Source organism: Malus sylvestris, chromosome 16 (assembly GCF_916048215.2).
Source record: "Malus sylvestris chromosome 16, drMalSylv7.2, whole genome shotgun sequence".
Classification (NCBI taxonomy): domain Eukaryota; kingdom Viridiplantae; phylum Streptophyta; class Magnoliopsida; order Rosales; family Rosaceae; genus Malus; species Malus sylvestris.
Window position 1 is genome coordinate 37574191 of NC_062275.1, and position 72089 is coordinate 37646279.

Consider the following 72089-nt stretch of genomic DNA (forward strand, 5'->3'; position numbering starts at 1 on the left):
CACATGAAACATATGCATACAACTCGATTTCCAGTTACTCTTTCAACAAACCATGAATGACAATGCCCCAAATTAACTAGATTGCACCAATTAATTCTCAGATTTCCCTAAATTCATTGAATTGAATGGAATACGCATTACAACCAAATTATTCTTATCAAGGACCCTAACTATGGAATACGCATGATAGAGACACATATCAAAGATCATTAAGTTCAATGGAAATCATAAGCATTGACGAGGCATTCATAACTATGGAATACGCATGTTACTCTTGCCAAAGATTTACTTAACACAATCGTGACTAGCGACTTTTACTACTCATGAATATAAGTTTATAACGATTAGGTGAAATTCCCTTATACTCTAGCATCAAATTCATGCATGCAAACTAAGTGTCGACCCTCAATCAACATACATAAACATGTTATCAATCAAATAGATAAGTAAACCACATTCACGATTTATGAAATCATAACTGGAGGAAATCAAGTCATATAAAACATATGATCATGGCTTTGAATTCCCCTCTAACTATAAAGAAATTAGTTCCTCATGTTCGCAAGTAAACAAAGATAAATAAATTTAAACATTGACATAAAGATAGAAAACACCTAGAAACGCTCCAACAATCCAAGCTCCTTGAATGGCATGCACGGCTCCAAGAGTCTCCTTCCTTCTCCTTTGCAAACTCACGGCACAAGAGGGATGTTTAGGTGAATGGTGTAGTGAAAATATGGTAGAGGGTGGTGACTAAATGGTGCAGCAAAGGATGGTATTTATAGGCTGAAATTCGCAACCCCTATGTAGCAAAGGAAAATGATTTAAAGGCCTAATTTGTATAGGAAATCAATACACAATCCTTGAAGGAAAAGGTTCTAGAAGTCAGAAATCCAAATGAAATAGGGAGAATAGAATCAGGTTTCTAGAACTTCTAGAAAGGTTTGGTGCGCCAGATTTTTAGGAGAGGAGATAAGGCCTTCTAGAAAGCTTGTTTGGTGGCTGATTTCCTAGAAAAACAAGGGATAAGGTGCAACACCTTTGTAGGAGTGGATAAGGGCTTCTAGTAACCTATTTTAATGTGTTTTAATCTGAAAATAAATCCCCTTTGCAACTGGAATTAAGTTAGGATAGGATTAGGATAGGAAAAGATAAGATAAGGTTGGATAAGATTTTGGATAATGTTCCTTCTTTTGAGCTGGTTTCTTATCTTCCTTGACTTGGATTTATTTCTTCACTCTTTTCTGCACATTCCTAGCCTCTTGAACTTCAAATTCGTCCATCCATGTTGCTCCATTCATAAGCTATCCATTTGGTGCCCAAAACTGCCTCAAAATGCTCCAAATTGCACTTTCTTGCCAACTTTGTCATATGGACCTACAAACACACGAAAATAGCTTAAAACACTACAATAAACACAAACAAACTATGAAAATGCAAGAAAACAAGCTACCTAAGTCGCATAAATATGTTCCTATCAACCCATCTCGACACGCGGCGGCGCATGTGGGTACCCGAGGTCCCCCCTATGTTTTTCGACTTCAGTTTTTAGAAATTCAATCATTATGGTAGAGTTTTATTAATCTTATGTGCTTAGGTCTAATTATTAGCAGTGTTTTCATCACTCATATTTTGCACGGCTTTTCGACGACGGAGTATCTGTTAGTGGACCCCTTCTAAAATGCTTATTTTACTATTAGAAATGCATACATGAAAAGCATGATTTAATGGTTACGTTTTATGAGTAAATTAGATTTTACTTACTATGAGATATTATGCTTTATTGCGAATATTTTGGAATACCATGCTTTATCGATTTTCATGTTCTTTGTATTATATATGATGGATGACTATATACTATGAAGATGTTTTGAGATATGATGTTTGAGCTACTGAGCTCCGTTGAGATATATGTACTTATGTCGGAAAGATTATATTCAATGTTTTTGTGCTTATCTAGTGGTCATTGTTCTGCCTACAGGCGATGATACTTATATTGGCTTCGGTCGGGTGATGTAGTGGCCTACGGGTTAGAAGATATTCATATATTTGGCTTATAGGTCGGGTGATGTAGTGGCCTATGACTCGAAAGATATTCATATATTTGGCCTACAGGTCGGGTGATGTAGTGGCTTCGGTCGATTATGATACCATTATTTAGCACGTTATATACGATATATGTTTTATGAAATGTTTTATGGAATGCTAGGGTTTTCGGAAAACCTATTGCATAGTATACTATTGAGTTTTCATAAACTTTAGGGGTTAGTACGTTGATGAATAATTGTTTTTGTTTGTACCATACTTGACCAACCCCGAAACTACTAAGCACCGGTCAACATTATACCGCCAAAGACCCATAAGAGTCTCTCTCCAACCAGGAGGCCAATCACAACGCGACACATGTCAACATCAGAAGCTAATCATAATGCGACACGTGTTGACATCAGAGGCCAATCACAGCACGACACGTGTCAATGTCAGAATGAAACTAGAAACTCTATTCTATAAATAGAGATCATTCTCTCACAATATTTCCTAATGTCATTTGTACTAAATCATTCACTAGTACTCACTGATATGAGCATATTTATGCGACTGAATTAGCTTGTTCTCATGCATTTATGTTGTTATTTCTTAGTTAATTATGTATTTTAAGCTATTTTCGTGTGTTTGTAGGTCCATAGACCTTATAAAGCAATAAGATGATTTTGGTGCATTTTGGAGCAGTTTTGGGCTTGGAATGGATAGCACATGCATGGAGCAAGGTGGATGGACGAAATTGAAGACTAAAGAGGCTAGGAATGTGTTAAAGAGAAAGAAGAATTAATGTAAAAAGGACAAAGAGCTCAGCTACAAAGGGGTGTCACTCCACCATTCACCTTTCCATCATTACCGTGCACCACCATTGCACTCCCTTTGGATTCCTATGTTGTGCATCATCATCCATGTTCCCTCCATTGACTCATTTGTTGCATCATTCCACTTCATTTCCTTTGTCTACCATGTGCACAATATCCTTTCACCTCTTTGCACTCATTGATTCACCACTTACTCACCTTTCCACCCATGCCATGTATAACCACCCTTGTCCCCTTCATGCACCAGATTTCTTGCACTCATTTCAGGCACCATTACACTCATTATCCACCCTTGTCTCCTTCATTATTTCTGATTTCATGCATCAAAACATTGAATCATTGCACTCAATTGTTGCACATTTCTTGTCCCCTTCACCATCAGATTTCATACAACTTTTACCTCTATTACATGCACTCATTGATGCACCATCCACCACATTTGGAATCCCATGCCATGCATCATGAGTCTTGTTGCACCTTTGACTCATTTCTGCACCATTCCACCTCCCTTTCCTTTCTCTACCATGTGCACAATCATTCATGTTCCCTAGCTGCAATACCACTCAATTTTACCCCCCATGCTTTGCATCATCACTTCACTTTCACCATTGAATCATTTCAAATACCACTCAATGCACTCATTGCTGCAACACCACTCCATTTTACCCCCTATGATTTGCATCATTACTTCATTTTCACCCTTGAATCATTGCACACACCACCAATTTCCCTCCATTGTCGTGCACTTCCTCTATAAAAGGAAGTGTGTGTGGTAGCCATATAGCTTAGTTTTTGCTTGATCATTCATCCCCATTTCAATACAACCTTCATCCAAACACATCTATTCCTCCATATAAACAAACCTTCAAACACTCACCAACACCTTGTGCCGTAGCAAAGGAAGGGAAGGAAAATGCTTAGACGTGCTTGCTGTCCAACTTGGATCGTTGGAGCGTTTAGGTGTTTTCTTTCTTTTGTTTCTAATGTTTAAATTTATTTCCTTTCGTTTTGTTGTAAATATGAGTGGCTAAACCCCTCTTGGCTAGGGGTGATTTCAAAGTCATGATTATGTGTGCAATATAATTTGATGAATTCCAGTTATGAACTCTTGAATGCAATTGGCTTAACTATTTGATTGATAACTTATTTGTATTTGTTAATTAAGGGTCGACACTTAATTGGCATGCATAAATCCATTGCTAGAATATAAGGAAGTTTCACATAATCGGGTTGCTTATAAACGATCGCGTTAAGTTCAATTCCTAGCATAAGCGACATGATGTCATAGTTGCAAGTGCTTTGTCAATGCTTATGCTTTTCATTAAACGTAATGATCTTTGATTGTATCTCTATTATGATGTCATGTAGGGAACTTTTGAAGAATGTTTTGAGTTGTCGAATGATGTCATCCAATCCAATAAAACAAGGAAAATCTAAGAGTTAACTAGTGATGTCACGGTTAATTTGGAGCATTGTCATTTATAATTCAATGAAGTAGTAACTGGACATCAAGTTATTTGCATACATGTCATGTGTGGAGAAAAAGCCTCTAGCTATCCCATCCATCATCTTATTTCTCAAATTTGTTTTACAATCTGTCTAGTTTTTCATACTTGTTTGTTTGTTTCAACTCCATCCCAATCAAAACCCCCCCTTTTAGTTTCTTGTTTCAAAGTGTTTCAAATCTGTGTTAGTTTGTGTTTTTAAGTGTTTTGATTCAAGTAAAAGTCAATTTTCGTCCAAAGTCATTCCTAGTGTCTAGTTTAAGTTTATTTGGTTGTTTTAAGCTGTTTTGAGTATTTTAAGTTTGCTTTGAGTCTTGTGAGTCTTGTTAAGTGTTTTTAAATTTAGTTTTATGTTTTTGAGTCAGTTTAGAAGTTATTAGCAAGCCCTCCTAATCCCCGGTCCAGAATGATCCCTACTTATACTTGTACTACAATTGTCAAAAGAGGGTTAAATTTGTGTGTTAAGTTAATTTTCGCATCACTCACTAAAGGAGAGCTTGAACCTATGTACTTGTGTAAACCCTTCACAATTAATGAGAACTCTTCTACTCCGTGGATGTAGCCAATCTGGGTGAACCACGTACATCTTATGTTTGCTTCCCTGTCTCTATCATTTATATACTTATCCACACTAGTGACCGGAGCAATCTAGCGAAGGTCACAAACTTAACACTTTCTGTTGTACCAAAGTCCTCACTGATTTTGTGCATCAACAATTTTAGTATTATATATATCAACTTGGTCCACTCATGTTTGTTTTGCGCCCCTTCAGGACATAAGAACGAGGCATACGATCCGAGCTATGAGGCATTCCACTACCAGTGATATTGTGTCATCCTCTCAGCTTTTGACATCACTTGTAATAGTACTTTATGTCACACCTTCCGCTTGTATTCTGAATTAGATGTATGCTTTGAACATGTCATGCATTATCACTATCATTTTATTAACGACTGAATATTATTATTATACTATTTTGGTAAGGTTTGTATTTGAATATTATATTGCGTAGTTCGCGCAAAATTTATAAGCAATTTGCACATGTTCTCGGCATATATATTCATTAAATGGCTTCGTCACCCTTGAGTGTCGGCCAACACGTGGCCATCCCGCTGTCCCCCGGACATCGGGACTTGGTGTGTCAATTGGTATCAGAGCATACTTAGGACTTCATTCTTCCATTTGGTAATCATAATCTTTCGTTCTTCTAAATCTTGTTTGCCTCTTATCGAAAACATGGATCCTACTGGTGGGAATGTACCTCGACAAACTCGTTCTGGTCCAATGGGAGGAATTCAAGAGTTGGCCTCTACTTTACGAAATGCTTTTCTTAGAAGTAACAAGCCGAGTCGTACTTATATGGAGATTGCTCGTAGCCATGGCGTTATGAAGCTTATTGTAGCTGGAGCCTGTAAGGAGGATGGGGATTGGGTTAAAAAGATGGAGGACACCTTAGAGAGTATGAGATGCCCAACGTCTGAATGGGCGAATACCGCTGGTTACTTCCTTCAGGGGAACGCGAGATAGTGGTGGAAGTCAGTGGCGGGTTCTCACCCACGTAATTCTTTGATGACTTGGGCTACATTCAAGAGACTTTTCACTACACACTTTTTGAGCCCCGGTTATCAGCTGAGGAAGAAACAGGAATTCCTAGAGTTTCACCAGGGTAATCTGAGTATTACAGAGTTTGATAGCATATTTCGGCGTTGGTGATGCACCATGAGGGAACCTATGAGAACCAATGGGAGATGATGATACAACTACAGATTGCTATGAATATTGACATTTGTGAGCTTCTGGCACCACAAAGGTATACGTCATACGAGGAGATGATTGATGAGGCTTTGAGGGTCGAACAGACGAGGTAGAGTAGACTTAACCAGAATCAACCCCGGACTTAGAATCAACATTGGAACCGGAACCAGAACTAGTGGGGTTATGGATTCTGATCCCAGAGTATGAGGGAGCCTTCTACTTCTTTTAATTCCTTCGGCCCTAAACACTCTCAGTCGTTTAAGCGACAAGGTCAAGGTTCAGGATCATTCAATGAAGCCTCAGGCAGTGAGTCGGCAAGGTAATCTTTCAGCCACTTTAATCAAGGTGCGGCTAATCCGGCCGAGTGTTACAGATGTGGCGGCTTTAGACATATAGCCCGTGATTGTGCTACTCTACTTTCATCTGATGGTTTTGCTTCCAATTCGGGTTACGGTAGGAGTACTAACCCAAGCACTTCGAATTACGGTGGGGGAAATTATTCGACTACTCAGAGTTATGGTAGGAGTAGCAATCCGAATACTTTGTTTTCTGCTCGGAGACAGCCGTAATTTTTTGGTGCAGCTTCTGGCAGTCGTGCTCATAGGAACCGAGCAAGCCGCAACAACCAGGGCCCTAGGACTCATAGGGGCCGTAATAATGGTTCAGGACATCAAACTCATGAGCGTATCAATGCCATGAATCAATAGGAGGAAGAACAGGATCCCAGAGTCATCACTGGTATGTTACTTGTTTATGGTAATTGGGCTCATGCTCTAATTGATTCGGGTGCCACTTATTCATTTTTATCGTCACAATTTGCACGGGTTATCAACCCGCAACCTACATCGCTCGGTTTTGATATGTTCATACAATTACCACCTAGAGATCTCTTATGTGCACAGTGGGAGTTTAGGGATTGCCTAGTTATTGTCGAATGGGAACTTGTGGAGGCTAATTTAATCCCTTTCAACCTTGTGGAGTTCGATGTCATTCTGGGAATGGATTGGCTATTTAGGCACAATGCTTATGTTGGATGTAGAGAGAAATTGATGACCTTTGATCGGCCTGGACGACCAACGATCATGTTTCAGGGTGACCGACGAATCCTCCAAAATAGTATTATTTCTATCATCCAGACGACGAAATTACTACATAAGGGTTGTGTGGGATTCTTAGCTCACATGAGCTTATGGATAAAGGTTATATCCAGCCTAGTATGTCTCCCTAGGGCGCTCCTATATTGTTTGTCAGAAAGAATGATGGGTCGATGAGACTTTGCATCGACTATAGGTAACTAAATCGGGTGACGGTGAAGAACCGTTATCCTCTACCTCAGATTGATGATTTGTTTGACCAACAAAGGGGTGCTCAGGTGTTTTCTAAGATCGATCTTTGTTCGGGTTACCACCAGTTGCTGATTCAAAACAAAGATGTACCGAAGACTACTTTCCGCACTAGGTATGGACATTATGAGTTTTGTCTCATGCCTTTTGGATTGACGAATGCACTTGCAGCTTTCATGGATTTGATGAATAGACTCTTCAGACCGTATCTAGATCGGTTTATGATTGTGTTCATTGATGACATCCTGATCTACTCCAAGAGTAATACTGAGTATAAGAAACATTTAAAGTTGGTGTTGGAGAAGTTGAGGAAACATTAGTTGTATGCAAAGTTTAGTAAGTGTCAGTTTTGGCTAGACCAGATCAGTTTCCTTGGGCATGTGGTTTCCGCTGAGGGAATTAGTGTAGACCCTAAGAAGATTTTGGCAGTGTCTACGTGGGAGCAACCGAAGAATGTTACTGAAGTGAAGAGCTTTCTGGGGTTAGGTGGCTATTACAGATGTTTTGTGCATGATTTCTTGGCAATTGCCATGCCTCTCACTAAGTTGACCCAGAAGGGGGTTAACTTCAATTGGGAAGAGAATTGTGAACGAAGTTTCCATGAGCTTAAGCAGCACCTTACTCACGCCCCTGTCCTTGCTATTCTGGATAATGGCGATGAGTTTGAAATTTACAATGATGCATCCTTGTCGGGATTGGGTTGTGTTCTGATGCAGCATAGGAAAGTCATTGCCTATGCTTCCAGGTAGCTCAAAACCCACGAGAAAAACTACCACACTCATGATCTAGATCTCGGAGCAATAATATTTGTTCTAAAAATTTGGCAACATTACTTATACAACGAAAAGTGCCGCATCTTTACTAATTATAAGAGTTAAAGTATGTCTTCACCCAAAAGGAATTGAATTTAAGGAAGAAAAGGTGGATGGAACTCATTAGTGACTACGATTACATTATTGAGTATCATTCTAGTCACGCCAACGTCGTAGCGGATGCATTTAGCTAGAAATCCTATGGACAACTTGCCTCTTTTCGAGCTATCCATGTTCTGCTATTGTTTTCTCTTCGAGAGACCGACGTTACCGTGACACCAGATTCACAGGGAGCATTGTTAGCACACTTCTAAATTAGGCCTGTTTTGGTGGATTTGGTTTAGGAAGCTCAGGAGCTTGACCAATAGTGTGCAGACCTAAAGAAACAGGTGTGGAATGGTTCTAGGCGAGATTTGAAAATCCGGAGAGATGAAGCCTTGGTGATAGGAAATAGGCTATTTGTGCTTAAAGACAATGAAGTGGTGAAGAAGGAAATTCTGGATAAAGCCCACATTTTGGAGTATGTCATGCATATGAGGAGTACAAAACTGTATCACAATATCCATCTGTTCTACTACTGGTATGGGATGAAATGGGATGAAATGGGATACGGCAGATTATGTGAAAAGATGAATAATTTGCTTGTAGATGAAGGCGGACAGACAAAGACCTGAAGGGCTGATGTAGAATTTCCTTCTACCAACGTGGAAATGGAAAGACATCACCATGGATTTCTTGTATGGTTTGCCGAGCACGCAGTCGAGGTTTGATGGCATTTGGGTGATTGTGGATCGACTCACCAAGACTGCTCATTTCTTACATGTTCGACAGACCTACACACTAGAGAAGTTGGCATAGTTATTCATTGATAACATTGTTAAACTTCATGGTGTACTCGTCACCATTGTTTCAGACAGAGATCCAAGATTTTGGAGAGCTTTCAATGACGCCATGAAAACTCAGTTGTTGTACAGCACTGCCTATCATCCACAGACCAATGGTCAATCTGAAACGATGATTTAGACTTTGGAAGACATGTTAAGAGTGTCTATTATCCAGTGGAAGGGTGGTTGGGATAGCTATTTGCTATTAATCGAGTTTGCCTACAACAATAGCTACCACTCCAATATCAGCACAGCACCATTTGAGGCGCTATATGGGAAGGCGTACTGGACACCGTTATGTTGGATTAAGGTCAGTGAATTGGTGTTAGTGGGGCCAGAAATTGTCGACACCATTAATACTAATATCCAGTTGATAAAGAGGAACTTGAAGGCAGCCCAAGATCGACAAAAGAGCATTACGGACAGACATTCCAGGGATCGTGAGTATAAGATTGGTGATTTTATCTTCCTAAAGTTATTGCCCTACAAGGGTGTGGTTCGTTTTGGTAAGCGAGGGAAGTTGAGCCCTCAATATATTGGTCCCTACTGGATTATCGAGAGAATTGGTGCGGTTGCTTATAGGTTGGAGCTACCACTAGAATTGTCACAGATTCACGACATATTTCATGTTTCCTTGCTACGGAAGTATGTACCATATCCCTCTCATGTCATTCAGCCGAAACCATTAGAAGTGCGTCAGGATGCAGGTTATGTTAAGGAACCAGTGGCAATCATTAACCGACAGGATAAAACTCTGAGGAACAAAGTCATTCCGTTAGTAAAAGTGTTATGGAGAAACCATGCAGTCGAGGAAGAGACGTGGGAAACAGAAAAACTGAAGAGGAGTCAATATCCATACTTGTTTATTTGAGATTGTAAATTTTTCTAAGGGGGTAAATTGTGAAACCCTATCCCAAATTTAGTATATTTTCATATTTACAGACTTATGAAATTGCCATTTTCCCTTTGAGTTGACTTTGTTTGACTGTCTCATCGAAATGCGTAGTTTTACTTTTTCTAATTTATTCTTAACGTACTTATTACCACAAACATGTAGGCGTGAATGGATTCGGATTCGGATTTATAATGAAGATTCTACATTCTAACGTCGAACGTTTTCAAATATTTTTGTGTTTCGTTATTTACGTTATTAATTTGCAAACCGTGGGACCCTATTAGGATTTTTTGTCCCATATCCTCTACCCAATCCGGATCCCCTATTTGGATTTCCTCCTAACTCTCCTTCTCTCATTGACTGCCACGTGGCAACTCCCTCTTTTCCTTTTCTTTCTCTCATTCTCTCTTCTCTCCCCCGAGTATTCTCTCTCTCTTAGCTTACACTCTCTCTTCCTCTCACAGATCTCTCTCTGTGCTCTCACCCCTCCGATGACACACACACACACCAACCTTCGAAACCATAACCCACAGACACCAACCCTCTAACCCAGGACCAAGAATGTAGCACCAAGGAAACTAGCGCAAGGACTTAGAGACTCCGGTGAGCCCCGTGGATTTCAAGCTAAACTCCAACCAACTCTGGCCACTTCACGATGTGTTATAGGTACAAATATTTTCCTTTCCTCCTAAGCTTCAATTTGAGAGCTAGATCGCACCCTAGGGTTGAGTAACGGAGTCGATCAGAGCTCGAGAAGCTTCAGTCTTCTCCCTAGTAAAAAACCGGGTCATACCTGACCCGAAACCCTAAACCGAGTCTTCCAACCCAAAGCTTTAGGTTGGGCTTTCAAGCCAAAAGCCCGTTAGAACCTAAGCCCAAAATCGCTTTGAACCCAAGCCTTTGGGTCTTGCTGACTTGGGCCTTCGGCCCAATGAACCTAGGTCCAAACCCACTGAACCCAGCCCAAGAACCCCGGCCCAAGCTCAAACCAAGTCAAAGCCTAAACCTAGTCGGCGTGTTGGCTTACACGTGGGCACGCGTGAAGGGCCTCCGATGTCGGCATGTGAGTCACGCGTGAAAGGCCGCCAATACTTATGCGTGGAGCACATGCGCCTTCATCCATGGCGACTTCGATGAACTTTCACGCGACCCATCTTGGCGCATGTGGCGGCGCATGGCGACAAATGGCTGTCAGAGCCGCCACCTTGTGGCGGCGCGTGGGGGACAGTCCCCCTTATGTTTTTCGATGTCCTGAATCCGTTTATGACATCCATTTTCAAAAATTCAATCGGTTATGGTAGAGTTTTATTAATTTGACCCTTTATGTGCTTAGGTGCAATTATTAGCAACGTTTCCGTCCCTTCTATTTCGCATGGCTTTTCGATGACAGAGTATCTGTGAGTGGACCCCTTCTAAAATGCTTATTTTACTATTAGAAATGCATACATGAAAAGCATGATTTAATGGTTACATTTTATGAGTAAATTAGATTTTACTTATTATGAGATATCATGCTTTACTGAGAATATTTTGGAATACCATGCTTTATCGATTTTCATGTTCTTTGTAGTATATATGATGAATGACTATATACTATGAAGATGTTTTGAGATATGATGTTTGAGCTACTGAGCTCTGTTGAGATATATATACTTATGTTTGAAAGATTATATTCAATGTTTTTGTGCTTAGCTAGTGGTCACTGTTCTGCCTACAGGTTGATAGTTATATTGGCTTCGATCATGTGATGTAGTGGCCTACGGGTTGAAAGATATTTATTTTGGCCTACAGGTCGGGTGCTGTAGTGGCCTATGGGTCGGAAGATATTCATATACTTGGCCTATGGTTTGGGTGATGTAGTAGCCTATGGGTCGGAAGATATTCATATATTTGGCCTACAGGTCGGGTGATGTAATTGCTCCGATCAATTATGATACCATTATTTAGCACATTATATACGATATATGTTTTATGAAAAGTTTTATGGCATGCTAGGGTTTTCGGAAAACCTATTACATAGTATACTATTGAGTTTTCATAAACTTTAAGGGTTAGTACGTTGATGAATAACTGTTTTAGTATTATTTATATTAACTTGGTCCACTCATGTTTGTTTTGCGGCCCCTCATGACATAGGAACGAGGCATACGATTCGAGCTACAAGGCATTCCCCTACCAGTGATATTATGCCATCCTCTCTGCTTTTGACATCACTTGTAATAGCACTTTTTGTCACACCTTCCACTTGTATTCTGAATTAGATGTATGCTCTAAACATGTCATGCATTATCACTATCACTTTATTGACGACTGAATATTATTATTATATTATTTTGGTAAGGTTTGTATTTGAATATTATATTGCGTAGTTCACGTAAAATTTATATGCATGATTCACATGTTCTCGGCATATGCAGTCATTAAAGGGCTTGCATCACCCTCAGTTGTCGACCAATACGTGGCCATCCTGCTGTCCCTCGGACATCGGGATCGGGGCATGTCAATATTAATGATGAACCGGTCATTTATTTGATAGATTTGGATGACTAAATTACCTAAATTTGTTTGATTTTTTTGTAAGGATAATCTTCAAATGAAGACTAAAAAAATTGAACGGTTTCGATTATGAAATTTGTATGATGAAAATACGTAATATCTAATGTGGAACCATGATTTTTCAAGGCCGGAGTAAGGCTGATTGGAATACAATTACCTCAAAAGTCCAATCATAGACTCAATAACTTTGAGCAAAGCTGGATTAATGGAGCAATAGTGTCACCCTTATCCTATTCTGAAGCAGTTGGCGAAGTCCGAGCTACTTCGCCCAGATTGACCATTCTTGTTCTGCAAGACGTATGGAATCATCAAGATCCTTTGTAAGTCTTGGAGTTCCTATAATGTAGGAATTGGCGTGCGCGGCAAGTAATCACACTTAAAAATGATGCAATATCTACTTTTAGATATCCTTTAGGAATCCCTTGGCTTAGTACAAGGATTATATCCTAAAAAGGTCTCTATCTCAGCTAGTATAAATACACTCTTCTAGAGTTCATCATGGGTGTCTCTTTCTCAGCTAGTATAAATACACTCTTCTAGAGTTCATCATGGGTAGCGCAATCATTGCACTCTAATTTTCTTGCCCACTTATAGAGTCTTATACTTGCTTACTAACTTCAGCATTGGAGAGCCTTCAGCCATCACACTCCCCCTCGTCTCAGAATTGCTCACGGTTGTTTTCTGCTTGGATTTGTGCCTCCACCATTCGTGATTGTGCACGAATTTGATTTCAACAATTGGTGCTTTCAGTGAGAGTGAACTCATATTCCTCTCGACCAAATCACTATACGCCTTTGGAGATCCCTCCCAAGCAATCATACTGCGATCGCGCAATCTCCCCGCACGACGCTAACCCTGATAATGGTGGAGTTTCCGCCATATACCAGATATAGGAAGATTTGATAGAGGTATGTCTATCTTTGGAAAATATTCGAGAAAGCCCACTAGCCAAAGAACCGGCAAGATTCGTCGATCTAAAGATGCAAGTGAAAGAACTTGAGGATGCCATCTCCTATTTTAAGGAGGCATCGATCTAGGCAGCACCTACCAAAATCTCAACAATAATTATTAATTTCAGTCCAGAGGCATCACCCTAATGACCTCCTCCCGAAACACAACGAAGAAAGTCCATAAGGCTTTGAGGTCTTAGCTTACCCAGCATTTCGGGGAAGAGAAGCTTCCCAGAGTCAACTACATATACAGGGAACATGAATATCTGTAATAAAAAAACTCGGTAAGAAAGGAAGGCGACATGCAAGAAGCCACAAACAGTGACTTCCATCAACAAACCCATGACCATCAACTCTAACATCTTGATGTTCTCTGGTCGAGACTTGCAAGATGTTCTCCCCATGACAATGCCCTTGCAATCAAGATATAAATTTCTAATATCCTAGTTAGTCAGGTCTTGGTGGACAGTGGATCAGGGACCCTGTCTAGTCCCTATGAATGGTGAAGCTAGTAGTTCAAGCAGAACCCTACTACTATCTAGTGACCTTCCACGTTATCAATTGCTCGACTCCCCATAACTCCAGTTTTGGCCGTAACTGGCTACACAGGATGAAAGATGTGTCATCGACTTACCATCTGTTACTCCGTTACCCCGCTTTGGGTGGGGTAAAAGAGATAAAAGGAGACAGAGTGGCAACACGCTGATGTGTTGTCAAGAGTATGAACATGATCCCAAAGGGAGAACGGAGCTCCAACGCTCCTATGGACGAATCATCATAGCAATCACAACCCAAGGGTCAACAAACAAGTTACAAGGAGTTCAACCTAGATCTCGACTCCCAAAGAGATGGCACTTCGAAGTCAAAGGCCGATCATGACACTATGTACATCAGCCTTGACCCTAACAAGCCGGAGTAGAAAGCCATGATCATATCAAAACTAACATATCAGGAGAAAGAATTGTTCACTAATTACCTTAAAATAAATTTTGATGGTTCAGTTATTAATCAGAATACCGCAAGGGGATTCTTTATTTGAGATGATTATGGGTGCCTTATTGTTGCGGGAACAAGATGCTTAGGAGAAAATACAATTTTTGTCGCAAAAGTTGTTGGCCTTAGAGATGCTCTGATTATGGCACGAAACAGAGAATTTAAAAACATTCGTGTTGGAGATTCCAAGTTGGTCATTGATGTAGTCATTGGGAGATTTGGGATTCCGTGGAGAATCAAGAATATTGTTTTGGATATCAGAAAACCTGGCAGGGTCTTTTCTCAGTATCTCTAGGAAGTATATTTTTAGGAAAGCTAATTTTGTTGCAAATGCAATTACTAGTGTATGTTTTAGTAGTCCAAACACTCTCATTTGAGATCATACTATCCTCTCTACTGAAATCCAAGCTCTAAACTTTGATCGCGGTGCAATTGGATGTATTGAAGGCTTTTCTCTTAATTAAAGTTAGTTTGTTTTGAAGCCTAAAAAAAAAAAAAAATTGTGTGCATGATAAAGAAAGTTTCCCTCATGAAAAAGCTCTCTTATAATGTACAATAGAAAAAAAAGTAGCGTAATACATCTTTTGAGGCGCATAGGGCCTGTGAATAAAAAAAAAAAGCCTCTTGCGCTCACGTAGTGTGTGCAAAGAGGCTAGGTCAAAATTGATCAATATGCATAATCGGATCGAATCCAACACTAAAATAAAAAATTCAATGAACATTAGTTAATAAAAAAATTAATTCGGGTTTTTTTTCTTTCTAAAATGTGCGATGACTCGGTCTAAATCAAAATACTATTCGGAAAGAGCAGAGTATGTAGTTTACGTTGTGTGTTTACTGGATCCAAATCAAAAGACTATCTGAAAGGAGCAAAGTATGTAGTTTATGTAAAATTATCACTAACAAGGTAAATCCGGCAACCTCGTTCTTTTTTATAAGGATGATAGTTCATTACAAAGAACACAACAACATACCGACCCCCATAAACAAACACATATATAAACATTTCGTTGATTGAGTAGCCAAGATTAGTAATAGCATCTGCAAGGAAATTGGCTTCTCTTAAAAAATGACGGCATGAAACTGGTTATCTGGTGACCAAGAAATGTACGGCTACCCACAACTGAAATTGATATCAATGGAGATAAATTGATTTGGTTTTGATGTTTAGCCATTATGCTTGCATGTTAAGTAGCCCAACGGAACACGATTGATCAACAAAAAGACATAGTAAAACGGGTAACGTTGATCAAGGGTAGACATACGAAGCCCATTCAACCGAACTAAACTGAACATGAACATGATACATTTCTACTAAAATCAACCGTTAACAAACTCAGGAAACATCCAGTATGCACAGAATTTGGGATACAACAATGGGGGCTCTCCCTTCCTCCCTTTCCCTCTTGCTGGAGGTGATGCCGATTGCAAGTAGTTCAGTCCATTTCTAGTAACGTTTAACATATTTCACATTTTGCAATGAGAGCAATCAATGGTGGGGCGGCCATGATGATACACGCAGAAAAGGACTGAACTTCCTAAAAGATGATACAAACATTTCTTATCGTTACCTCGAGAAAGCTTTGCTCCGTATTTGTTTGTCCATAGGCCTTCAGAAGAAGAGTTAAAAATCACCGTCTCAGTTCTCTGCAGGCGATGCATCAGATCTACAGATATCCCTGCGACAGAGCGGGCACACCCTGCATACAACATACCAGTTAAACTAATCCGGTAGAAGTAGCATCAAAATATGAATACAAACTGAAAACGTCAGCAACTAGAGGCACTGATATTTCCGGCACAAAAAGTCAGCTTATCAGTTAAGCTTATTAGTTCGTACTTATATTAGTTAGAGCGGTGGCACAAGGAAACAAATGGCTCTTATAATATCAATGGTTTTCGATAAGATCCATTTCAGAAATAAATCCCGAGGCATCCTTTGAAAGTATTACATTTAAAATTCCTTTCTATATTGTTAGGCCAAAAAAGGAAAACTGGCTGCTGCAACAAGTATGAGAATCAATTACCAAGAACTGGGAGAACTCTAAAACTTATCATGGAAACAAAATAATGGAGCTAATCAGTGTTTCATTAGTTGCGATAAAAAAACCAGACAATCAGTGGCAGTGAGATACATAGGACTTGTGTTTCCAGAAAAAAGATTTGAGCAATGAGTTCAAGTGGAGCTAAGAGAGGGAAATGAAAAAGTAAATCAAAATCAGAAGTTATCTCCAACTATAAAACATATGAAAAAGAGACCCATTGATAGCAGAAAGAAAAGAAAGCGATGTTAATTAGAAAACTGCCACATCAAAGTCGACCAAGGAGTTTCTCAAAAGTGGCAGCTCCTCAACAACTTAATAAGTTAAAAACCCATTTGTCTGTGAAAAGCCCGAAGAGTTCATTATGAAGAATACACTCCCCTAGAAGAGCTAAGGGCTCGTTTTAACCATTTGGTCTTTAATTTGTAGTTTTCATTCTTCTTTTGCTGTAGACAGGGGGTAAGTATGGAGGAAAAAAGATGAATGAAGAAGGGTGCACGAAGGATGGTGGAAGGAATGTACATGGAATGACAGTATGACACACAATTGAATTAAGGGAGCCAACAAATGCCAGTAGGGAAGGATACGGGGGAATAGATCAGTAATTAATGAAAGATAAAATCGGAGAGTTACTGGTCAGTTAAATATATCAAAGCAAACAAATTTTGGCCATCCAGCAAACAATGGAAAGGAATTTTCCGTTTTTTTACAAGTTTTGGACGTAGGACCTAAACATTTTACCCACTCTCCCAATGCCACCAGATCTAAAGGTCTGGGGTATAATATGCCTTCTCATCATCTGTCTGGTTAACTTCAACATATTACCATGAATAACCACCATTTTCAAATTCAAGCTTACCCTACCAATACCATCATGTATCAGACCACCAAGTACCAACTACCATGCGAGCACTACTACTAAACACACAAAAGCCATACGGACAATTTATCTTTTCCAACCCAACTAGTATAATAAATTTAGCAAAACCACTTTCAACAGTATCATGGCCAGAACATATAAGGTATATTGCAATAGCACTCATCGTAACATGTTATTCAGGTCAATAAAGTATGTATCTGTTTAAAATGGTCATACTACAAGATTCAAAATCAGAAAATTTATTCGAACCTGTGAATCTCCTTGAGCCACTTGTCAATACAAGTTTTATGAAACTCATGATGGCAAGGCAGTATTCTCATTCTGTCTCCTTCTTCATACTCCACAAGGCATATGTAGCATCTGTTGCATTACAGGATACGCAAAGCAAAAGTTATTAAACTCTTTCTATATTAAAGAGATGCAACTTGCATTCCTTTTCTTAACCTAAAAAATGCCATTTTGGAAAAAAGAATCAAACACAGATATCGAATCCATGTTATAATTAGGCCATAAAAAATTTTCTTTCTAAAGACACTTCCTTTTGCTAACCAAGAGAGATGATGTACCTCCAACAACACACATATCAGATTATAAATTTAATACCAACGCTCACATTTATATAACATCCACATGTTTACACACAATGTTAACTAATTTTCGGTACCATTTCTAAAAGCTAATGTTAAGTCGAGTAGAGATGAACAAGGAAAGATAAAGATATGCTCATAACCCAAAATGTATAAACCATTGCATTAGGAACGTCCTCTCAATCCACTAATTGACAGTCATCTGGATGCTCCATACGGATTGCAAATTTATTTGTACTATTTTTACATTGCTTGAAAAGCTTATCCATTATTGCAATTTATTTCTTGCAGAAAAATGAGAATAATCTAAAACAAGGATGTAGAACTCGACTCAGGAGGTTCAAATATAAACTGCAAGCCAATATGCTTCTTGAAATTTTGAATGCTTTTCAAATATGGACAGATACTGAGATTCCACATATGGTTAGGCACTCAGGAGCCGCTCAGCACGCAATAATGCTGTATTTATAGCTGTTTTCATGCTTGTAGTGATTTAGAATGCTTTTCAAATATGGATAGAAACTACTGGGATTCTACATATGGTTCGGCACATAGGAGCCGCTCAGCACTGAACAATGCTGTGAAATTAGCTGTTTTCATGCTTTTGTTCCAACTCCATAAATCAAAAACTAAGATAATAACCTTAGGTATTTTTGTTTGAACTGGACTCTATGAAGAATGAAACTTGCACAGTTGTGCTAGACAACCCAAAACTTTATAATGCACCTACAAGCGATACCTAATTTCCTAAACTGTTTGCGTCAAACACTAAACCTAAAATACTGTGGCTTTGTCTATGTTTGAGTCAACATGAAGTGATGACTATGATAAGAAAGGACGCATGTACCCAAAATGACCAGAAGTTGGACGTTATTTTTTAATTTATATATACAAACACAAGCTTGACTCTCTTATTAACTAGCACTACGAAAATCTATGTTAAATTCTCAAATAGTTTGTTCAGTGATTAAAGCAACTAATGGAACAGATCTACTTAGCTAAACATTCACTTGCATCTCAAAAAGCGCAAGCAGATAAATTCTTGTACTCTGGCAACATACTGAATCAGGTCAGCAACTCCTTCAAAGATATACAGTGAACTGAATGCTGAATATTAGATAGACTTGGATACTTACTGTGCAGCCTCCTCGTACTGATTTTTTTGCAACTTCGAAAACAATTTGACAGGCAAAGATTCCACAACTTCATTCGGAGCAGGAACAGATCCAATTGAAGATACAGAAGGTCGGGAAGATAAAACCACAGATTGCTGGTGAATTTCATCCAGAACCTAATTAAATTATGTCCAAACTCTTCAATTTATATAATTCATAAGGAAACTGAATGACAAAAAGGTAATCACATATTAACATTACCTCAAACAAAGCCTCAGCTAACATAACTATTCTTGATATGCTAGCCCTAGCACTGTTGTCATCATTTGGACGGGCATCTCGATTACTCGTACGACATGTACAACGACCTGTTCTCTGTTGACCAGATAAGATACAAGACCTCTCATGTCCAGATATGTTTTCGAAGCGGCTCCCCAACCGCTGAAGTGCACGAACCTACAAAAAATAAACATGTGCATCAGCAAACCAAAAAGTTTCACAAGGTAATTAAGTAAATTATAAATTTATATTAAGAAATATATGAGAGAGGAAAATGTATCAAGAACAGATTGTAAGTTTCAATGCTCCCTTTAACAAAGTTCCGCACAAGTTATACCTATAAACTAACCACCAGGAACAATGGGCATAGTAATGTCCATAAAGGGCAGCCAACTGGTTGGTGCATTGGATTAGCAATAAAGGTAAGGTTGCAATTATTAAACATCTGTTTAGAAGATTATGAGCCTAAATGCTATTTATTATTCTATTCAATCTCACTCAAAGCACCAAAAATTACTGTGTGAAAAAGAAACAAACCTGAGATCGTATTCTTCTCCTCCGCTCTAGGAAATTTGATCTGTGTTCAAGTAGATCATGATACCTAGCTTCTCTTGGTCTTGATGTTTCCACTCCATAGTCTTGAATGCCAAACAATGAACTAGACATATTAGATGGAGAATAACCAGACCCATTTTCGGAGTTTACAACATTACCTTCAGGTTCCAAACTCTGTGTACCATCTCTCTGATTTGTATCTCTCACTTCTTGTTGCAAAGAAGAAAACGTTAAATCAGATAATGATGATCGACGTAGTACCCTGTCACGAAGTCTTCCAACACTTAAGGTTCTGCTGAAACGAACATTCCGTTCAACAGGTTCCCGAGCTCCTGAACGCCTATCAGAAGGTCTTGTTCTGTTGCTCCCTATTTCATTATGAATTCTAGTAGAACACGAGTTTACACCAACCCCCATTATTGCACCGTTAGTATTTCTACCAACAGCACGTCTAGAAGAATTTGTTTGGTTATCTTGCAAGTGGTCAGAAAAAACAGATCCCGGAGTATTTAATTGTACATTGCCAGAAGTGTGGTTATAAATATGTGTTGGGATCCTATTAACACGTGATTCTGGAAGAAAGCCATTGGCTTGTTGGCTTTCATCTGTATCTATCAAACTGCTAGCAGGCCTTGCATGTAGATGAAGCTCATCCTCATTGTTCAGTATTGTGAGACTTGTCGAAGATAGAGGATAAGACCTGGATGACCCTACACTTGTTGCCCGGCTCAACCTGAAGCTTACATTACCTGGAATGAAGCTAAAGCAAGAAAGGAAATGACTTGAAGGGTTCAAAGTTGGAGTAGCAGAAGGTTGGGCAGAGCTGCTAGCAATTATGGAAGCAGCATCAGTGATACTAGCCTGAGCCCATTCATTCAGCTCAACATTTGGAGTTATACAAGGCATTTCATCAGGTTGTTCAACTTTGACCTTTCTGAAACATTCAATGTTTGCATGATCTGGCTCTGTGTCATTCAAGCTTGCACATGGAGCATTATTCCTGATTTCTTTGTTCTGATGATCACAAACCTAAAGCATGAGTCCACTTTAGTTCCTTTAATAATTATTGGCCAATTAACACCAGCCACATAAATAGATAAAAAATTCAAATGACAGCGTACCAGAAACATTTTCCAAATACCTATGTTTGGTAGCAGGTAAAAAATAGAAGTCTTGTATCAGGAAAACAGAAGCAACCATGAATAAAGAAAATCCCATGTGAAAAACCTGCTAATTTTTTTACAGTTAAAGGTTTACAAGTAAATGTGATCCCTGGTTTATAAAATACCCTAAATGTACGGCAGGCATGCTCCTCTTGGAAATACATCTTTGGTGAGAAAATTTTCCATAGTACAAATGGATATTAGGATTCAATATATAGTTGGGTTTCATTCCAGAGTTTCTTCACTTGCTAACAAGATAGAAAAGCTAAAAGATTTGATGTCCGTGAACTTTATTTAAGGGTTAGGAGGTGTAACGTTTAATAGATTTGCAATGATCACATACGAAGGTTGCTAACTTACTACAAATCTATTCTTTAAGATTTGGGTTAGCTTTCAAAGCCATTATTTTTTCCTGACAGTTCTTACATAGGTTGTTGACAGGGATGGTGGTGGGAAAGAAGGACGACCAAGGTTGGACTAACAAGGACTGCTAGGTTCTATACAGATTCTCATCACGAGGAGAGATCCTCTCATGCAAACAATATTTAGTCCTACTGGTGTCACATCCAAAGTGTTCAAAAAGTGCACTACTGTAGACAACTGACACGTGGTAAACTAGTTACATGAGAGAATCTCTCCATCACGAGGCCTAAATACAGCCGAGAGTAGATGTGTTCTCTTACTACAAGATTGGAAGTGCTGCTAAAAGTAGCCACCTTTAACAATGCAGCCTTGGACAAGATTGCTACATTATTGATTTGGGAGAGAACTTTCTACATGGGAAAAATTAATTCAACTTCACAGGAGCTGAGGCAATATAACCAAAGCTTAATTAACAAAATCCTGCTTTTATTCCCGTATTTTCGCTATATAACGAAACCAAACCAAAAATAGTTTAACACTACCAAGTTGAACACATTTATTGGAACGAAACGCAACTCTCCGATCTTCTTTCCATCATTTTAACACTCTTGTACATACCTTGACACCTATATACTTACTGTCCAGAACCACAATTATAACTTGTAAAGCATTTATTTAATTAACATGTATATGATTTTAAAAAAATAGTTTAAGAAATAATTAACCTATTATCTTGAAAAATAGTTGAAAATTATTATTAATTTCTTTCTGTTGCTAATAAATTGAAGTAAGATTAAAGATTGTGGCCCAAACGCCAATGAAAATTCGGACATTGATGCTCAAACTCAAAGAAAATTGAATAAAAATTCAGAATGCAGGGGTAAAACAGGAATTAAATTTAAAAAGAAGAAGAAATAGGGACCTGGTGTTCATTGTCGCAGTCGTGAGATCGAGATTTGGTTCTAAGTCGCAGACAAGATGACGACTTGAATAGTCGGCGGCATATGGATTTGGATCGACGCCTCCGGTTCCGGCCATTTCCACCAAACGACGACGTCGAAGAAGGCAATGCCGACGACGTCGTCGCTTTGCTGCCGCCCGATCCCATCTTCTTCCCTCCGTCTGCCCAGGCAGGCTCCACTACTGCAATGCCCTTGGGACTTGGCCCTCCAAATGTGATTCAAATGACATCACTACGCACGCATTTGAGATCTGGATGCATGGAGCGGGAGAAGATTGGGTTTTTATCACTTTTTCATTTTTTCTTATCGATATAAAAAAGTGATAAATTTAGAGAGAGAGAGAGAGGAGAGAGAAGAAGTTCTACTTACTTGCAGAGGGAGGAGAGAGAGAGATGGCAGAATGTGGAACTTTTGGTATGATGTTTTAGTGTGAGTCACTGACGGACGACTGACTCGTGTTTTTGAGAGGACGACATCGACATGAGACGATGAGAGCAGAGAGAAGAGACAGTGGCGTTCCCTCTGCCTCTTTTTGTGGGATTCAAAAGACAAAATTGGTTTTTGCCGTCTCATTTATGGCTGGTTTGGTATTGCTGTGCTTTGAAAAAAAAACTGTTGTGAGAATAAGCGGCTGTGCTGTAAGAATAAGCGGCTGTGAAATAAATCAGCAGAGTGTTTGGTAAACTTTTTTGTAAAAGTGCTTTTGGAAAAAAAAGCAGTCTGATAGTGGATCTTTTCATTAAAGGAGCACTGTAGTTCTATGTGCTTTGAAAAAAAGCCAGTTTTCCAAAGCTACAAATTGCAGCTTCAGCTTTTTCCTTTGATTTCAGCTTATTCTCACAGCAGCTTCCAAAATAAGCCCTTTTTTTTAAGTTTACCAAACACCAAAAACACTCCCAGCTTTTTTTCATAGGAGCTTTTTTTCATAGGAGCTTTTTTTAAAATCACCTCAACCCCAAACTGGGGCTTAGTGTTACGGTTTAATAATATTTCGTTTCTCATTTAGTGTTACGGTTTAATAATATTTCGTTTTTAAGAGAAATTAGATTCACATCCTTCTTTTTACTATTCCATTGATTAAAATCCTATTCATTTTCAATTTTTGATCAAGGTCATTGGATATTAAATAAAAAAACATAATTTGTGGGATTAAAAATATTAAAATATAAATATACTATTGTCTATTGTGTGTGTGTATACATGGGTACATTCATCAAAATTAACCAACAAATTTATTGTATCAAAACATGGGTACATTCTTCAAAATCACAAAAATAAAAAGATATTAGGCTTAATTGACACACCCCGTCCCGAATGAGGGCATACTGGCCGTCACGTGAGAGTGACGTAACCATTTATACAGTTTGGAAGCTTTAAAGATCCAATTATTAAGATGTAACACCTGAGGGTGAGTCCTACTTTTGTGAATTCTGTCAGAACACCGTTGGATTCCTCGTGGCCACCAAAGCTCTGCTATCTTGAACCTAGAAGGGCGCAAAACAAAGTTGAGTGGGTAAGTAAAACAAAATTTTTCGAAAATATTTCATTTAACAACATTTCTAACCCCTCGCTGTAAAACCTGTATACTTTCCCAGAAAATAGTATATATATAACCATATATAATCTCAAAACTCAAATCATAAGTCTTTAACACTTTTCAAGAAAATATGCCATGTTATGCATCAAAACATAATAAAGATGCATTAATATAACAGGTGAAATAAGGAATCAACCGGAGACCCTGCAGTTGGTCCTGTACGGTTAATTCTATAGCTTAATATCCAATCCAACCGGAGTCACCACTGTGACCTGTATGGCACTACTCTGCACATAAATCAGAACTACCTAAAGTAGTCTGTACGACAAGAATGGTGTAAGAATACGCTCTAGTGCTTCTCTCATCAACAGCTGTATAATAATCTAAAGTCACCAACATGTCGGAACCACCTTTAATAGTCTGTACGACATGTCGGAATCACCACTAGTGATCTGTACGACATGGACCTACTTGGATCCAAGGTGAGCGTGTGGTGTGGGATGAATAATATAAGCACTAACACCAGGGGTGCAGGTTATGAGCTCTCAACACAATTCACATCAACAATAATTCATATGAACAAAATAAAACTCACCTGATACTCACATATGCGTCCACAGCACCATTTCATATATGCATCAAATACTAATTCATATAATTCATATATATGTATGCATGGCAATTTAAAACATACTTTCATTTAAATTCAATTTCTAGGAAAATCAATAGTATATAGGTAAATACAAAAAATACTACCCACTCACCTGGAGTTCGCCCTACAACTCCCTAGCACAACACATCAAGGCGTCATGATGATCGGCGCCTAGAACAATAATCAAATCAAACCTCAGAACTCAAATCGATAGAATATGTAACTTATATAAAATACGTCACTACGTAGATCGATCCGGAAGATCTGTAACTCAGATTTCTAATCCATAACTTCTAGAGGTCCACAATATATCTCTAGAACAACATCCTACAATCTCCTTACCATCCAACGGTCGGATCTCCGTCAATTGTCAAAACCAAGTGACGGTTGACATTCTATTTTATGAACTTACAACTCCAATTCCGGAAGATCCGTAAATCGGATTCCCAATCCGTAAGTTCATATAATCCTCAAATATTACGTATTACAACGTATCAAAGATTAGTGATGATCCAACGGTCGGATCGTCAATTCACATTTTCACCTAACCACGAATCGTAACGAACTTAGGTTCAATTACTCAATTTACGTCAATCAATTATCAAACTGAAACTAGAACATTAAACACATGCTAAGAATGACATTGGCGGGCCACTGGCCACGCGCTGCCGCGGGTGGCGGTTGGTCGCCCCGGCTGGCCGGAAAATCCAACTATCTCCAAAAAATACCAAAATTTACAGAAATGAAGATCTCAATGAGTAGAGTAAACTTTATACATGAGGCCAAGGCCAATTTGGCTTGGAAACACTTCAATTTCACCAAAATCCGTGCGGACCCTAGAAATGGGTGAGTTCCAATTCGTCCTCAAATCAACTCCGCCGTCCCAACCAATGCTTGGGCTTTGTTCTAGGCCTCAAGAGGAAGCTATGGGTGGTGGCAATTGGAAGAAATGGCTTCAAACATAGGAGAATTTTGAACATGAAGCTCGCGGCACCCATGGGTGCGTTCTTCACCAAACCACCATTTCATGATTTTTGGGGTGAAACATGAAGAGGGAAGGCCTAGGTGTTGATTGGGAGTGATACCTTGATCCAATATGTGAGAATTCCGGTGAAAATCGTCGAAAAAATGGAGACGGGTGAGCGGGTACACGGGTTGGGGGAAAACCCGTTTCTGTTCTTCTTCCTCCGCTTCTTACCCTCTCTCCTTTCCTCCTTTCCCCTTCTCTGATTGGCCAGAAGCTTCTCTCTCTTCTCCCCATTCGCCCAGCTTCTCTCATTTCTCTCCCGGAGCTCCTGCTCTCTTCCTCTGGTTGGGCAGTTTTGCCCAATCTCTTCTTCCTCTTCTTCACCAGTCACGCACACACACATATACACACACAAAACCTTCCTTTTATTTTTATTTTTATTTTCTTTCCCTTACATCCGAGCCATCCATTTCAGATTTCCTTTAATCTGGGCCATCCAAATGGCACATCAAATTTTTATAATAAATTTCATAAAATGCCCAAACTTCAAACTTTAAAATCTTTTTCGTTATAACTCCAAATCACGAACCGTCTGCGCCCACGCTTCCGTAACGACGAGTACTACGAGGACATGTCAAGAAAACAAATCTTAGATGGCACGACACAACAATTAACCTCGAATAATGCGCGTGCCTCAAAGGGCATTTTTGTAAAATCCTTTATTAAAACTTTAAAAACTCTTAAAATCAGGGACGGGCTGTCACAATCTACCCACCTTAAAAAAATTTCATCCTCGAAATTTACACAATCTTTAGAACCCATCAATATCCATAAAACAACCTGAAACGCATCTCTCTCATTCGATCTTTTGTCTCCCAAGTAGTTTCTTCTGCTGAATGATTCCTCCATAAAACTTTCACTAAACGCACGATCTTAAACCTCAGAACTTATCCTTCCAATCCAAAATAGTCACTGGTTCCTCATCATAAATCAAATCCAGATTAACTTCCAAAGATTAAGAAGGAATCATATGTAAAGGATCTGAAACATAATGTCGAAGCATGGAAACATGGAACACATTATGCACTTTCGACAACTCTGGAGGCAACTCAAGCCTGTAAGCAACTTCACCGACTCTCTCGGTGGTCACATAAGGTCCGATGTACCTAGGACTTAACTTACCTTTCTTCCCGAACCGAACCCCACCTTTCCAAGGTTAAAGCTTCAGAAATACTCAATCACCTACATTATACACCCGATCAGTGGCATGTCTATCGGCAAGGCTCTTCTATTAATCCTGGGCCACTTTCATAATAGCTTTAATCACTTGAAAATTCTGAATAGTCTCCTCTACTATCTCAGGGCCCACTAATGTCTTTCACCAACTTTTGACCAACACAAAGGTACACGACAAGCTTTCCCTTAAAGTGTCTCAAATGGTGCCATCCTGGTGCTAGAATGATAGCTGTTAATATAGGTAAACTCTGTCAAATCCAACTTAGCTTGTCAATCATCACCAAACTGACATACCGAAGCTCTCAACATGTCCTCTAAAGTCTGAATGGTTCTCTCTGACTAACCATTTGTTTGAGGATGATAAGTTGTGCTGACTTAGTAAGTTGATCAATAATTACCCAAACGCCATCACACCTATTCCGTGTACAAGGAAACCGGTACACAAAATCCATAGTGATATTTTCCCATTTCCACTATGGAACGAGAAGTGGCTGCCAAGGAAGAAAATATCGGTAATATCGGAAATATCGGTAGTCCGAAAACACGGAAATATCGGGATAATATCGATATCGATAAAAATTACATGGAAACCACGGAAATTGTAAGAAAAACTTGGAAATTTTTATTGAAACTTTGCAGGATGTTTATTTAGTCAATTATCTATTAGTTTATCACAAAAAAATGGAAGGAAATGCATTGCATGATGGATTTAACATTATCAAGTTGATTATATAGGGAGCTGACAAACATTGTGTGTGTAGAAAATATGTAGTAATTAATGAAAGAGGTCTAAACACACCATAATCATTTATATATAATGAATTAGTACAATATTTTACACTTTGTACATTGCATTTTTGGTTCTTCTCTGACAGAATTTGGTCTTCACGTGGAGAAGAAGATAAAGTAAGCAGATTTTTTGGTTCTTCTCTGACAGAATATTTGGTTCTTCTGTGCAAAGTCACTTCCAATTCTTTCATACAAAACCGTGTGCCACACACACACTCTCAAAGCTTTTTTCTTTTTCTCTCGGATAACACACACACACACACACACACATAACCATACACACACACACACACAAAACCATGGTTTCATACAAAACCGTGTGCCACACACACACACACACACCCTCAATCCTTCCTTCTCTCTCGAATCGTCTCGATCCTTCATTCTCTCTCTTCTCTCTCTGAGTCTTTTCCCTTCCTGTAATTGTTCTCAATCTTCTCCCTTCCCCTTTCTCCAGTTCTTCCACACACACACACAGACATCATCTCTCGAATCTCGATCCATCTCTCGATCCTCCTCGTCCGCGTCTCCCTCTGCTCCTCCCATCTCACCCGCCTTAAACCCAGTCGTCGACACCACTCCATAACCGCCTTCTAAACCACCTTGTTCCATGGAGAAGCCGTGTCGTTAGTCCTAGTCGTCGAGTCGTAACTGTCGCGTCATCGCAAATCAACGGTTGTGGAGAAACTGAGTGGAGGCAGCGGACACCGGACGATGGACCAGAATTCATCGTAGTCGTCGGTGAGGAGCACGACGTTGTCCCGGCCGTCTTGGATTCGTGAGGAAGACGACGTTCCCAGGCTCCTACTACCATATTCTTCTCGGCTTGTAATTTAATTTTTGTACAGATTTCGAAATTTCTGCATGTTGCACCATTTTTGTACTGAATTCGATTTTAGGGATTTAGGAATTAGGGATTCAATTCATTTGCTTTGAATTCGAATTTGGGGATTTAGGGATTCAATTCATTTGCTTTGAAATCGAATTTGGGGATTTAGGGATTCGGTTAATTTGCTCCGGCGTTCTTCTCTGATTTGAATAGTGCCAAAATATCGCGATAGTTTCGAAAATATCGCGATATTATCAATAATATCGCGATATTTTGACGAAAACAATTTGGATAGTTAAAAAAATATCGGACCCCCAAAAAAACGATAATATCGACGAAATATCGCCGATATTATCGATATTTTCTTCACTGGTGGCTGCATCAATCCAAAAAGGCTTCTTTCTTTCTGCTTTGACTTGCTGACGACTGATACACCTATTCACAAATTCAACAATTTCCCTTGTCATATCTGGCCAATAAAAAAATTGGTCAAATGGTCTGATACATTTTAGTACCTCCAGGATGCATTGCATAGGCTGAACAGTATGCTTCGTCCAAAATTATTTTCTTTAATTCCATATCATTAAGTACATACCTCATGTTCTCTTGCATAAGCATGCCATCTGATTCTCTAACCATGAGGTCTTTCTTTTTCTCGTCGTTCCTTGCCTTAATTAATTCTTAGGTCTCTTCATCTTCCATCTGAGTTTCAAGCACACGACCCGCTAAAATTTGGCCTAACTTGAAAATTAACAAGTGAGGCTTCCTCTTTATCTTCCACTCCTAACTTCACTCCAGTGAACCGTAAATCCTCAAGAAGAAGACCATAATAATCATAACTGGCATGAAGTCTAGTTGAAGTCTTCTTACTAAGTGCATCAGTTACCATAGTTGCACGATCAGAATGATACTCAATCATGCGATCCTAATCTTTTAGCAACTTAATCCACCTTCGTTGATGAAGATTAAGATCTCTCTGAGTAAACAGATACTGGAGACTCTTATGACCGTAAAAATATTGCACTTTTCTCCCCATAAAGACAATGTTTCCAAATCTTCAAAGTAAAGATGATAGCTGCGAATTCCAAATCATAAGTAGGGTAATTCATCTCATGAGGTTTCAATTGTCGTGAAGTGTAGCAATCACTCTACCATGTTGCATCAACACATATCCTAACCCATTCAAGGATGCATCACTGTAGACCTCATAATTACCGTTATCATCTAGGAGTGCTAAACAGGTGTATGAGTGAGATAATACTTCAGTTGCTGAAACTTTGCTCACAATTATCATTCCACTCAAACTTACCCTCTTTTCTCTTCAATCTCATCAATGGCAAAGCACTAACTGAAAAATCTTTCATACACCATCCATGATAGCCTGTTAAGCTAAGAAAATCCTGAATCTCAATCACAGTTTGTGGTCGTTCCAAATTCTCAATTTCTGCTACCTTTTAAGAATTCAATTGAATACCTTAAGCAGATATAAAATATTTCAGAAATGTCACTTGATTCGTCCAAAATTGACATTTGTCAAACTTTGCATACTACCAATGTTCCCTCAAACATTGCAACACCAACTCAAACTGACTAGCATGCTTTACTTTCAACTTAAGAGTATACCAGACCTCAACTCTTTCCTTGAAAACACATAGGCACCTCTAAGCTGCTCAAACAATTATCAATGCGCGGCAATGGATAACGGTTCTTACTCGTTACCCGATTTGATTACCTAATATCCATACGTATTCTTAAGGTCCCGTCTTTCTTCCTTATAAACAAAGTTGGGGTTTTCCAAGGTAACGTACTAGGCTGACTGAAACCTTTATCAACCAATTCCTATGACTGAATTTTCAATTCCTTTAACTCTGTAGGAACCAATCTATAACATAAAATCTGTACTTGGAGACAATTCAATAGTGAACACCACATCTCTGTCTGGTGGCAATCCAGGTAAATCATTCCGGAAACACATTAGGAAAATGTCTACCACTCGTACGTCATCCACAATACTAGGAGTACGATCCTGCAACACCACATGAGCTAGGTATCCTTGGCAACCTTTTGATAACAATCTCTTTGCTCTCACAATAGAAATAATGGCATGCCTCACTCCACTTTGCTCACTCACAACGTAACCTCTGATAATCCAAGACAATGGAAAGTAACTAATTTCCCGTAGCAATCCCTATTGGCACGATTATAATGCAACCAATCTGTGCCTAAAATCACATCTAAATCCACAATGTCTAACGGGATAAGATTCGCTGGCATAACTACTTCTTCCACCATCACTGGACACCCTAAATAATCATAACCGACATAGAATGACCTACCTGTTTACTTGCTTAACGAATCCAACAAATAAGTTATGGATATTACGGTCTGCAACCCGCAATAACGATAACTCACTGTTGTCTCAATAAGTAAGCAACAATTCTTAAGGGTGCAATATTATCATCTTGCTCTTCATTAGAAATACATATACACTCCTCGATCGTGCTCATTCACTACTTTCTTTGGCAACATCGTCAATAACATAAAATTTCTACATCACAATCAATTAAAACTCTAGCAAAGTAACCAAGAACGTTTAACGTGCCCATGACCAAGCCCGAAAGATTTTGAGTATCTTGCAGCTCTATGTCCCATTTGTCCACATGTAAAGCATCATCTGTTTTCTCGCCTACTCTCTCCAAAGTGTATGTTATTGCACTTACGGCACAAAGGTACATTCCTTCTACCAGAGTCACTTCGCCTCTGTAATCTAGGATCTCCAGTAAATCTACCACCTCGCATCTGACCAATGGTACTAAAATCTCTGCTGGCAGAACTAGAATTAACTCCACTTCTTTTGAAGCTCTAAGTCTTGCGAGGTTCTTGAGACACATGACTTTTGCCTTGGTCATCTTTCCTTTGATTCTCATTCTTTTCCTTGTCTCAAATTGTAAACTCTTGTTTCTTACCGTCCATATATGCCGGAGGAATAAACCTTTTCTTAAACAACTCTTTAAACAATTCTCATTCAGCTGTTTCCTCCGGTGACATCGTATAAGGCTCCTATCTCCACCAGGATGCAATTTCAATACTCAGAAACCAGGTAGTCATCTCGACCTACCATTCAAAAGAAAGATTCCATTAACTTGCAGAATCTGAAACGCCTTTTCCAAATGATTAAGCCATCAATCTGCTCCCTCCGGTCTTTCATTTCCATAAAGTGATTCAGATTCAACTTATAACCATTCTCAAAATGAGTCATTTGGGAAGGACGGATAACAGACTGAATCACATTAGTAGTAGTTTCCCATAACTAAGTTAAATCAGGGAAACTAAGCTCATCTGAACAAAATGGCTATCTATGAGGCGGTAAAGTTCTGACATAAGACACTAGGAAATTCTCAAGATGTCTAGGACTGCAACCTAGGCTTTGATACCAACTGACACACCCCGTCCCGAAAGAGGGCATGCTGGCCGTCACATGAGAGTGACGTAACCATTTACACAGTTCGGAAGCTTTAAAGATGCAATTACTAAGATGTAACACCCGAGAGTGAGTCCTACTTTTGTGAATTCTGTCAGAACACCGTTAAATTCCTCGTGGCCACCAAAGCTCTGCTATCTTGAACCTGGAGGGGCGTAAAACAAAGTTGAGTGGGTCAGTATAACAAAGTTTTTCGAAAATATTTCATTTAACAACACTTCTAACCCCTCGCTGTAAAACCTATATACTTTCCCAGAAAATAGTATATATATAACCATATATAATCTCAAAACTCAAATCACAAGTCTTTAACACTTTTCAAGAAAATATGCCATGCTATGCATCAAAACATAATAAAGATGCATCAATATAACAGGTGAAATAAGGAATCAACCGGAGACCCTGCAGTTGGTCCTGTACGGTTAATTCTTAGCTCAATATCCAATCCAACCGGAGTCACCACTATGACCTGTATGGCACTACTCTGCACATAAATCGGAACTACCTAAAGTAGTCTGTACAACAAGAATGGTGTAAGAATACGCTCTAGTGTTTCTCTCATCAACAGTTGTATAATAATCTAAAGTCACCTACAAGTCGGAACCACCTCTAATGGTCTGTACGACATGTCGGAATCACCACTAGTGATCTGTACGACATGCACCTACTTGGATCTAAGGTGAGCGTGTGGTGCGGGGTGAATAATATAAGCACTAACACCAGGGGTGCAGGTTATGAGCTCTCAACACAATTCACATCAACAATAATTCATATGAACAAAATAAAATTCACCTGATACTCACCTGTGCGTCCACAGCACCATTTCATATATGCATCAAATACTAATTCATATAATTCATATATATGTATGCATGGCAATTTAAAACATACTTTCATTTAAATTCAATTTCTAGGAAAATCAATAGTATGTAGGTAAATACAAAAAATACTGCCCACTAACCTGGAGTTTGCCCTACAACTCCCTAGCACAACACATCAAGGCATCATGACGATCGGCACCTAGAACAATAATCAAATCAAACCTCAGAATTCAAATCGATAGAATATGTAACTTATATAAAATACGTCACTACGTAGATCGATCCGGAAGATCTGTAACTCAGATTTCTAATCCATAACTTCTAGAGGTCCACAATATATCTCTAGAACAACATCCTACAATTTCCTTACCATCCAACGGTCGGATCTCCGTCAATTGTCAAAACCAAGTGACGGTTAACATTCTATTTTATGAACTTACAACTCCAATTCCGAAAGATCCGTAAATCGGATTCCCAATCCGTAAGTTCCTATAATCCTCAAATGTTACGTATTACAACGTATCAAAGATTGGTGATGATCCAACAGTCGGATCGTCAATTCACATTTTCACCTAACCACGAATCGTAACGAACTTAGGTTCAATTACTCAATTTACGTCAATCAATTATCAAACTGAACCTAGAACATTAAACACATGCTAATAATGACATTGGTGGGCCATTGGCCATACGCCGCCGCACGGGCCGTCGCGGGTGGCGGTTGGCCGCCCCGGCTCGCCGGAAAATCCAACAATCTCCAAAAATTACCAAAATTTACAGAAATGAAGATCTCAATGAGTAGAGTAAACTTTATACCTGAGGCCAAGGCCAATTTGGCTTGGAAACACTTCAATTTTACCAAAATCCGTGCGGACCCCAGAAATAGGTGAGTTCCAATTTGTCCTCAAATCAACTCCGCCGTCCCAACCAATGCTTGGGCTTTGTTCTAGGCCTCAAGAGGAAGCTATGGGTGGTGGTAATTGGAAGAAATTGCTTCAAACATAGGAGAATGTTGAACATGAAGCTCGCGGCACCCACGGGTGCGTTCTTCACCAAACCACCATCAAATTTCATGATTTTTAGGGTGAAACATGAAGAGGGAAGGCCTAGGTGTTGATTGGGAGTGATACCTTGATCCAATATGCTAGAATTCCGGTGAAAATCGTCGGAAAAATGGAGATAGGTGCGCGGGTACACGAGTTGGGGGAAAACCCGTTTCTGTTCTTCTTCCTCCGCTTCTTGCCCTCTCTCATTTCCTCCTTCCCCCTTCTCTAATTGGCCAGAAGCTTCTCTCTCTTCTCCCCATTCGCCCAGCTTCTCTCATTTCTCTCCCGGAGCTCCTGCTCTCTTCCTCTGGTTGGGCAGTTTTGCCCAATCTCTTCTTCCTCTTCTTCACCAGTCACGCACACACACATATACACACACAAAACCTTCCTTTTTTTTATTTTTATTTTCTTTCCCTTACATCCGAGCCATCCATTTCAAATTTCCTTTAATCTTGGCCATCCAAATGGCACACCAAATTTTTATAATAAATTTCATAAAATGCCCAAACTTCAAACTTTAAAATCTTTTTCGTTATAACTCCAAATCACGAACCGTCTGCGCCCACGCTTCCGTAGCGACAAGTACTACGAGGATATGTCAAGAAAACAAATCTTAGATGGCACGACACAACGATTAACCTCGAATAATGCGCGTGCCTCAAAGGGCATTTTTGTAAAATCCTTTATTAAAACTTTAAAAACTCTTAAAATCAGGGACGGGCTGTCACATTAATAACATTAGTAAATTTATTCGATTAAACTTGACATGGATACATTTTAAAATCAAAGAAAAAAGAATGTACTCATATAAGTTAAAAATGGATTAGAAAAAAATTGAATAGATTTTGTATAAAAAAAGGGTACATTTTACATATAACAAATTGGTATATTTAAGAATGAGTACATTTTAAGATTAAAAAGTTTTACATGAATGGGTAAATATAATTATCATGTGTACATTTAGCAAAATAAAAAGTACAAATAAAAAAAATATATGGGTACAAATACAAATAAACTTTAAAAAATATGGGCACAAAACTTATTTGTTGGATTCGTTAAGCAAGTAAAGAGGTAGGTCATTCTATGTCAGTTATGACTATTCAGGGTGTCCAGTGATGGTGGAAGAAGTAGTTATGCCAGCGAATCTTATCCCGTCAGACATTGTGGATTTTGATGTAATTTTAGGCACAGGTTGGTTGCATTATAATCGTGCTAAAATGGATTGCTACGGGAAATCAGTTACTTTCCATTGTCTTGGATTATCAGAGGTTACTTTTGTGATTGAGCAAAGTGGAGTGAGGCATGCCGTTATATCTGTTGCGAGAGCAAGAGATTATTCTCAAAAGGTTGCCAAGGATACCTAACTCATGTGGTGTTGCAGGATCGTACTCCTAGTATTGTGGATGAAGTACGAGTGGTAGACATTTTCCTAATGTGTTTCTGGAATGATTTATCTGGATTGCCATCAGACAGAGATGTGGTGTTCACTATTGAATTGTCTCCAAGTACGGACTTTATGCTATAGATTGGTTCCTACAGAGTTAAAGGAATTGAAAATTCATTCACAAGATTTGGTTGATAAAGGTTTCTGTCAACCTAGTACGTTACTTTGGAAAACCCAAGCTTTGTTTATAAGGAAGAAAGACGGGACCTTAAGAATATGTATGGATATTAGGTAATTGAATCGGGTAACGAGTAAGAACCGTTATCCATTGCCGCGCATTGATGATTGTTTGATTAACTTAGAGGTGCCTATGTGTTTTCAAGGAAAAGAGTTGAGGTCTGGTATACTCTTAAGTGAAAGTAAAGCATGCTAGTCATTTTGAGTTGGTGTTGCAATAGTTGAGGGAACATTGGTAGTATGCAAAGTTGACAAATGTCAATTTTGGACGAATCAAGTGGCATTTGTTTGGGGACTTATGATATTTGCACAAAGTATTCAAGTAGATCCTCAATGAGTGACAACTTGGGAGAATTGGAAACAACCTCGAACCGTCACTGAGGTACTGAGTTTTCTTGGTCTAGCAGGCTACTATAGACGTTTGTAAAATATTTTTCAGTCATTGCTTTGCCATTGACGGGATTGACTAGAAAAGAGGTTAGGTTTGAGTGGATGAAAATTGTGAACAAAGTTTCAGCAACTAAAGCATTATCTCACTCATACACCTGTTTTAGCACTCCCAGATGTTAAAGGTAATTATGAGGTCTACAGTGATGCATCCTTGAAGGGGTTAGGATGTGTGTTGATGCAACATGGTAGGGTGATTATTACACTTCACGACAATTGAAACCTCATGAGATGAATTACCCTACTCATGATTTAGAGTTAGCAACTATCATCTTTGCTTTAAAGATTTGGAGACATTGTCTTTATGGGAAGAAAAGTGCAAGATTTTTACGAATCAAAAGAGTATCCAATATCTGTTTATTCAGAGGTATCTTAATCTTAGGCAACGAAGGTGGATTGTGTTGCCTAGTGATTATGATTGCACGACCAGGGTGATCGTGCAAATGTTGTGGCCAATGCTTTTAGTAGGAAGACCCCAGCGAAAATTAATGCTTGGTACGGTTGCCATGTTCATCTTCTTGTGGATTTGAGATCTACTGGAGTAAAGTTGGGAATGGAAGATCAAAAAGAAAACGTACTTGCTAATTTTCAAGTTAGGCCTATTTGGTAGGTCGTACTCGAGACTCAAGCATTTGATGAAGAAATTCAAGAATTTATTTAAAGCAAGGAATAACGGGAAAAAAAAAGACCTCAGAGTTAGAGAATCAGATGGTAAGCTTATGCAAGAGAACAAGGTGTTTATACCTAATGTTATGGAATTAAAGGAAGTAATTTTGGAATTTGCGTAATGTTCAACTTATACAATGCATCCTGGAGGTACTAAAATGTATTATACCATTCGATCATTTTACTATTGGTCAAGTATGAAAAGAGAAATGTTTGTATATATAAATAGATGTGACATCTGTCAGCAGGTTAAAACGGAAAGAAAGAAGTCTTTTGGATTGATGTAGTTACTTCCCGTTCCTCTGCGGAAATGAGAAAATATTAATATAGATTATGTGTGCAAGTTTCCTCGTTCACGAGATGATTATGATGAAATTAAGGTGATAATAGATTGGCTTACTAAATCAGCGCAATATTCTTCAATGGAAGAGCAGTAACCTTTACAAAAGTGCAACAATTATTTATCTGTCTTATGGAAAAGAGATTTGGGCTTACGAATCTGTTGAACTTCTTGGGTATGTTGGTCATTTCAATTTGTTCCCTAGAGTAACGCCATAAGGCCCTGGAAAGCTGTGTCTTGTGTTTCGAAATTGTTAGAATTGTGGACGGATGGTATTCAAGGCCCTGAGTTAATGGAGGAGACTACTCGGAATATTCAAGTAATTAAGTTTAACCTGGAAGTGAGCTAGGATCAGCTGAAGAGCTTAGCAGACAAACATGCCACTGACCCGACGTGTAATGTAGGAGATTGGATGTTTTTTTTAAATCATCACCTTGGAAAGGTGCGGTTCGGGTCAAAATGGAAGACAAGTTAAATCCTAAGTACATCGGGCCGTCTTTGACTATTGAAGGAATCGGTGAAATACTTTCAAGTTTGAGTACCCTCGGGATTGGATAAGGTGTATAATGTAGTTCATGTTTTGATGCTTCGTTACAAAGTAGCAGATTCATCGCGTATGATTCCGGTTCAGCCTTGGAGATTAATCCAGATTTGGCTTATAATGAGGAACCCATGATTATTTTGGAATAGAAAGAGGAAGTCCTAAGAAATAAAACAGTGTACTTGGTAAAAGTTTTATGGATGAATCATTCAGCAGAATAAACTTCTTGGGAGACAAAAGATCGAATGAGAGGGATGTGTTCCAGGTTGTTTTATGGATATCGTTGGATTGTAAAGATTGTGTAAATTTCGAGGACGAAATTTTTTAAGGTGGGTAGATTGTGACAGTCCGTCCCTAATTTTAAGAATTTTTAAAGTTTTAATAAAGGATTTTACAAAAATGCCTGTTGAGGTACGCGCAGGAGGGATTGAGAGTACTCGTCGCTACGAGCGTGTCATCTAAGATTTGTGTCGTGCCATCTAAGATTTGTTTTCTTGACATATCCTCGTAGTACTCGTCGCTACGAGCGTGTGGGCGCTAACGGTTCGTTATTTGGAGTTATAATGAAAAAGATTTTAAAGTTTGAAGTTTGGGCATTTTATAAATTTTATTATTAAAATTTGGATGGCCCAGATTTAATGAAGAATTAAATGGATGGCTTGGATGTAAGGAAAACAAAAATAAATAAATATAAGTGAAAGAAGGTTTTTGTGTGTGTGTGTGTGTGCGCGTGAGAGGAAGAAACAGAGGAAGGAGATTGGGCAGAAATGCCCAATCGGGACAAGAGAGAAGAAGGCATCAGGAGGGATTGAGAGAGGGAGAAGCCGACCAATCGGAACAGAGGAAAGGAGGAAAGGAGAGAGGGCGAGAAGCGGAGGAGAGAAGATCAGAAAACGGGTTTTCCCCAACCCGTTTGCCCGCGACACCAACACCCAAATTCCGGTGATTTTCACCGGATTTCTCACAAATTGGATCAAGGTACCACTTCCAATCAACACCTAGGCCTTCCCTCTTCATGTTTCACCCCAAAAATCATGAAATTTCGTGGTGATTTCGCGAAGAACACCTACACGGGTGCCGCGACCTTCTTGTCCAAATTCTTCAAATCTTGAAATGTTTTCTTTCAATTACTAACACCATTAGTATTCCCTTAGGACCTGGAACAAAGCCCAAGCTTTGATTTGCACGGTGGAGTTGATTTGAAGGTCGAATTGGAACTCACCCAATTCAAGGTTTGCACGGAATTTGATGAATTTGAAGTGTTTCCAAGCAAAATTGGCCTTGTCCTCAGGTATAAAGTTTACTCTACTCATTGAGATCTTCAATTCTGTATTTTTTGAGATTTTTTTGAAATAGTTAGATTTTCCGGCGAACAGGGGCGGCCGACCGCCACCCGCGGCGGCCCCTGCGGCGAAGCGTGGCCAATGGCCCTCCAATGTCATTCTTAGCATGTGTTTAAGGTTCTAGGTTCAGTTTTGATAATTGATGGACGTAAATTGAGTAATTGAACCTAAGTTCGTTTCGATTCGTGGTTAGGTGAAAATGTGAATTTACGATCCAACCGTCGGATCGTCACCCAACTTTGATACGTTGTAATACGTAATATTTGAGGATTATAGGAACTTACAGATTGGGAATCCGATTTACGGATCTTTCGGAATTGGAGTTGTAAGTTCATAAAATAGAATGTTAACCGTCACTTGGTTTTCGAAATTGACGGAGATCCGACCGTTGGATGGTAATGAAATTTTAGGATGATGTCCTAGAGGTATATTGTGGACCTCTGGAAGTTATGGATTTGAAATCTGAGTTGCAGATCTTCCGGATCGAACTACGTAGTGACGTGTTTTATATAAGTTATATTCTATTGATATGATTTCTGAGGTTGGATTTGATTATTGTTCTAGGCGCCGATCGTCATGACGCCTTGAAGTGTGGTGCTGGGGAGTTGTTGGGCGAACTCCAGGTGAGTGGGCAGTATTTTCTGTATTTACCTATATACTATTGATTTTTCCCAGAAATTGAAAATAAATGAAAGTATGTTTTAAAATGCCATGCATGCATATTATATGAAATATATGAATTAGTATTTGATGTATATATGTGAATTGGTGCTGTGGACGCACAGGTGAGTATCAGGTGAGGTTTATGTTGTTCATGTGAATCATTGATGATGTGAATTGTGTTGAGAGCTCATAACCTGCACCCCCGGTGTTAGTGCTTATGTTATTCACCTTGCATCACATGCTCACCTTGGATCCAAGTAGATGCTAGTCGTACAGACCACTAAAGGTGGTTCCGACATGCCAGTCGTACAGACCATTAGAGGGGTTCCGACTGGTAGGTGACCTTAGATTATGTGCACAGATGATTGATGAGAGAAGCACTAGAGCATATTATTTCACCATCTTAGTCTTACAGACTACTATAAGTAGTTCCGACTTATGTACAATGTAGTGCCGTACAGGTCATAGTTGGTGACTCCGGCAGGGCCGTACAGGTCACAGTTGGTGACTCCGGCTGGATGGGATATTGAGCTATAGAATCAGCCGTACAGGACCACTGTAGGGTCTCCGGTTGATTTATTATTTCACCTGATTTATATTGATGCATTCATATTATATTTTGGCATATGGCATGGCATGGCATGGCATATTCTTTCTGAAAAGCGTTGAAAGATTGTGATTTGAGCTTTTGATGATATATATATGTTTATATACTATTATGTTATTTTTGGGAAAGTATACAGGTTTTACAGCGAGGGTTTAGAAATGTTTTAAATGAAAAGTTTTCGAAAAACTTTGTTTTACTGATCCACTCAATTTTGTTTTGCGCCCCTCCAGGTTCTAGATAGCAGAGATTTGGTGGCCACGAGGAATCCAACGGTGTTCTGACAGAATTCACAAAAGTAGGACTTACCCTCGGGTGTTTCATCTTAGTAATTGTATTTTTTAAAGCTTTCGAACTGTGTAAATGGTTATGTCACTCTCACGTGACGGCCAGCATGCCCTTCTTCGGGACGGGGTGTGTCACCTGTAGTCTGTAGATGATGCTTCAATAAAAAATAAAAAAATTGGATCTGTGAATTACATTATTGCCCATCATTTTTTGGTGTGATAGAAAACTAAATAATATTTTCATCATCTTCTGATTGACAAAGAGGGTTCTATTAATAGATAGTTTAAATTTAATTAATATCTCAATATGCTTGGAAGAAGTAGTGGGTCCCACGTCTGCCAAGTCAGCAATTAACAGATAAACTGACGAAATATGTAAATGAGGTCTAATAATTCGTAAATTGATGTATGACATTGTAATCAATGAAATTGTAAAGTGATGTATGATATTGTAATGTCCAAAATATGAGATACTTAAAGTTGAGGTGGTAAAACGTAATTTACCCTTTCCTTTTATTTTTCTCCTGAATGAATTGAAATTTAATTCTAAACTATTCAAGTTTGACATCCATATTTTCGTTCAACATTTATTAAATTTATGAATTATTTATTGCAAGCAAATATTAGTATCAGACCTATAATCCATTTGAAATTCAAGCGTAAAAATTAGGAAATAAAAGTGTCATTTGCTTTTCAAAAAGATGCGGTGCTTGAATACTAGGAAGTATTTTTGCTCACTACCTTGAATTATAGTGTATGCTCACCATCTACCTAATCATATGTCACGTATCTTTTCATCTAATTCTAGTTAATTTTTACATTAAATGTTACTTTTTCAATTTTGAAAAAAAATAATCAAGGTTAAGAGTAAGGACACGTGACAGATGATTAAATGTATGATGAGCAAACACCATTGTTTAGGGGTGGTAAGTAAAAATGCTCCCTGAATACTATCAAGTGGCGTAACACAATAAAGAAACAAAAGACAGGTGTACCAATTCGATCTCTTAAAATTCTATCTTTCTAACGATCATGATACATTAAGTGTTTGGTAATTATTAATTATCAATAAACACCATATTACTACTAAACACTACTCATGCACATGTGATGCCCTAGACATACTTTGCGAATGTTAACGCTAAAAATTGGTATGGTTATCAAAAGACTTTGGCAGTCAAATATGGTGACCATGGAGGCTGTGAAATGGTGTACTTAACAGTAGAAGATTAAGTGGTTTGCAGTGGCTTTCTTTTTGGTAGATTGTTTTTTACCCTTTTGGTTTTTAGACAATAAACATTGTTTTCGGCAATCCTCTTGGTGAACGATCTGTAAAAACAATAAAACCCCTTTAGTAAGTCCTTAAAGAGACTTGTGATATGTCCTGGATCTGGGATGAGGTAGCCTCCCCTCCCAGCTAAACTTGTTTTTTTTTTTTTACAACCAAAAAAAAAAAAAAAATTGATATTTAATCATAAAATCTGAATATTTATTGTGAAACAAAAACTAATGAAATTGTTCTTACACCAATTACGATTTCAAAGTCATTATACACATTACAAGCAATTTGAAAAAAAAAAATGTGATATTAAATTATTAATCAAATTCACTTGAATTCAAGTACAAATTTAATTGGTGTCACATTATTTGGTGTCTCTAACATTATGTGTTAATGTGGAGCACTTTCAGGCTCACATAATGATGCAGGCCGAGAAAGAGGCCGCGAAAAGCCCAAGGTTAAGTCAAAGCCCAAGGTCCAAGGAGCTTAAAAGAGAATACTCTCGAGCGCTAAAGTTGGCCCCCAACTAGCTCACCCTGACTAGGTTATGTAAAATGTTTTCCAACCACCAGAGGCACATGGGAAACCTGACAACTTTATAGCGCAAGGTTTCAGGGGCAGGTCCACTTAGACGTCAATCAGGTCACTTGGCAACTTGCAATTAGGAGTAGAGGCTTAGGGTGAGATGTAAAGGTGGTTGGGACGATGCTCGAAGAGGCATGGTTGGATAATCGAGACCAAACAAGGCGTTCGGCATTCATCCCTTTGAAAATGTGTGCCATTTTGACTAAGCACCTATCACTTCATCGCCGAATACCCAGTCAATATGTGAAAAGGTGTCAATACGCTTGTCTACATAGGTGGCGCACTAAATGCCAGATTGGGGAAACCCAAGGCTAGGGGAGTTCATTAAGGGCCTTTATAAATGGGTGGGAACCTCTAGAAAGGGGGTCAGACGACTGAGAAAAGAGAGTTCATGTTAATTGCCGAGCGATATTGTAGTCTTGAATTCATAACAATTTGAGCAACACAGTGGATGTAGCCCAGTTTTGAAGAATGAACCTTAAATCTCTGAGTACATATCCCAAGGTCACCAAGGGTTTATTATTTTAATTTGTTAACCAGCATTGAGCGTTAACATTATAAATAAAAAAAATTCCATTTTAATTCCTACGTCAACATAAATGAAATGCTACATATTTGTTAGAATTTATCAAAGGAATACGTCCTATCATTGGGTTAATTTCACAAAGATCCCTGAGGTTTATCCTTGGGTTACGTTCAAGAAAAAGAATATCGGGCATCACTTGCAAGAGATTTATGTCGCATAATTCTGCTCGAACCTTCTAAATAATCAGATGCCTTCTCCCTCCCTTATATTCGATGCCACTAAATTGGCTAACAAGAGACGATTTCGTGGTTATAGCATTCTATATTAATTGTCCAACGGGGAGTTTCGAACACAAAACGCAAGAATAAAGACCAAAAACTCTATCAACTAGGATACGTAACTTTCTATTATTGTTTTTGGTCTAGCTACGCGTATTAGAATTTGAATGTACAGAAAATTGATTGAACAGTTGCAATTCAAAGTGATCCGGACCATCCATTTTTCTACTAGGATAAGTAACTTTCTACTATTGCGTTATAAAATCCAGATTTCAGATGGTTTCACGAGGCCTACATCATTCAATCAATTTAGATAGTTTTTGGGGCAATATAACGCTAGTGCAGTTGGTATTAAAAGAATTGCAAGGTACCAGGGAATACCACGCTATCTGCATCTTTTTGACAAGGTTACATATTCTTTCGACTTAATTGCCATGCAAACTGATCAACAGCCGCCATAGCACGAGATGCTGAGCCAATAGAACCATCATACCTGCACAATTGAATGATAATTCACAAATGATCATACATATCTTGAAATTCACGTCCAAAACCCTGTCCGTTGTTTAGAGTAAAATTAAAGGCAGTATGTGCTTACAATCCAACCAACAGAAATGCTGCTGTTTGCATAACGATAGCGCCTTCACCAGAATGTTTTGATGTGTTCATGCATCTTGCACAGAACCAATTATCATGAATTGATGTCACCACATCTGTCATTATTTTAGATCCAGCAATTTATACCACAATTAGATGTCAAAACTAGGTGAGGTGAGGTCTACAGTACTATACTCGGTATACTAACAAAGATTCATACACGATCAAATCCTTCCTGGTATGCATATATGAGCACTTCTCATGAACTGATATGATAACATCTATCATAGTACGTGCAATGTTTATTCTATTATATATTTTTTTTTCATTTCCATCATCGGTTTTCTGTTCTCATAAACACCCCATTTCTTGTAATGAAAGAACGCACATACGGCTAACAACAAAAAAAACACAAATACTTCACATATTGAAAACCTTACTGTCAAAATTCATGACAACTTTTCAGTTATCAGTAATTCCATACAAGACCACTTCAAATTCCTTAATAACAGAAAGCAAAATCATGCCCCTCCTCCCAATCCTCCAGTTAAGCAGACAAATATTAGGAACTGTGATCGCACATTGCACCCACAGGAAACACTTACATTGGTTTGTTCCAATAACGAAGCTCTCAGTTTGCTGCTTGTCACATTTGATGAAATCAACGAATTGACTCAATTCGATCGGATTCACTTTTATTCCTTCCTCTTCAGCGCTGCATGCATGCAATCAACCTTCAGGTACAGTGTATCCAAACAGAACAACATGATAAGCATGACAAATTTTAAGTAAAATTCTCTTTTCACCTAAACCAAGCATCCAGTCCAGAGAATATAAAAGCAACAATAGATGTGAAGGTGAATGTTCCGTTCCGTTCCGTATCATATACTTCAGAAAGAAGGAGCACATAGGAAATATGACATGCTAAGTGAATGTAGATATTTTTCATGCAGAGATCCATAAACAAGTCATAAGCAGGATCAAAATGAACTGGAAAAATAATGCCAAATGTGGATCAGAAAATAGAATCACATGTGTGAAAAAGATGGACAGAAAATAAGGATTCAGGACGTCAAGGAGAGCCTGATTTTAATCCTTATACCATTAGAAGGAGAACAGTCAGATGTTCAGAACAGATAAGAGAATTTGCTAAACCTTGTATTCCTCCTTCAACGTTCAAAAGTTTCATTAAGACTATGGTTTGTGTTAAGAGGACGCTTATCCTCTAAATAAATCCAGAAACCGCTAAAGTACATCCATAGTGCCTTACTCTTAAGTATCTGAGGTATACCCCTATACTTGAAACATCATTTACATACTCCCTGTTTTTTATCTTTCTCTGGATATATATGTAACAACAGCAACATGTAGCAAAACCAATTTGCACATATCGACCTCCAACAAGAATCCAATACTGATATGAAGGGACTAGGGAGTATCTAACATCCAATTTAACTGTTAAGCAAATGTACTAAATTTCCCAAGAAATTCCCCCCACATTTCTGCATTGAACAAGGTAGAAGTCCTATAATGAATATTTCAACTAGTCCCTAAAATTTGAACTGATGAAATTTTAATAATGAATAGGAGTTGAAAAGCTAAACTAGTCCTAGTGTGTAACTTTTTTATTTTGGAAAATGAAATTCGAGCAGGTGGTACAACACTACAACTGAATGAAAATTATTGCCCTCTCGGTAATCTTGGGGATATTCTTGGCCATAACGTATTCAGAAATGAAACCAAAATTAATCATCTGCATTGGCTGCAAATTGTTATGAAGGCACATGAATTTAAGAATATTTTACCAAAATGCAGGCGGTTCAACTTCAAATCAAATTTGAGAAAGGGAAAAAGATTGAGTTACTAATGTTGAAGAGGGTAAAGATGATCAAGGCAACAAGTATCGTTCATTACTGAGCAACAATGGGATTGTGCACTATTATCCACCCTACTCTCAGATTTGGAAATCAAAAGCTCCTCCGAAGGTCAAAATACTTGTATGGCTTGTGGCCAATGGGAGTCTCAACACTTGCGACAGAATTCAAAGGAGAAATCCTCTTATGTGTTTATCCCCACATTGGTGCAGTTTATGCAAAGCTAAGGAGGAGAGTGTAAATCACATCTTTCTTCATTGCTCCTACTCGATCCAACTGTGGTGGAAACTGTTTCAGGAGGTTAAAGTAAGTTGGGTCATTCCTAAAGGGTGTTTTGAGCTACCAAGCACCAATTTTAAGGCACTTGGAAAAGGGAAAAAATCCAAAGCTTTGTGGGGTTGCCTGGTATCGGCAATTTTTTGGAATATATGGCTGGAACGCAACAAAAGGATTTTTGAAGACTATAATGGAGTGGGGGCAGAAGTACTTTGGGGGAGAGTAAAATATTGGGCATCTTTTTGGGCTTCGGTCACTAAAGAGTTTAATAATTGCTCTCTATCTCAAATACTGTGGGATTTGTTAGCAGCAGTTAAGTGAGCTAGGTCTCGAATAGGTTGCTGTAGCCAAATCCTATTGGGATCTTCCTTTCTATTTTGTTGGTGGACTTCTTATCCACTTCTGTGTATTTCTCTTTTCTTTAATAAATTTGTTTCTTCTCAAAAAAAAATCAAGGCAACAAGTCAACTCATATGAACCCCAAAACTTGAGACGTGAAAATTGAATCAAACCTATGTCATAACCCTTGCAAAAATATAAATTTTCCTTAGAATCAAACAAAGATAGTTCTCAAAGATGAAACCTAAAAATCGGAGGAAATGTGAAGTCGGGCGGTCCAGAACCACGATGAAATTTAGACCATAGAGAAGAGAAAACAAATTCCTTAAAAGCTACAAAGACAAAAGTTCCAGAAAGTATAATGCCAACTTTGTGAAAAGCCGATAGATATAGCATGACACTCCCATTGACAGAGAAGAACACCATGTGTCTTGTGTCAATTCTTTTATAATAGAAACACCTAAAAAGATGCTTTTAACTTGCTCCTTCCAGAACAGTCACACAGACACTTATCAAGGTCATCAAAACCCAGGCTTTATTAGTCTTGTGGTCTTGAAGAAAGTAAATAACCAAACTCGTAGATAATAATCAACCCCTGCTCATGACACTAGCAAAAGTTTTACTAAACACATCTTAAAACTCAGGAGTCCAATATTTGCACCAAATGGAACCATTCTTGTCAAACACATTATCCTTCTCCTTCTATCGCCTCCTGTTTATTTTATGAAGATAATTGATGAGACTAATTGACAATGACTAAACCCTCAATCAACTATCAGCTCAATCTCTGGAAGAAATTGGATAATCAATGTGGATTCGAACAAATATTTCGAGGACGAAGTTATAAATCGAATCGCATTTGTACAATCTGGAACACAAATTCATAAACAAAAAACAGAAAACAGAAAAAAAAAGCAAAAAATTAATGGAATTGAAAGGAACATACATGGTAGACAACAAGCGAGATGGTCCAGTTGGGTCGTAGTTGATGAGTAAAGCTGCTTTTAATGGCTCATCTGCAACCATTCCAATTCAACGCTCAATGCCATGAACGAAAACCAATATATAACGATACAGGCAGTCAGTAGGAGAAGCAATGTTGAGAGGAGCTGCTTTTAGTATAAGCTGCTTTCAGTGACTCAGGACTCACCAGGAGAAGCAATGTTGAGGGAAGCCCACTTGTCCCAAGCTTTACGCACAAAACCCCAATCCATTTCTCGCCTCCTATGAAGTGGTAGCGAATTGCCCTCCCGGAGCGGGAAACGGGAGCGCCGGGCTTTCGCCCCAATTCGTTTGAGTGACAGTTTTGAGGGGCTTGAAACTTTTTTTCAGGAATCGATTCCCTCTTCGATGCAATTCGACCATTTCCACCCCCAAAAACCCCTGGACAATAGACAATTAATTTTTCATTTATAACTGACGTCAGTCTTTTGTCATATGGCCTAAGAGTTAGGTTCCCTGGGTGCGTTTGGTACGTGGGACGGGATGGGACGGAACGGGACGAGGCGTTCCGTCCCGCGTTTGGTGCGTCAAAAATGGGTGGAACAGGCTGTTCCACGGGAAAGATTTTGGGTGTTTTTGCGTTCCACCTCCCCCCTGGAACGGGTTTGTTCCACGTCTGTGGAACACAATGTTTTACCATTTTAAGACAAATATACCTCATGTCTTTTTCAAAAATTACACCTTCGTTCCGTCCCGTCCCGTCCCGTCCCGTTCCGTCCCGTCCCGTCTGCGTACCAAACGCACCCTAAGAGTGCAACGCTCCCCCAGAGCCTAGTGGACCCAATTAGAACTTAAGATTTTATTTGTTTTTGGTTTGGTTGACCAAACCTGGACCACACACACACCAACCAATCTCGTTGACTCTCTCTCTCCTCCCTCTAGGATTTTCTTCCATTTCCGTACAACCATACGGACAACCTCGAACCTAGCTCACTAATTTCAGATCGGGGTTTTGGTAGTTGTTTTCGTGTTCCGTGTGAGCTCAAGACTCGATCTATACCTTTGGTTGGTCGTGAAAGCTTCAAAAACCCCCAATGAGGTGCACTGTTCACTCAACGTGATAGCAATAGTTTCTTGAAGTTTTGAGCTTTTTGGAGGTCTTAAAGCTTCGAAAACCCGAGAAGCGAAAACCCCCAATGAGGTGTTCACTCGATGTGATAGCGATAGTTTCTTGAAGTTTTGAGCTTTTTGGAGGTCTTAAATCATCTTTGCGAAGCTTTTAGAAGAATTTTGAAGGATTTTGGACGTTCGGAAACCCTAGTTCGTGGAGTTGCAGAGGTGGGCGGACTATCGTGGGTTTTTCCAGCGAGTTTCCGGTGGATTTAAGACTTGAGAGTGGTAAGGTTTTGTTCATCTCATTACAAGTTTCATTTTGGTATATAATTCATGAATTTTGGTTGAGAATCGAAGAAGATATGAAGTTTTAAAGATTTTTCCAGTTTCCAGCGATAGCGGCGTCGGACTCCGGAGAACCAAGGTTGAAGGAGGAGAATATTCCGTCAAAGTTGACGGAATATGCTAACGCCGTCAGGTAATTATAACGGTATATGCTGATTTTTAACGGAATATTCCCTAACGCCGTTAAGGAATCCGTTTGGTGTGCCAGGCACGTGCCTGCGCATGGGCCGCGCGTCTGGCCGTGCCTTGGTCGGCGCGTGACGGCGCGTGGGTGCTCAGAAAATTCTTTTAAAAATATGGGGGTGTTTATGAGGTTGAGTAGGTCTTGGTGGTATATTCAAATACCCTATTTGAGCAATGTGTGAGAAGTTATTTTCTAGTTTTGTGTATGTGCTTTAAATAACGTTTATATAGTTGTTTCGCATATAGGTGAGACTTATCCTGAGGACGAGCACAGTCAAGCAAGGCTCGGGTGTTACGACCCTTCCACATATCAGTGAGTGGGCTTTTGGTTTTCAGTATATACTTATATACTTGGTATTTTTCCTAGAAATGCGTTTAAATGAAATTATGTTTTGAATTGCCATGCTTATTGAATTATGCTTAGAGTATGAATTAGTATAGTATGCATAAATGTGATTTGATGCTGTGGACGCTCAGGTAAGTACCAGGTAAGTTGTAGACTGCTTATATGTGATTTGATGATGATGTGAGATGTGTTGAGAATTTGTAACCTGCACCCCGGTTTTAGTGTTCCCGCCCGTGGCCAGGGCATTGGCCTTCACGTGATGTTCACCTCCCGCACCATACGCTCACCTTGGATCCAAGTTAGGTGCATAGTTTTGTCGTATAGACCACTATAGTTGGTTTCGACTCATAGGTGACCCGCGATTATTCGCACAGTTTTCACGTGATCGTAGCACTAGAGTGTATTTATTTATTTACACCCAGTCATGTGGTACATACCACTTTAGGTGGTTCCGACTCGTGTGCAGGCATACTTGTTGAGCTATAGATTCAGCCGTACAGGCTACTTTAGGTGGATCCGGTTGATATGTTATTTCACTGGAGTTACTTATTCTGTTATTTTGAGGTTTGGCATGGCATACTTATGAATATCGTTTCTGAGCATGGTTTTGAGATATGTATATGTATATATGCATTCTATTTTTTGGAAAATTATACAGGTTTTACGGCGAGGGGTTAGAACTTTTGTTAAATGAAATGGTTTTGAAAAGCTTTGTTTTTACCCACTCACACTTTCTGTTTTGCGCCCCTCCAGGTTCTAGTTAGGAGTGCTTGTTGTTGGCTTACGAGGAATTCACGGCAACTCTGACAGATTATCACCAATGTAGGATTAACTTTGATGTTGTATAATTAGTATTCTTCATGCTGGACTGCACTTAGGCTACTTATGCTCTAATTGTGAACTCACACTTATTCTCATCTTGCACCTTACCTTATCTAGTGCTCTAGTTAGTTGGTTTTTATTTATTCGCATTTCCTTATATCTTTATTGCTTCCGCATTATGCACATGGCTACGTCACCCTCGCGTGATGGCCAGCATGCCTCGATCTAGGTCGGGGTGTGTTAGTTTGGTATCAGAGCCTAGGTTTGGCAATCCTGCATATCTTGTGAATATTCTAATTGTTTTGGTGTCTTCTGTCAGAATATTGCCGCCTCGTAGAGAGCCACGTCCTTCAGTTGAGCCTAGTTTCCTTGATATTGCTCAGTTAGAGGAAGCTATAGCTAATGTTATTTAGTCTTCGCTTCGTCCTTCCCAAATGACTCATTTGGAGACTGTATATAATTTGAAGTTGAATCATTTCTTGGGTAATGAAGGGTCTGAAGGAGCAGAGAAATGGATTAATCATCTTGAGAAGACCTTCTGTTTGATGCATAGGCAGGGGAATCTTCCGGATGATGGGTGGGTTGAGACGACCACCTGGTTTTTAGGTGAGTAGCCTACATCATGGTGGAGACATGAGTCTTATCAGTTGTCACCAGAGGAAGCTGCTAATTGGGAAGTTTTTAAACTGTTATTTCAGAAGAGATTTATTCCTCCTGAGTATATAGATCGTAAGAAACAAGAGTTTACAAATTTGAAGCAGAGGAAGATGACAGCTAATGAGTACTACATGAGGTTTACTGATTTATCTCGCTATCACCCGAAGGTTGCTGCTAATCCAGTTAAGATGCTTCGTCGCTTTAGATTGGGTACTAAAAAGAAATGGCGTTCTATGGTGACCACAGCTTCTTGTGCTACTTACTAAGAGTTTTATGAGGTTCTACTGCGAATTGAAGATTCAGAGAATATGCCCAGCGATAATGAGGAGGAGGAAAAGGATGGAAATCAGAAGAAAAATGATAAAGGTAAAGGTCAGTCATCTTTGGGACATCACAAGACTCAGAGCTTTAAGAGAGGTGGAACGAGTTCCAGTTCTTCTAGCGGAGGTATGAGTTCCACTGGTAAGAGGAGAGGTAGTAGATTTTTTGGGGGTCCTCGTTTTCAGAGGCAGAGAGATTCTGGTGGCACAGGTGCACCTTTATGTCGTAGGTGCAATAATCGGCACTTTGGAGAGTGTAGGCGAGGTAGTAACAGATGCTATATTTGTGGTCAAATGGGGCATAGGGCTATGCATTGTCCCCAGAATTAGCAAAGGCCCCATCAGCCTTTTTTACCACCACTAGTGCCGATTCAGCATATTTCAGGAGCTAGCAGTTATGGTCAGGCGGGTCGTGGAGGTACTTATCATTATTAGAGCGATGTAGCTCCTTATTCTGCAGGGCAGTATCAGTACTATCAGGACCCGTATCAACATAGTGGTTATCCTCAGTATCCTGGAGGTAATATGCCATATCTTCCGTATTCAGTTGGTGGATCTCAGTGGTATCCTGGAGGACAGTCCCAACACGTAGAGGTTGCTTCTAGTAGTGCTGGATCTTCAAGGCAGCCTGGTCAGCCGAGTCAGGGACAAGGTGTGCAGGGATGAAGTAATCAAGCTAGCAGAGGTCGTGGAGGTCGACAGCAGACCCAGGGACGTCCATCACATGACATTGCAGGATGCTCAGAATAATCCTGATTTGATCATGGGTACGTTGAATATTCTTGGTCATTTTGCTAGAGTATTAATTGATTGTGGTGCTACGCATTCTATTATTTCTCTTACGTTTGCTAAGTTGACGCAACCTCATCCTACGCCTCTTGGTTATGATTTAGAGTTTGCAATGCCTAGATGGGAGCGATGTTATGTTAGTTGTGTATATCCAAGATGTCCCGTGTTAGTGGAGGATGTAGTTATGCCAGCTAATCTTATCCCGTTAGATATTGTGGATTTTAATGTGATTTTGGGCACAGATTGGTTGCATTACAGTCGTGCCAATATAGATTGCTATGGAAAAATAGTTACTTTTCATCGTCCTGGATTGCCCGAGGTTATTTTTGTGGGCGAGCGTAGTGGGGTGAGGCATGGTGTTATTTTTGTTGTAAGAGATAAGAAGTTGTTAGAGAAAGGTTGTTGGGGATATTTGACTCATGTAGTGCTAAATGATAATGTTCCTAGCAGTGTGGAGAATGTTCGAGTGGTCAGGCATTTTCCTGATGTGTCCCTTGATGATTTACCTGGATTGCCGCCAGACCGAAATGTAGAGTTCACTATTGATTTGTTTCTACATACATATCCTATATCTTTAACTCCTTATCGAATGGCTCCTGTTGAATTGAGGGAATTGAAGATTCAATTGCAGGAATTAGTAGATAAGGGTTTTATTTAGCCTAGTACTTCACCTTAGGGAGCTCTGGTGTTATTTGTGAGGAAGAAAGACCGAACCTTGAGGCTATGTATTGATTATAAGCAATTGAATCGGGTAACGGTTAAAAACCGTTATCCATTGCCGCGTATAGACGATTTATTTGATCAGCTTCGAGGTGCCTATGTGTTTTCTAAGATTGATTTAAGGTCTGGTTACTATCAATTGAAGATTAAAAGTGAAGATTTTCCTAAAACAACTTTTAGGACTCGGTATGGTCATTATGAGTTTCTTGTGATGCCATTCGGGTTAACTAATGCATCTGCAGCTTTTATGGATTTGATGAACCGAGTATTCCAGCAATATCTAGACAGGTTTGTTACTGTTTTCATTGACGATATTCTGGTATACTTAAAGTGTAAATCAGAGCATGTTCGACATCTTACTTTGGTGCTAAAGAAATTAAGGGAACATCAGTTGTATGCTAAGTTTAGCAAATGCCAATTTTGGCTGGATCAAGTGGCATTTTTGGGACATGTCATATCTGCTCAAGGTATTCAGGTGGATTCTCAGAAAGTGGCAGCTGTTGAGAATTGGGAGCAACCACGAACCATCACTAAGGTACGAAGTTTTCTTGGTTTAGTAAGTTATTATCAATGGTTTGTTAAAGATTTTTCAGTTATTGCATTACCGCTGACGAGATTAACCAGGAAGGATGTTAAGTTTGAGTGGGATGATAATTGTTAGCAGAGTTTTCAGCAGTTGAAATATTGTCTCACTCATGCACCTGTTTTGGCGTTTCCTGATGATAGTGGTAATTTTGGGATCTACAATGATGCTTCCTTGAATGGCCTAGGTTGTGTGTTGATGCAGCATAATAGGGTGATTGCTTATGCTTCGCGACAATTGAAGCCTTATGAGATGAATTATCCTACTCATGATCTTAAGTTAGCAGTTATCATTTTTGCTTTGAAGATTTGGAGACATTATCTTTATGGCGAAAAATGTAAGATCTTTATGGCGAACAATGGAAATGGGAAAACATTACCATGGATTTTGTGTACAAGCTTCCTTGTACACGAAATGGTTATGATGGAATTTGGGTGATAGTTGATCGGCTTACTAAATCAACGCATTTTATTCCAGTGAGGGAGAAATATCCTTTAAGCCAACTAGCTGCATTGTTCATATCGAAGATTGTGAAGTACCATGGGATTCCAAGTAGTATTATCTCGGATCGAGATCTTAGATTCACTTTTAAGTTTTGGGTGGCATTTCAGGAGTCTCTTGGTTCAAGATTCCTTTATAGTACGACATATCATCCTTAGACAAACGGATAATATGAGAGGACTATTCAAACACTGGAAGATATGCTAAGATCTTCTGTCTTACAGTTTGGTGACGCCTGGCATCAGCAGGTAGATTTAATGGAGTTTGCATATAATAATAGCTACCATTCGAGTATTGGTATGTCACCATTTAAGGCACTTTATGGAAAATCTTGTCTTACACCTTTATGTTGGTCAGAGGTTGGTGAAAGAGTTTTGGTAGGCCTTGAGATTGTAGATGAGACTACTTAAAATATGTAGGTAATTAAGTCTAACCTAAAAGCAGCCCAGGATCGTCAGAAAAGTTTAGCAGACAAGCGTGCCACTGACCGAGTGTATAAAGTTGGTGATTGGGTGTTTTTGAAGCTATCACCATGGAGAGGTGTGGTACGATTCGGAAAGAAAGGTAAGCTAAGTCCTAGGTACATCGGACCATACCTGATCACCAAGTGAGTCGGTGAAGTTGCTTACAGGCTTGAGTTACCTCCAGAGTTGTCTAAAGTGCACGATGTTTTTCATGTCTCTATGCTTCGTCATTATGTTTCTGATCCATCGCATGTGATAGCTGAAGGATTTATTTTGAAAAACATGTTCATTTGAGCAACATCATATAGCATGCAATTAACAATTAAAGGCGGAATCATGCTTGCATGCACTCAAAAACAAAACATTACCATGAAATTCAAAGCCTAGTAGATTGGTGAACCATTAATCAACTCAAAACAAAGTGAGTTGAAATTATTACCTTTGTAGATTCCTCTTTGCATAAGCAAAGGCTAATCACCCAAAGAGATAGGGCCTTCATTCCTTGCTTCTTAGATCCATGGATTTGGATGGAAAAATAGGTTTCTCCAAGTTCCCAAAATAGGGAACCTCTAAGTCTCTTCACCAAGGTTTGATTGTAGAAGAAATGAGTGACCTTGGAGTAGTAGGATTGCTAGATGTACCCTCCAAGGTGTTGGCCTCTTTAGAGAGAAAATGGAGAGACAATTCTCACCAATTTTACCCCAAAATAAACCCTTTTAATCCTTAATGAATATTTGGCTATAAAGTCATTTATATAGTCACTTCTTTAAGTGACCTAAATAACCAAAACCCTAATTCATCACAATATGGCCGGCCATTTAGGGAGTTTTGGGCTTTTGGGCTTTAATGAATCTTTATTCATTAAATTGTCATACAACTTAAGTTAATGGGCTTGACGTTCGAAGCCCATTGGGCCTTAAGGTCCAAAACTATCCCGAAGTCATTTAACGAACTTATTCGTTTGATTAATTAACATATTAATTAATCCTTGCCATAAATAAATGATTAAACCATTTAATCATTCTTACTCATTTCCGTTTAATCTTCAATCTCTACCTTTTATGGTGTGCGATCCATTAGGTTCCTTTTAGCGAGGTAGTGGGCGATTAAAACCATTTTACATCGATTGTGAATTGAAACTATTTTCAATTCTCCCTTTAGTGATTACACACGTTTAGGGCTTCCACAAACCATGAGTGACACCTAGCAGCATATCATGGTTACCCAAGCTAATCAGAAGAGGTGGAAAACCTATTCAGTTCGGGATTATAAATGCAATACGGTCCTTCTCTAATCTAATACTCTTGACCACATTGTTTGGTATGATAGTTTATTTACTCATGTCTACTATCCAATGTAAATCGTTTGCTTATATGATTTCCTTGAATGTGATTTGGAACGCATTCCCTAATCTCATTCATACTCTGGCCAGAGATTCCAAATCATATCATAGAGTATTCTCCCTCAACTGTTTGAAGGTTAGAGATCCCTTGTTGCGCATTCACTTGTCTCCATAGCTAAGTGGCTTAACCCCAACGATGCCGTGGACACCCCGAGGGGGTGACTTTGACATAATCAAAGATCAAGGACTTAACCACAAGACAACTGTGATGCCTCAGGTCAAAGGACTACTTTGCATTATCCCAACCATGAGTTCTTATGTGACATGGAATATGAGAACTCTTCGTTGATCACGTTCAGTGTACTCATTCTCTATTGAGCACCTACGTACTTGTCTTGATGTCACACACACCAATGACTCGAGACTAATCACTCTCCCTGAGAGAAGACATAGTACGTACCGATCTTTACGGACTGTCAATGCCCAATTGACAATCCTATGATCAGGAACATTTAGGATGTGTCTACGAAAGAATGGTCTCATGAATCTAACTTCATTAGATTACATTCTCCCAATCACATATTCCTTGGACTTTATCGTTTAAGCATATAACATTTATATGAGACGGCTCAAACAATAATCTTTGCCCTTTATATGTAAAACTAGATTAGTTTAACATGTGAAATGTCCGTAAAGTATCATCATATGATTGGCTTTAGGGCACATTTCCAACAATAGCTCCTCAACCATTGGAAATTAATTCGGATTTGACTTATGATGAGGAGCCAGTGGCGATTTTGGAGTGGAAAGATAAGGTTTTGAGGAATAAGACTGTGCGCTTGGTGAAAGTTTTATGGAGGAATCACTTACTAGAGGAAGCCACCTGGGAGACTGAGGAACGTATGAAAGAGATGTATCCACGCTTATTTTATGGTTATTAGCGATTGATCATTGTTGTATGGAAATTTCGGGGATGAAATTTTATCAAGGGCGGTAGGTTGTGACAGCTCGTCCCGAAATATAATTTATCAATGGTGTGAATTGAATAATTTACGCTTGGACGTTAAGTTGTGATGTATGTTGAGCTTACTATTTTGACCAATTATTTCCTTTCTTACATATTTGGACCCAATTGGGACTTAAGATTTTATTTGTTTTTGGTTTGCTTGGCCAAACCTGGACCACACACACACACACACACACACCAACCAATCCCGTTGATTCTCTCTCTCTCCTCCCTCTCGAATTTTCTTCCATTTCCGTACAATTGTATGGACAACCTCGAACTTAGCTCACTAATTTCAGATCAGGGTTTTGGTAGTTGTTTTCGTGTTCCTTGTGAGCCCAGGACTCGATCTATACCTTTGGTTGGTCGTGAAAACTTTGAAAACCCGAGAACCGAAAACCCCTGATGAGGTGCACTGTTCACTCGACGTGATTGCGAGAGTTTCTTGAAGTTTTGAGCTTTTTGGAGGTCTTAAATCATCTTTGCGAAGCTTTTATAAGAATTTTGAAGGATTTTGGACGTCGGGAAACCCCAATTCGCGGAGTTGCAGAGGTGGCCGGACTATCGTGGGTTTTTCGGTGAGTTTCTGGTGGATTTAAGACTTGAGAGTGGTAAGGATTTGTTCCTCTCATTACAAGCTTCATTTTGGTATATAATTCATGAATTTTGGTTGAGAATCGAAGAAGATATGAAGTTTTAGAGATTTTTCCAGTTTCCAGCGATAGCAGAGGCATCGACGTCGGACTTCAGCGAGCCAAGGTTGAAGAAAGAGAATATTCCATCACAGTTGACGAAATATGCTAATGCCGTCAGGTAATTATAATGGTATATGCTGATTTTTAAAGGAATATTCCCTAACGCCGTTAGGAAATCCGTTTGGTGTGCCAGGCACGTGCATGTACGTGGGCCACGCATCTGGCCGTGCCTTGGCCGACGCGTGAGGGCGTGTGGGTGCTCAGAAAATTCTTCTAAAAATATGGGGGTGTTCCTGAGGTTGAGTAGGTCTTGGTGGTATATTCAAATACCCCATTTGAGCAATGTGTGAGAAGTTATTTCCTAGTTTTGTGTATGTGCTTTAAATAACGTTTATATAGTTGTTTCGCATATAGGTGAGACCTATCCGGAGGACGAGCGCAGTTAAGCAAGGCTGGGGGGTTACGACCCTTCCACATATCGGTGAGTGGGCTTTTGGTTTTCAGTATATACTTATATACTTGGTATTTTTCCAAAAAATACATTTAAATGAATTTATGTTTTGAATTGCCATGCTTATTGAGTTATGCTTAGAGTATTAATTAGTATAGTATGCATAAATGTGATTTGACGCTATGGACGCTCAGGTAAGTACCAGGTAAGTTGTAGACTGCTTATATGTGATTTGATGATGATGTGAGATGTGTTGAGAATTTGTAACCTGCACCCCGGTGTTAATGCTCCTGCTCGTGGCCCCACGTGATGTTCACTTCTCGCACCATACGCTCACCTTGGATCTAAGTTAGGTGCACAGTCTTGTCGTACATACCATTATAGGTGGTTCCGACTCATAGGTGACCTGCGATTATTCGCATGGTCTTTACGTGATCGTAGCACTAGAGCGTATTTATTTATTTACACCCAGTCCTATCGTACATACCACTTTAGGTGGTTCCGACTCGTGTGCAGACGTACTTGTTGAGTTATAGAGTCAGCCGTACAGGCCACTTTAGGTGGATCCGGCTGATATGTTATTTCACCGGAGTTACTTATTCTGTTATTTTAAGGTTTGGTATGGCATACTTATGAATATCGTTTCTGAGCATGGTTTTGAGATATGTATATGTATATATGCATTCTATTTTTTGGGAAATTATACAGGTTTTACAGCGAGAGGTTATAACTTCTGTTAAATGAAATGGTTTTGAAAAACTTTGTTTTTACCCACTCACACTTTCAGTTTTGTGCCCCTCTAGGTTCTAGTTAGGAGTGTTTGTTGGTGGCTTATGAGGAATTCACGGCAGCTCTGACAGATTATCACCAATGTAGGATTATCTTTGATGTTGTATAATTAGTATGCGTCTTGCTGGACTGCACTTAGGCTACTTATGCTCTGATTGTGAACTCACACTTATTCTCGTCTTGCACCTTACCTAATCTAGTGCTCTAGTTAGTTGGTTTTTATTTATTCGCATTTCCTTATATTTTTATTGCTTCCGCACTATGCACATGGCTACGTCACCCTCGCGTGACGGCCAGCATGCCTCGATCTAGGTCGGGGTGTGTCAATATTTCATATCATCTCCAACCGAAGGGGCCAAAGGGCCATAAGCCAAGCATAATTTATTATTTTAATTGAATTAACATGGTTACTCAAATTAACTATCTTATTAAAATAAGGTTTTCGGACATATTAAAAACTACAACAACTTCAATTTAAAGATTCAACAATTTCATTTTAAAAACTATAACTTAAATTTAAAGACTACAACTTCAATTTAAAGACTACAACAACTTAAATTTTAAAACTACAACTTAAATTGAAAAACTACAACTTAAATATTAAAGACTACAACAACTTCAATTTAAAGACTATAATCATCATCTTCATCCTCCATTGTAGGAGTATAGTCGGATGTAAACAACTCCCGTTAGGTCATAATTTCCCTCTTTTTCCTATCAAACTCATTGGAGTGTAATCCGAAGTGTCCCTTTACATGTTCCTATCATCCATCTCTTATTGTATTTGTTTTGCCCGTTCTTCGTGCCTATGGTTCCTTTCTTCTACGGCAAAGGTATTTTGCTCAACCATTAATTGCAATGAGGGCACCATTTCCTGTTGAAAGGCGTAATCATCATTTGCCTTGCCTTTTTCCTTCAATTTTTGGGCCTTATTTTGTCCCGTAGCCCCAGGTTGGAAGCTTCACCCGGAGATAGATTTTCTACCCTTGTTTCTTGAATGGTAGGAGATCCATGTTCATCCCCAACTGCATTTGAGGAAACATTTCCAAACACTCGATGTAGGACCAAATCTTTCTTGAGGTGGATCTTCAAATAATACCCATCCTTTACAAATTTCCCAACAACTGTGATGACTAAAGGGTTTCGAGTTGTCCTCCATATACAATTCCTCCGATTGGCGTACCTATAAAATATAATTACAAAAATTAAAGGAAATTAATTTATGAAATTAAATGTAATATAATTAAATATTTAAAATAACTTGTGAAAACACTTACTTCGTTGTAGTAATTGGCTACGCTTTCATGTCTGCTTTCGGCCTTTAACATTCCTTGATGCTATTTATTCAAACTTGGATGAAGATGTTTTTTCCATCTTGAAGAACAACTCTCGTGGTTTCGGGAATTCGGTGGAGTGGTGCCTTCGTAGAACTCATAGTACTTTTTGGACGTATGAGTCCAAACGCCTTCACTTGTTTGAGAACTCCCCTTCACACTATCTTTTGAGACCCTACCTTTCATTGTAGATGTGGCCATTTGAAAATTATTGAAAAAATTGAAGCAAAGATTATTGGAAGAGGTAAGAGAATAGAATGTGAAGAATTAAAATAAAATGAGGTAAGATAGTATGGAATGGTGAAAATTATGTGAAAAATGGTGTAGGAATGACTTAGGTATTTATAGGAAAAAAAATTTGTACGAAAAAAAAAATTCAAATGCAACGATAACTTGGCGTTGCTAGCTGGCATCATGCTGATGCCAGGTAACCGTTGCTTTTGAATTTTGGGCCGGCCCGGGGCTGGCTAGCTCCCTCATTTAGGCTAGCCAGTTGGCCTGTTTTCTAATTTTTGGCCATGTGGGGCCCATGAGCCCTTTGGCCTAGTCCTTTTTTGGAGACAGTTTTCGTGTCATTTCGAGCTATTTTTAGCCCTATAACCCTTTGGCCGGGTCGGTTGGAGATGGCCTGAAGGCATTGGGTGTTGTGCTACCGGAGACGACACCATTGAAAAGGCTGGAAGGGGAAGGAGATAAGGGTATATTGGGTAAAAAAAATTGATTCCGGCTTCATGCTTTCTTCCGGAATCCAAATACCATATATTGGTTGGTAATCTGATTCTAGGCAATTTAGGGATCTAATTCCCTATTTTCGGTGGGCTCCACATACAATTTCATTCCCCCAATTTTAGTAAACACTTGAATCCCTTAGAATAAGTGCAATTCTCATTCCTTTCACTTCATTCCCCTTACGTAAACATGCCCTTATATGAACTAAGAACCTGAAAAACAAATGATCAACCGCTTGAAATTAAAACCTAAACTAAGAAAAGTAAAGAATAATAAGAATATGAAGTTTTTGTGTGATCGCGAGATCCCATATGCAATCATGCAAATTCTTAAAAATGACCTCAATCCAACCCTTATTCTTGAATTTATTAATAATATACCATATGCAGTACCGAATCAGAAATTGTCGATAGTTGCTGCCAATCGCCTTTGCAATGGCAGGATCCTGATCCGTGATGATCATTTTGAACTGCTCACCTGGCACAACTTTAAGGAATTATTCAAGCAACCACTCAAAGTTATAGGTCTTTTCAATTTTGATGAATCTACAACCCAATATTGTGGTTTGACCATGATTATTGACTTCTTGCAAAGAAGCAAACATCATCCCATAGACATTGGTGTTGAAAGTAGTACCAAACACAATCATATCACCAAAACATGCATAAGCACGTCTTGACTTAGCCTTCGTCCAAAAGAAATTGGCAAGTATTATGGTTTCTTCAATCTCCATCTTGAATTAGAATGACTCATTTTTCTTTTCATCACCCTCAAAATGCTTTTTAGGCATTTTCACATCATTCATGATTAGATGAGCTCGAAAGTCCCTTTTGGCATTATACAAATCATTGGGGATACAACCAGTATTTTTGATTCCTCCACTTTGCACCTCCAATAAACCCACTTGTATACTCGTGGAAATATATCAACTTCGAACATTAATCAATCATCACCTTCTTTGCCTTATGTCTCTCTTTGAAAACTGTTACTACAAACTTATCATGAACATTTAGGTTCAACAACGCAACTTTTCCTTAGCAGTCAATTCTAGTATCTACTCTTTTACCTTTCCAATTGAGTTTGGGATTAACATCCACCTTCTTTTTGCCTTGTTTGCAACAAAAAAATTCCTTCCTTACCAACCCCTCACCACCACCGCCCTTTTTATCACTATGTTCCCGAATACCACCCCTAGCTACTATTGTATAAATTTTGTAAAAACATAGCCTTCATCAAACGAATCAAACTCCATATTCACTTTGAGTTCCAACTTATCCTACATTTGTTACCACAAATTTAGCCCTTGCTGCACCAATTTCATCTCGTGCATCTAAATACTCAATTTCTTTTATATTTTCATTTACTTCTCTGTTATCCCTTATTGAAATCCAAATCAATAACTTGTTGCTTCAAAGTCACACAAATATAACCCAGTTTATCACAATCTAGCACGAGTTTCACCAATATTTACATAAAATATCTGTTTCGAACCAAATGACCTAAGTTATAACAAGTAGCATGATTGATCGGATTTCACGAAACCAAAAATAGCATAGAAACTTACCCAAAATTGAATTTCACAACCCATAACTTTGAAATAAATCTCAAAGAGAGAAAGAAAGAGTAGAGGCTGATGCTAAAACTTGAAGCAATGCATCGCCATGAACCACCATGCTTCACATCTGGACAACAACAGAGACAACGACAACAAGGTTTTCTGGACAAGGGTCTGGGCTCCTTCACTATGAATTTTGATAGGTGTCAGTGATTTGGAGGAACCAAAATCATTTGAGCAGATGAAGATGTACATCACTACCAAAACTCGATAGGTTGTTTGTGAAGTGGAACCAAACTCATGAATTATATGGGTCTTTAGGACCCAGTTCTATTGGTATACTTGGCTAATCACAGCCATTGGATCTTCTTCTACATGGATCGTCCACATGAGAGAAATGCTCTTTGTTTCTTTCCTCAAAGAGGCACATAAAAGTGGAGACCACTTATGTATGTGCATCTATTCTTTTTCATATTTTGAAAAGAAAAAGGAAAATATTAATTTTTTTACATCGTACGTGTCCTTCTACAAATATTGCACAACATACATTGCAAATCCAACTGTGATTATTATTTTAAAGTGCAAAGGTGAAAGCCATCCTGTCAAACCATTAAAAAGTGGATGTATTGAATACATTTTTTTGTATGATTCTTGGTCATATTACGTTACATAGTACATGTTAGTTTTATGTTTTGTACATCTACAAACAGGGGAAAGGCAAGAAGTGCTACGCAGCAATGCAAGTTTGGTATATTTTGTTAGACTACCTATGAATGACAATGAGTTAACAACTAGGTTTCTTGAATCACACGTAAACTCATTGTGCGAGTTGTGTGGTTGAAGGAATCTGAGATCCTTGATATAATAGGAGTTGTGGAGTTTAGTTATTGTGCAGTTAATTAATAGGAGTACTTGTAGGGTATTCACTGAGATATTAGAGTCATGATGGGACTTGAACTTGTTATAAGGATAGAGTTTATCTTCGCTACTGATAATAGGCCGGTAAGTGTGGAACTTTGATAGGAAAATTTGGTGTATATATACATATTGAAGAAGTCCCCGCTTCCACAAAATAAGACTCTCGAGAACTAAACCCTATTTACTAGTAGAGATCATCACTGTGTGCTGGAAGTAGAAGGCTGATTCATTTGTTCATTCAATGGAAGCAACATCAGGTAAGTCGTTTTGCAGATTGCATGTAGGGTTGTGTGTTGAGGTTGTTCGTGGATGTAATCCTATCACTACGTTGATTATGTTGTTGACTTGTGTGTACTTATATATGTTGGAAATGTGCCCTAAAACCAATCATATGATGATACTTTACGGACATTTCAAATGTTAAACTAATCTAGTTTAACATATAAAGGGCAAAGATTATTGTTTGAGCCGTCTCATATAAATGTTATATGCTTAAACGATAAAGTCCAAGGAATATGTGATTGGGAGAATGCAATCTAATGAAGTTAGATTAATGAGACCATTCTTTCGTAGACACATCCTAAATGTTCCTGATCATAGGATTACCAATTGGGCATTGACAGTCCGTTAAGATCAGTACGTACTGTGTCTTCTCTCAGGGAGAGTGACTAGTCTCGAGTCATTGGTGTGTGTGACATCAAGACAAGTACGTAGGTGCTCAATAAGAGAATGAGTTCACTGAACGTGATCAACGAAGAGTTCTTATATTCCATGTCACATGAGAACTCATGGTTGGGATAATGCAAAGTAGTCCTTTGACCTGAGGCATCACAGTTGTCTTGTGGTTAAGTCCTTAATCTTTGATTATGTCTAATTCACCCCCTAGGGGTGTCACGGCATCGTTGGGGTTAAGCCACTTAGCTATGGAGACAAGTAAATGCGCAACAAGGGATCTCTAACCTTCAAACAGTTGAGGGAGAATACTCTATGATATGATTTGGAATCTCTGGCCAGAGTATGAATGAGATTGGGGAATGCGTTCCAAATCACATTCAAGGAAATCATATAAGCAAACGATTCACATTGGATAGTAGACATGAGTAAATAAACTATCATACCAAACAATGTGGTCAAGAGTATTAGATTAGAGAAGGACCGTATTGCATTTGTAATCCCGAACTGAATAGGTTCTCTAACCTCTTCTGATTAGCTTGGGTAACCATGACATGCTGCTAGGCGTCAACCACGGTTTGTGGAAGCCCTATACGTGTATAACCACTAAAGGGAGAATTGAAAATTGTTTCAATTCACAATCGATGTAAAATTGTTTTAATCACCCACTGCCTCGCTAAAAGGAACCTAATGGATCGCACACCATAAAAGGTAGAGATTGAAGATTAAACGGAAATGAGTAAGAATGATTAAATGGTTTAATCATTTATTTATGGCAAGGATTAATTAATATGTTAATTAATCAAACGAATAAGTTCGTTAAAGACTTCGGGATAGTTTTGGACCTTAAGGCCCAATGGGCTTCGAACGTCAAGCCCATTAACTTAAGTTGTATGACAATTTAATGAATAAAGATTCATTAAGGCCCAAAAGCCCAAAACTCCCTAAATGGCCGGCCATATGTGTATGAATTAGGGTTTTGGTTGTTTAGGTCACTTAAAGAAGTGACTATATAAATGACTTTATAGCCAAATATTCATTAATGTGATTAAGGGTTTATTTTGGGTGAAAATGGGTGAGAATTGTCTCTCCATTTTCTCTCTAAAGAAGCTAACACCTTGGAGGGTACATCTAGCAATCCTACTACTCCAAGGTCACTCATTTCTTCTACAATCAAACCTTGGTGAAGAGACTTAGAGGTTCTCAATTTTGGGAACTTAGAGAACCTATTCTTCCATCCAAATCCATGGATCTAAGAAGCAAGGAATGAAGGCCCTATCTCTTTGGGTGATTAGCCTTTGCTTATGCAAAGAGGAATCTACAAAGGTATTACTTTCAACTCACTTTGTTTTGAGTTGATTATTGGTTCACCAATCTACTAGGCTTTGAATTTCATGGTAATGTTTTGTTTTTGAGTGCATGCAAGCATGATTCCGCCTTTTAATTGTTAATTGCATGCTATATGATGTTGCTCAAATGAACATGTTTTACAAAATAATCCCTTCAAGTGGTATCAGAGCCTAGGTCTAGTAGTTGGTGAATCCTTTTGGGTTTTGTAGTTCATAAGTTTATGATTTAAAAGTTGTAATTGTTACAAGCTTTATTCTTGCTTCTTTGAATGTAAATTTTGTTTGAAAATTTGCCATCTCAAATGTTGTAGATGTAGTTCATATGAGGATGAATATTGGAGCTAAAATTTGGTGCCATGATTTTGGGAATTTTCGGCCAAATCCAAAGGGTGATTTTTTGGGTTCATGTTTGTCTTGTTAAAATGGTTTTAAGGTGACTTTTGGAACCCCTAAGTACCCTAGGATGTTAGCCTCATTTTGAATGATGAAAATTTGAGTTTTATGGCTTGAAAACATTCATGGAGCTCTTATGGGTTTTCATGGATGTTCTTCATTGTTCTTGATGTTCTTGCCAAGAACAAAAAGGTTTTGTGTTTTGATTCAAAGTTTTGAATATTTCATAAAGTTTATGTTATATGTTTTTCAAATGATTTATCATGTATTTAAAGTGTTAAATATTTGAATAAATGATGATGGAAACATCAATCATCAAAACATATATTAATTTTATGAAAGTATTTAAAGTGTTAAATATTTGAATAAATGATGATGGAAACATCAATCATCAAAACATATATTAATTTTATGAAAGTATTTAAAGTGTTAAATATTTGTATAAATGATGATGGAAACATCAATCATCAAAACATATATTAATTTTATGAAAGGTGAAAGCACTACTTGATTGTTTTTGACAAAACTAATAAATCAAAACACCCACCACTCATTTTTATCCCTAAAAACCGGCCACCCTAATAAAATAGGGTATTTTTGGGGCTTTTATGCAATTACATAAAGTTTTGATACTTTTGTGTATTTGTACTTTGACCCGAAAGTTTACGTTTTGACGTTAAGGCCTAAAAACGCTAAAGGACAAATTGTTTTGCTCCTTTAATGAAGTTTTTGAATTTATTTAAATTTTGGGTTCTAGTTGTATTTACATGAAGTAGTGACTTTTGTGTTTTTACAAAGTGACCCCAAAAGTTTATGTTTTCGCAATATGGCCCAAAAAGTTGTGGTTATTGCATGATGGCCCAAATAGGATGAGAACAAAATTGTTTTGTCTCTTTAAATGAGAATTGGATTTTCATTTTGTTTAGCTCCACTTAAATCAATTTTATGGATACAAAAACCAAATGAAAATGTTGCATTCAATTAATTAGTTAAAACGTTAATTAATTAAAGGATGATTATGAACCTAAGCCTAATATAATTGAGCTATGTGAAAGGCGTTTCAAATTTGTTTGAACCATGGGAATGTGTAGATTAGATTTTGGTTGTAATTTGATTTGATCAAATGTTGTAAAAGGGCATAAGTCCTTCTTTACTTTAAGGTAATTTGTTTTATGCAAATGTTGTAATGAGCATAAGCTCATCCTTTACTTTGAAGTATTTCTTTCTTGCTTTATATGATATGCATGAAAATGAAGTAATTGGGTCCAACGCCCCTAAGACAACACGCCTTAATGTGATTAAACGCGTAACTAAAATCAATCTCCATCCCTAGACCGAGATTCAACACAAGGCTCGTGTTGAATCTAAACAAAGGTTCATAGTCATCCTAAGGCCCTAAGGCAACTATATAATCCATCAAATGAATGCAAACCTTATGTTAGTAGTAACATATACTCTTGCTTTAAAAACCGTTTTAAAAGCATAGTGGGAGTATTATGTACAACTAAAACAATCATATGGACCAATAGTTGTAATAGGACCAAAATAGTTTTAATAGAGATTAAAATGTATGTTTATATGAGATGAGACCTAAAACCCTCAACCAAACCATTATTAAGTTGATAAGCGTGAGAGTGCTTAGAACACTCTTTCGTGGCCTTCCACCGTGGTGGGCTTCAATCGTTTGTGACTCGTACAATGTATTCGTCCAGTTCTGGGGTTGCAAAGTATGTGCTTACATTCAGGAGAAGCCTATAAACATATGATGAAGTGAAAGGTAGGCAACGAGTGTGGCCAATATGGAGTTCTTCTGAGGCCATTCTTGAACCCCTACTTGAACTAGCATGGTGGGAATGACTTAACTAAGTGCAATGGTGCCAATATGGAGTTCTTCTGAGGCATCATTCTCTAGAGGCCAAACGAGATGGGTACTTGCATTAGTTGCAAATGAGTAAGCGTACTCTCTCATTATTATTGTTGCTAGCCAATATGGAGTTCTTCTGAGGTGGGCTTGGTAATAGTGAGCCTCCCATAACCTACTAAGAGTTTCATCCAAAACTCTCGAATTCCAATGAGGGATATGGAATTTGCCAAAAATAGTGGGTGGTGCTATTTTGATTTAAAGACCCGAATCAAATGGCTTAAATTCAATCAATTTATATTCGTTATGTATTTGTTTACCAATATATTTGCAAACGCTATCCAACACTTGACAAATAAAAGCCGAACGTTTAGTTTACGGACTTGGTACTACAAAACCATAGATTGTCTTTAATGGTTTGTAAATGTACCTAAGTAGTCTCATCCTCACAATCTTCCTATTGATAATGTATCATTAGAAGAATATGTTAGAAAAAGGTCTATCATAAAGAGGACAACACTTTTAATGTCATAATTCTTCAATTACAAATTGTTGTATGAAGAAATAAGAGTTGCTTTGAACAACCCTTAATCAATGCAAACACTTAGTGCTTGTTTCTTTGTTACATGAACAAGGAACTTGAGAAGAAAGCACAAAGGCTTGGACACTTAATGTGCCATGATTCTTCACTTCCAAATGTTGTATGAAGAAATGAGAGTTGCCTTGTACAACTCTTGAAAGTTTGTAATTATGTTTAGAACATAATGGTTGGTTGACAAAAATAGTCCATTAACATGGACTTATGATGATTTTGAATCATTGAGTGTTGAAGTGTTAAACCACTTAACGAGACGGAAACTAGGCAAGGACTTTACCTTTGTTTCCCTATCCTAATGGTTCACTAAGTTTATGGTAAACTATGTAGTGAACAATAACCACATACTCTCCAAATTGTTTGATGTGTATAACACAATTGAAAAAGGTTTCAAGAGAGATAGTGGGAGTTTAGGGACCATGACTAATGTAGTCAAAGGTGAAAGTCAAATAAAGAAGATAAATAACTCCAAGGGAACAAACTTTCTTTATGAAAGGATGGACATTGGAAGGGGTATTTGCAAGAAATGTCTTGCAAGTGTCAAGAACACACCTTTCGAAGGTGTTGTAAATTGTTCTTGAATAGTTCAAAACAGTTGGTTCTTCTACTTGAATGTATGATTCCGTATTAGTAACTATGTTTTACAAATCGTTGTAAAAGTGTGACTAATAAGAAGTAGAAGATATATGAGAGAAGAAAAGGTGCTTCACATACGGAACGTGAATAAGATATAGATCTCTGCGAAAGCAGATAGTACTTACTTCCTCATATGAACTACCAAAGAAATTGGATTATAGTAATCTAATTGATTGTCTCTATAGTAGAGATGATATGGTAGTGTTAACTGTTTAGAATATAATGATGCTTAAAACCCAAAAGGTTGCAAGGTAGTGACTAATCCCAACTAAATTGTGATACCTCTAAAACATAAGTTACGAGTTGGTGAAACAAGGATGCTTTGGATCGTTAGATCCGGATCCAATACCTTCTTGTTAAAATTGTATAGAGGCGAAATGTTCGAATCTTTATTCTTTTGGAAAGAAGAAAGAATCACAAAGTTGTTGAGGTTAATTCACTTAAATGTTAGTGGCACTTGTCCACAAACATAATATTACTCATGTTGAATAACATTCACCAAAGATCACTCTCGGTTGGACTATAGTTTATTTTGAATAAACACAAGTCCGAATACTTTGTAAAATGTTTCAAAGAATTCAAGTAATGTAAGTTGATGAGTAAGACATCTAAAGTATTTACCTCCTTAGATTTGATCCAAGGAAAGGTAACACTTTAGATAAGTTTCCTTGAAAGATATCAAGGAAAATAGCATCATAAGATAATGTATTTCTCCATTAGGAGAAGAACGAACTTGAATAAGATTTAGTTCGTTAAATGTTATCTATTACCCATATATAGGATATATACTTCTAAAACAATATGATTGTCAATGAGAAGATCTTCCAATATTTTCATGACTCCATAAGATGTAGTTGGAAAAGAAAGACAAATCTTAAGCATGTTAAAGATTTGGGGTTGTGTGCTAATAAGCAATATTTGTTTGATAACAATCTTGTAGGATATCCTTAAAATAACTTTTGGATATCGCTTCTATAAACCAACTAACAAATGTTGTTTTGTTGGGTAGTTCATTGTAATTCTACAATGTGATTTGCCTAAAAGCAAATGAACGAGAGATAGAACTCAAAGAATGGGTTCTTTGAGAGACAAGATAGTAATCAACAAATATAACAACCTAGTTCCTATACCACAAGCTCCAAGGTAGTCGATAAGAATGAAAATCCTTATGACTACATTGAGTGCATATACGATATATACTCAAGGAAATGGTAAAGTACCATTTGACTCGAAATAATGAAACCTTCAAAGCTAATTGGTAGCTTAAGGTGACTACAATCAAAGAGAATGGTTGACTTTAAGAAACCATTTTTGACGTAGTCTTAGTTTCAATTAATTCGAAGATTGCTAAGCTACAACTAAAATGGTGATTCAATGTTTTGACATAATATGGGTTTCCGAAACCATTATTAAGATAGTCTTGATAATATATGTCCAAAACTATAAATCACAAGACATGTAAGTTGTAGAGATCCATCCATCATGGATCTTAGCAAGTTAGTGGGAGCTATTTGCATTTTATGAGGAAAAAGGATCAAATCGTTTGATTTCTCATCAAGATGTAAATGAATCTTTTGTTTACGAGTTTTACAAAAAAAAATTAGTGGGAGTTAATCATGTTCCTAAAATTTAAGTATATATGATATATTAATTTTGGAAATGAAAAGAATACTTCTTCGTTAAAGTTATGACTTTAATACATTATATGAAGATAGAATGTATATGGGAGATATAGTCTATATACATGGGATGGAAATCTATAATGATATATTTCATGATATAATTGGATTATATCAAATCCCTAATAATAGACAATGGATGCTAGGAAGTTTCTCATATGATGATAAACTTCAATAAGAAGGACGATTCTAGTGAGACTAGCAAGTTGCCCTTCTCAAAGGGAACGTACCCTTTGACTCCCATAGAAATAATGCGTAAATTGAATCCTTTATGCATAAGCAGAAAGGTGATTTATGTATTTCATATTGTATGAAAAACATTGATATGAGTTGTACCTAGAACGGTACAAGACGATATCAGTGCAAGCCCAGGATCAGAACCGTGGCAACTGTCAAGTGAGTCCTTAAGTATTTAAGAAATACTTAAGGATAGATTCCTCAAAGAATGAGGAAGAATTAGAGTAACGTAATGGAAGCATAAATGTATTAGATTATGAATCTGATACATCATTGGATGTTTCTTCATTATGAATGAAGAGATAAACAAATATCTCTTTATTATGACTAAAGAGATATTTGGATGGAAACATTAAAGTAATGACTTTAGTGTGTTCCATTATGAATGCAAGATATATTGCCATATAGAAGTTTACAACAATGTTGTTTGGATGGGAAAGTTCATTTATGAACTCTCTATTCGATTCCAACCAGAAAGTGTATGACACTAATGGGGCGATAGCTCAAGCCTGGGAATCAAGGTCTCATCAAGATCCGAACACAAATGAGAGACTGAACCACATGATTGAGAATCATGTATAATGGTGACGTCGTTATTCTCAAGGTTGCTTCTGTGGATAACACATATAGATATCCATTGTCTAGGCCTACTATTCAGCCATTTATGAAATGACTACAGAAGAGGTATCATCAAGATGACCTAGCTGATTGGCTCTAGTGCAAGTGGGAGATTGTTGGAAATGTGCCCTAAAACCAATCATATGATGATACTTTACGGACATTTCAAATGTTAAACTAATCTAGTTTAACATATAAAGGGCAAAGATTATTGTTTGAGCCGTCTCATATAAATGTTATATGCTTAAACGATAAAGTCCAAGGAATATGTGATTGGGAGAATGCAATCTAATGAAGTTAGATTAATGAGACCATTCTTTCGTAGACACATCCTAAATGTTCCTGATCATAGGATTACCAATTGGGCATTGACAGTCCGTTAAGATCAGTACGTACCGTGTCTTCTCTCAGGGAGAGTGACTAGTCTCGAGTCATTGGTGTGTGTGACATCAAGACAAGTACGTAGGTGCTCAATAAGAGAATGAGTTCACTGAACGTGATCAACGAAGAGTTCTTATATTCCATGTCACATGAGAACTCATGGTTGGGATAATGCAAAGTAGTCCTTTGACCTGAGGCATCACAGTTGTCTTGTGGTTAAGTCCTTAATCTTTGATTATGTCTAATTCACCCCCTAGGGGTGTCACGGCATCGTTGGGGTTAAGCCACTTAGCTATGGAGACAAGTAAATGCGCAACAAGGGATCTCTAACCTTCAAACAGTTGAGGGAGAATACTCTATGATATGATTTGGAATCTCTGGCCAGAGTATGAATGAGATTGGGGAATGCGTTCCAAATCACATTCAAGGAAATCATATAAGCAAACGATTCACATTGGATAGTAGACATGAGTAAATAAACTATCATACCAAACAATGTGGTCAAGAGTATTAGATTAGAGAAGGACCGTATTGCATTTGTAATCCCGAACTGAATAGGTTCTCTAACCTCTTCTGATTAGCTTGGGTAACCATGACATGCTGCTAGGCGTCAACCACGGTTTGTGGAAGCCCTATACGTGTATAACCACTAAAGGGAGAATTGAAAATTGTTTCAATTCACAATCGATGTAAAATTGTTTTAATCACCCACTGCCTCGCTAAAAGGAACCTAATGGATCGCACACCATAAAAGGTAGAGATTGAAGATTAAACGGAAATGAGTAAGAATGATTAAATGGTTTAATCATTTATTTATGGCAAGGATTAATTAATATGTTAATTAATCAAACGAATAAGTTCGTTAAAGACTTCGGGATAGTTTTGGACCTTAAGGCCCAATGGGCTTCGAACGTCAAGCCCATTAACTTAAGTTGTATGA

General features: G+C 38.3%; 2 protein-coding genes across 5 annotated transcripts; both read right to left on the reverse strand.

The window, feature by feature from the left end:
- Positions 1–15838: 15838 nt before the first annotated feature.
- On the reverse strand, positions 15839–23036 carry LOC126607696 (uncharacterized). Of its 4 annotated transcripts, XM_050275399.1 has the most exons (8): positions 22870–23035; positions 22461–22750; positions 20171–21041; positions 19995–20095; positions 19440–19634; positions 19200–19354; positions 17726–17836; positions 15839–16254 (listed from the first exon to the last, which is right to left on the reverse strand). In XM_050275399.1, exons 2-8 carry the CDS (start codon positions 22644–22646, stop codon positions 16194–16196), a joined length of 1680 nt encoding a protein of 559 aa, XP_050131356.1. In that variant the 5' UTR covers positions 22647–22750; positions 22870–23035; the 3' UTR covers positions 15839–16193. The 4 variants fall into 4 exon arrangements, with proteins under 4 accessions (XP_050131356.1, XP_050131355.1, XP_050131354.1 ...); XM_050275398.1 differs by having other exon boundaries at positions 19200–19333; positions 19995–21041; positions 22870–23036; XM_050275397.1 differs by having other exon boundaries at positions 19995–21026.
- Positions 23037–43235: 20199 nt separating this feature from the next.
- On the reverse strand, positions 43236–47504 carry LOC126607698 (uncharacterized). The gene is made up of 5 exons (XM_050275401.1): positions 47275–47504; positions 47071–47140; positions 44241–44350; positions 43637–43751; positions 43236–43531 (listed from the first exon to the last, which is right to left on the reverse strand). Exons 1-5 carry the CDS (start codon positions 47336–47338, stop codon positions 43447–43449), a joined length of 444 nt encoding a protein of 147 aa, XP_050131358.1. The 5' UTR covers positions 47339–47504; the 3' UTR covers positions 43236–43446.
- Positions 47505–72089: the final 24585 nt, after the last annotated feature.

Bases quoted from the DNA above. Each gene is read 5' to 3' on its own strand.
- LOC126607698 (XM_050275401.1), bottom strand. From the start codon at position 47,338: ATGGATTGGGGTTTTGTGCGTAAAGCTTGGGACAAGTGGGCTTCCCTC. The intron at 47,141-47,274 runs GTGAGTCCTGAG...GAATGGTTGCAG, and splicing joins CCTCAACATTGCTTCTCCTG to ATGAGCCATTAAAAGCAGCT. The intron at 44,351-47,070 runs GTATGTTCCTTT...GCATGCATGCAG, and splicing joins TCTCGCTTGTTGTCTACCAT to CGCTGAAGAGGAAGGAATAA.
- LOC126607696 (XM_050275396.1), bottom strand. From the start codon at position 22,646: ATGGGATCGGGCGGCAGCAAAGCGACGACGTCGTCGGCATTGCCTTCT. The intron at 21,042-22,460 runs GTCCCTATTTCT...CTCATGCTTTAG, and splicing joins ACTGCGACAATGAACACCAG to GTTTGTGATCATCAGAACAA. The intron at 16,255-17,725 runs GTTCGAATAAAT...TGTTGTATGCAG, and splicing joins TGGCTCAAGGAGATTCACAG to GGTGTGCCCGCTCTGTCGCA.